Below are 72,089 nucleotides of genomic sequence, written 5' to 3' on the forward strand. Positions count from 1 at the left end.
TTCAGGTGCACAATCTTAATTCAGGCAGTTCCTAACTTTGGAGTGTTTGACTTTTCAACCTCAAAAATTTTCTTTTGTTTGTATGTGTGTGGTTTTTATATATATATAAAGATGGCCATTGAGAAAAGAATGGAAAACATGAAAGAGAAAAAGGCAGAAAAAAATAGCAAGTTATAAAGAGACTCAAAGGAAGCAGTCACTTGAAAAAAAAATCAAGTGAACGGTAAGCAAAGTAGATAGACTCAAGGTAAATATGAAATGGAAAAGAAAAGAATATTAGAATCTTCTTATTAACTCCATCCTTTGTTAGGATCTCTCCTATCTGTAGAATAGTCACACAACACCTTCGGCCACCAGTAAAATGTAACTTGTATTTTTTGTGAAAGAAGGAAGGAAAAGAGAGGAGCCAGCAACAGCCACTCTAGATCCCAGATGATATAATAAGTGAAGAAAAGGAAGTGTTGCTGACTTGGCTTCTGATCCTGGCAGAGCGGGTCTGTCTCACTGAGTTCAGCATAAGAGAGAAGTAGCTGCAGTCCTGTGAAGAATGGAAAAGTTAACGTGGCTAGTGGCACTTGTGAATTCCTTCATCTTTTGCAATGGTGAGTAAATGCAAATATTTTCATATTCAGAGAAAGTTACTCTATAGGTGCAGAATATGCCTGTGTGTGTTAGTTGATTGTTCGTATAGGTATGTTGATGGAAGAATAAATATTAAAAATGCGGTGAAAACCAGAACTTTGGTTCTGCAGCTAATATACATTTACAGTCATTTTGCATCACATACAACTGGGAGATGTTTTTGAGAATGTAACGAACAGCCCAGTATTAAACAATTTGTCAGATGTAATGTGCCCAGAGTTAGAACAAAATAAGATTGTTCAGGATACTGGGAGGGTTTTTTCTCTGGCATTTTAGTTTCTGAAAAGTTCATTGTATGGTGGGAATATGTTCATTCTTTTGGAACATAACAACTTTTCAGAATTCTACTGGTGGGTATCGTAATTACAGTGCTGGCTATAGCTGTACCCATGGCTCACCTCCAGACAGACTCTGATCTCCATAACTCTGTTATGCTAGGCTACACTCATGTAATTGAGATCAGACTCTGAGCTGTCATTTTATATAGTGCTGCAGTTTCAAATGAAATGTGCTCGCATTTTACTAGTGAATCTGCACTGCATTAGGAAGAACTTGGAAACAGGATAAGGGGAAAATGTTGATACTGATTTGAAAGGTGTGCGTGGAAGCCCAGAATTACTCCCATGTTTTAGAAAAGAAGGTGGGTTTGTTATACAAAAGTAGAAGAAGTTTAGATGTATGTGAACTCCTATTTCAGTTGCTTACTTGGAGTTCTGTTTTAAACTGAGTTAAAAGTAACAGGAAGCTTTCAGAAAAGGGGACCTTTTCGGAAAGTAAAAGCTGGACTTTGAGGAAAATTCTGAAGCCATTTGCTAATGAGATGCTGCAGTTCTCAGACTATTTATGAAATTTGGACGGCTATCTGATAAACTGGAAGAGTGACTCACAGAACTTGGAGATGAGATAAGGATTGTGGCTCCAAATGCAAACCTGCCCATAGTTCTGATCCAGTGCTCTGGTTGGATTTCATCTTATAAAGATGGCCATGAACCAAGAAGACCAGATGCAGATCTGGACCTCCCCAAAGAATTCTTGTCCCAGTTCACAGATTTACTGTATGAGACCAGAGATTCAGGGAGCAATTTTATGCCACTAGGAATGTGGGGGATTGGGAGAGGAGGAGGGGAGAGGGTCTAAAAGAGATTGTCCCACTCTTATGGAATGGTCCAGAAAATGAAAAGATTTGAAAATTTGTACTATTTTAGAAGGTTAGCTAACCCATTCCTCTGATCAATGGAGGAATGTTCTCTAAAATACATTCTCCATGGTTTTGGCCAGTTTACTTTTAAATCCCTCTAGTGATGGGAACCCCATAATTTCCCTTGGGAAGCTACAACCCAGTTAAACAGCTCTCACTGGTAGGAAATATTTCCTATTCAGAAATGTTTCAGCATCAGTTTTCTTTTGCTCTGTTTATCCCATTACAGCTAGTTGTCTCTCCTTTGCGATATAGTAATTGTATCACTCTGCAAAATGCAGCAAGTTCTGGGCTGAAACACAGCAGCTGTTTAACAGCACGAAGCAACAATGCACATGCCGGGAAATATGGAGTAAAGGTTGATAAGTTTCCAGTTAACTTTACCAGAAAGGGGGTAGGGGTGGGGCAAAGCATATAGGTTCCTTAAAATACAGCTAGGTAGGTAGGACAATGCAAGTTTTTTCATAAAAACATGTCCCTCTTTACCAAGAGCAAAAGACCAGGTTACTGTTCTGTAAATTCCCAATATAGACTCTACATTTCTTGGAGCTCTCCCAAATCTGACCCTGTTCAACTCATACAAGCTGAGAAGATTACACGACCAGCTACTACTGAGCATACTGCAGGGCTGTTCCATTCAGTATATATGTTAGACTTCAGCTCTTCCGTTCCAACATGGTTATTTTCCTTCTGTCTTCCTTAAATCATATTTGTTTTTTCCTAGCCTATTCCCCTAAAAGGCCCAGCCCCCTTTGAGCCCAGCTGTGTCATTCTTCATTTCTAAGATAACTTGGACTTTCAAAACATTTGCAATATATTATATATATTTCACTCCGCTCCAGTTCACAGTATAAATAAAAGAACGACCCCCAAAGCTGACTCTGAAGCTAAGCTCTTCCCAGCTGGAAAAGGTTCCATTTAGAGCTACCATGCTCACCACTTCCTGTTTTCAAGTTTTCTATTTGTATCCAGCTAGCTCCTGTGGTTCGTTTGCTTCTTGTCATTTTTTGGACAAAGTTTAGAGTATTTTCTTGTTGTTTTTTTCTTGTTGTAGCATTGTGTTCTGTTTAGGAGACTTTTCATAAAATTTCTGAAAATCAGTGTCAGTGATCTGGCCTTTGTATGACCAGATTTGTATTCCTCCTCCTCCCCACCCCCCATTCCAGGTTTCATTATTGCAACATTCAAAGTGAATCTTTTCTGAATCTGACACCAGGGCTTTCATTATGATTGAAGTAGACATAGTTCCCAAAGAATGCATCCCAGTCTTTGCATCTGCCCAGGCACGTTATCTCAAATAATGTCGGCATGTCTGAGGTTTGTTATAAGTGGTAGAGGACCCATGTCCTGCAGCCCAAACTCCGTGAACACTCCTTGTCATGTCGGTTGGTCTGGAACATCTGTGACTTGAAGGATGAGAGGGGAATCTGTGAGTGTTCAACCTTGGCTTCTCTGGGGAGACTTCCAGCAAGCAGGCAAGAAGTACTAATTGGCATGGCAATGCTGGGGATGTGGTCACCTATGATAAGAAGCTGGCAGAGACCCACCACCAACTTTCACATAATGCAGGCCAAAGAACTGTTTAGTACCAACAGCTTGATAATGACTCTTAGTGACATTGCCCTGGTCTAGATGATAACCAAGACTCTCCCTTTTAATCTTGCTTCTGCTCATTGTTCTAGTTTTCCCAATAATTCTCCATAACTGATTCCTAGACATGGGTATTCACAGTCCTCTGCTGCCTGTAATGTATAGATGCCAGATCCTCAGCTGGTATAAATCTGTGTAGCTCCATTGATCTCAGTAGAGTCATTTGTCTCAATAGGGCTACACGGATTTATACCAGCTGAGGATCTGGTGCATTGTATTTATTTGGTATTTTGTTTGCACAACACAGATAGCTTCTATGCCTTTAATGCCTTAGACACTGGACATTAGGATTTTAAAAGGCCAACGCTGAGAGAATACAAAATACATTCATAGCTGTTAATAAGAATTTCACAATATTCAAGGAAAACTATTGCAAAACTCTGGACAATATTTGAGAAACAAATGGAAATGCTCCAATGGAAACTTTAAGAGCTGGGAAACTTTCCATCTCTGTTTTCAAAGTTCAAGATTGAATATTGAGACAAAAGGGCAGGTTCTCATCTCAGGTATACTGGTGTAAATGCAGAGTAGGTTTGGATTTCCTTGGTGTAACTAAATGCAGAATTTGGCCCTAAATATGTTAAAGGCATTAGAACAGTGGGAATGACTTTTTTTTCCTCCTTCCTCCCATATATGATAGACAGGTGTGTGTGAAGGGGTGGGAGGAGCAGTGGCTAGTCATGTTGTGAAAGGAACCTGCATGGTAGAGTATTGGGGCACCATGTCCAGGCTAGGGAGACCAGATAGCAAGTGTGAAAAATCGGGACGGGGGTGGTGGGTAATAGGTGTCTATATAAGAAAAACCCCCAAATATCAGGACTGTCCCTACGAAATCGGGACATCTGGTCACCCTAGTCCAAGCAGAACACTAAGGAACTCCTTGGAGCTGAAAGATCCAAAACAACCAGTTGTACTTAGAGGTAATATGAATATGTAACCACAGTCCTAGGAAAAGGAGATAATGGTGCTCCTTTCTTTGGACCTGTGGTCAGATCTACTACATCTCAGCAGAAAGGTACTGAAAATGGGAGTGAGTTCAGAGAAGAGCAACAAAAATAACCAGGGAGCTGGAAGAAGCTGCAGTCAGCGGTCTGACTGACCGTCCTGGATTCAGATGGTAATAAAAAACAGCACATATAAGATGGTTGTCGGGAGTGACTGTCTATGTCTGTGGCTTGGTGAACTCAGCCTAGTGGTGCATCCAGCATGGTTTGGTGTTACTGATATTCTTTCCTCTTTTATTTCCATCCCTCCTTTCCTGCTTTCTGCAGCCATGCTGGAACTGACTGGCTCCCACGACATTGAAGGGACATGGAAGAGTTCCATCACCTTGCCATGTGTCTACGTGCCTTCCCAGGACTTTGTGCAGCAAACAGTCATTTGGACCCTGGACCGAGATCAAAGCCCTGCCACCGTCTTTCGAAGGGATAGCTCTGGTGATCACATCATGTTGTCACGGTACAGAGGTAGGCTCAGCATCCCAAAATACAGGCCAGGGGATGTCTCTCTTGAAATTGAGAAGCTTGAAATACCAGACAGTGGACACTACACTTGCAAAGTCACCTGGACAGCCCAGAACAACAGCCTGCTAACAAGGGAGAGAACCACTACAGTTAAGGTTGTTAAAGGTAAATTCAGTAATAAACCCTTGCACCTATGTAGCATTTGTCAGTCATAAAGCACTTGACTGAGCTGGCTACATATCTTTTGGGGATGGGGTTATGCAGATGGACTTCCATGCCACACTGACTTCCCACATCCACAGAGTTGGGCCAGCATTTCCCATGGATTCTGGAGCTACATGCCTCTTCCTCACTGCACTGGCAGCTAGGGATCCTGGCGGCTCTGGTCAGCACTGCTGACCAGGCCATTGACTGTTCGGTTGTCAGTACCACGGAGCGGGGCTGGCAGGCTCCCTGCTAGCCTCTGCGCCGCCTGGCTCCCAGGAAGCAGCCAGCATGTCCCCGCTCTGGCTTCTATGTGTAGGGGCAGCCAGGGAACCACAGCTAACGGGAGCTGTGGGGGTGGCACCTGCGGACAGGGCAGTGCGCAGAGCTGCCTGCCTGTGCCTCCATGTAGGAGCTGAAGGGGAGACATGCCACTGCTTCCGGGAGCTGCTTGAGGTAAGCACCACCCAGAGCCTGCACCCCTGACCCTCTCCCAGGCCCCAACCCTCTGCCCCAGCCCCAGCCCTGATCCCCCCTCCCACCCTCCAAACCCCTTAATCCCAGCCTAGAGCACCCTCCTGCATCCCAAACCCCTCATCCCCAGCCCCACCCCAAAGACCGCACCCCCAGTTGGAGTCCTCACCCCCCCACCTCACCCCAACCCCCTGCCCCAACCCTGATCCCCCCCTGCCCGCTGAACCCCTCAGTTCCAGCCCAGAGCACCCTCCTGCACCCCAAACCCTCATCCCCTGCACCACCCCAGAGCCCGCACCCCCAGCCGGAGCCCACATACACCCCCAACCCCCTACCCCAGCCCAGAGCCCCCTCCCGCACTCCAAACCCCCCCACCCGGAGCCCCCTCCTGCACCCCAAATCCCTCATCCCTGGCCCCACATCAGAGCCTGCACCCGCAGCCGGAGCCCACCCCCCTGGACTCCAACCCCCTGCCCCAGCCTGGAGCTCCCTCCCACACCCTGAACCCCTCATTTCTGACCACACCCCAGAACCCGCACCCCCAGCCTAGAGCCCTTACCTTCTCCCACACCTCAACCCCCTGCCTCAGCCAGGAGCCCCTTCCCATACTCCGAACCCCTTGGCTCCAACCCCCCACCCCAGCCCGGAGCCCCCTCCTGCACCCCCAAATCCCTCATCCCTGGCCCCACACTGGAGCCAGCAACCACAGCTGGAGCGCTCACCGCCTCCCACACCCCAGCCCCCTGAGGCAGCCCGGTGAAAATGAGCGAGTGAGTGAGAGTGGGGAGAGCGAGCAACAGAGTGAGCTGGGGCGGGGCCTCAGAGAAGGGGCGGGGCATGGGCAGGGCCTCAGAGGTGGGGCAGGGGCTGGGCAAGGGTGTTTTGTTTTGTGCGAGTAGAAAGTTGGCAACCCTAACTGGCACTAGCCCACCCTAATGAGGGGGAAACAAGCCAGAGGATGGAATTCATGCCTGTGATGGGGCAGACCCCAGCTATACTCTCTCCCCACTCCAGATCATCCCCAGCAACAGCATCCCCAGGAAAACTCTGATTGGTGTAGCTATTCAGTTCTATGGAACACTAAGGTGTTAGTAGCCTGCCAGGTGTACTGCGATGCCAGGGCAAGCCCTGAAGGCACTTCAGCAGCTAGGCCTTTTAGGCACTTGCCCTGGTGGGTACACCGGCAACTGCTCAGACACATGGTTAAAGTGAAAGGGTATTTGATTAGGGCTCGCAAGAAAGGGAAAGTTTGAAAATACTCTAGATACCAAGGCTTAAACACTTCTAACTCAAAGTGAGGCAATAGCTGTTCTTATGCTTGTAGGAGGTTGGGGAGGGGAATCACATCAAGGGTTAGGATTCTTCAGGTCGACTGCCTGAGTTGTTCTCTCCAGTCCAGCCTTCTGTTCAAACCAAATAGAAGTTTGCAGGTTTCCAGGCCATGATCAGTCGGTGGTGTATGTCTCACTGAGGCCCCTCTGCACTGGCTTTCTGCCCAGCCTTTGTTGCTGTCCCACAAGTCCTGTCCTACACAGACCTGCTCCAGGTGCAATGTCCAGCAGTCACACCCTGTTCCACTTGTGGTCTCCCAGTTTCTGTGCAGCCTGCTCTGTACATAATTCCTGGGCATTTCCCTGGGCCTCAGGCTTCCCTGCTGCTACTGGCCATGCCGCCACGCCTTCTGCAGAAGGGCCAGAGAACTTCCTTGGTCCGTTCTTTCAATAGAATTCCTGCCCCTTCCTCCTTCCTGGCCTGTGGAAGATGATGTGTGTTGGGGAGGTGGTTGATGGGAATGGGTAGTTCCCTGCTTAGCAGATTCATCACAACTCCTTCCATGGGTGGTGAGCAAATATGACAGGGCAGAGAGATGGCTCAGCATCTGCCAAAGAAAGCCGTCTGTGCTGGGGGTATTCCGGGCAGCCATATTGCACTAGCATAGCTTGTGCAAAGCAGTCACTGGGCAGCCATGAACTAAGCAGAACGTGAGCAGGCAATGAACTACGTCACTCTGGAGAAAGGCCTGAACCCTGCATCTGAACAGACATGAAATCCAGATCTGGCCCATATTGTCCCCTAAATATATAATAAACTCCCAGATCAAATACTGCCCCAGTGTTGGGATAATTCAGACCTACATACTTAAGAACTCTATAGCAATTGTCACCATATAATTCTGACAGGTTTCCATGCCCCTCTTTTGGTTTACGTTCTGCCCCCGTCTCTTATTCGTACACGTTCACTTTTGGCACAGTTGGCAATTTTGAAAAAAAAACTTTCCTGGGGAACCTTAGGGTTGTTTGTGTGTGTGTTTTTACATGTTAAGGTTAGAAGAAAATAAGTATTTTAGACACTTTTAAAGAAACATAATTTTATAAACATTTTTAGATAATTTACAAAATAACAAGGATTATGGCAAAGTGATAAAGAAAGGAAAAATGTCCAAAAAGAGAGAGTTTTAAAATTCCAAAAAAGAGAAAAGTCCCTTAAATATGTTGAAATCTTTTAAGAGAAAAATATTTTATGCATTTTTAGAAATAAAGGTATTAAATATTAGTTTTTAGGAAAAATATTTTTTATGCATTTAGGTTACTTTGTAAAAAAGTGTGATAAATAATTGTATGTCTTTTGAAATAAAGAATAGCGCATGTATATTAGAGAAGATAAACAAGACACAAAGTGAGAGAGAACAGCCAAAAAAAGCAAAAGCCTCTTAGCCTGTAAACATCTTCAGGTCTGTGAAATTAACTCAGAATGTCACAGCTAAACACAAGGTGGAATAGATTGTGTAGCATGAGTAGTTAACACATATTTCAAGGGTCCAGATCTGTGTAGCTCAAAAGCTTGTCTCTCTCAGTAACAGAAGTCGATCCATTAAAAGATATTACCTCACCAGCTTGTCCCCCAGAATTGTTGGCATTTGTCTAGAGGTAGCTCCAGGGGGTAGGTGGTTTTCTCTTCTCTTTGCCATGTGCTCAGTGACAGAGGCCTTCTTGATGCTTTACATCTTTCTCTCTCCCTTTATTTTTCCTTTTTCTGTAACAGGCTAAGATGCTTGTGCTTTTCTCAGCTGTTCTCTCTCACTTTGTGTCTTGTTTATTTTCTCTTAAAATGCGTGCTCTATTCTTTATTTCAAAAGGCACACAATTCTTTTTCAGACTTTATGGCAAAATAATATAAGTGCATAAAGAAAATTTTCTTCTAAAATTGATATATGTAATACCTTTCATTCAAAAACTTCATAATTGTTTTCTCTAAAAAGACCTGTTAACATATTTCTTTTTTGCAGTTTTAAAATTCTCGCTTTTCTAACATTTTTCCTTTCTTTATCACTTGGTGATAATCCGCTTAAAAATGCCTATAAAATTATTTTTCTCTAAGAATGTGTAAATAAACCCTATTCTCTTGTAACCTTCACATGTTAAAACACATACACACACACACAGCCCTAATGTTCCCCATTAAAAAATATATATATATTTTCAAAATGGCTGGCTGCTTCAAAAACATACTGTGGTCCAGATGTGAGACTGGAGGTAGGACATAAACCAAAAAAGGGGGCATGGAACCCTGTTAAAATTGTGTGGCGATGAATGCTATGGAGTTCTTAACTACTGACCCAAATCCCTTTCCCTCTCGCTTTCAGTTGCAGTGACTAAACCTGTCATCAGACCAGGCAATCTGGGATTCACTGTACCAAAAGGGGCTAGGACAAGCCTGACCTGCTCTGCCAATGGGTCCCCACCCATCGTCTACAGATGGTTCAAGGGAGAGCCAGGAGGAAATGCAGTGCCTGTGAGCAATCACGCTGTACTCATGTTTGAGTCTCTGCAAACGTCTGACACGGGGAAATATTACTGTGAAGCAGAAAACAGAGCAAGCTCACAAGTCATAAAGCAGAGTGATGCAGTGCAGCTGACTGTGAGGGGTAAGTGCCCCAGACTAGTGCTTGGTGGTCTCTGAGACACTCCCAGCTGCAGGATGATAATGAGGCAAATGGCTTCGAGGGTTTTTAAAAGGATTAGACATTTATAGTGACACTCGCTAGGTTAAAACAACAATGGCTGTCAATCCACATGCTTTAGGATCACTCAGCTCACTGGCTGGGGTCATAGAAATGTCATGTATCCTCCAGTGGGATAGCATTGTACAGTAAAGTACATTATGGGAGGCTTCCAACTTCCCCCTAAAGATTTTGTATTTATCCAGTTTGTAAATTGAAATAGTAGCAGAATCTGATGTGTGGTCATTTCTCTCTCAGACCACACAAAACCAGCAACCACAGTACTCAGCTCTGAGACCAAGGCGAACACCACGGCCACGCCCATCCCAGGGAGAGGTAAGGCCTGCTCTGCACTGAATCGGAAGCAGCTTGGAGATTTGGACGGAAGTGATATTTTCATTGTGGTTGTATGTGAATGGTACAGAAGATGAGCTGATGATGTGACATGTCCCCTCATTTGCAGCCAGTTTTTAGCAGATGGTCTGTAGGCTGCTGAGGCACATGGCTTCCTGGAAATGACCTCTGCTGCCCTCGGTGACTTCCAGCTCCTCTCTCCCTTACTCCTTGGGAAACATATTCTCATGCTGCTGGACTACTTGGTTACAGCCTCCATGGGATGGCAGCTATTCTCACACTTGGGAGGACATGCCTAGGGGAGTTATGGATTTCCTTAGCTCCATTTGGTTACGCATAAGTTAATCAGAGGCATTAATCCTGCCCCTATCACCCCAGTGGTTTTGGGGGGCTCAGTATGTTGCAGAAACATGCCAAACAACCACTCTGCAGAAGTTCAAAGGTATCACAGCAGGGCCTTTCATTTTCAATCCAGAAGGGACCATCACCCTGACAGGTAAATCAGCACTGGCTCTAAAGGGTTTGTTTCACTGGCTTATTAGGCTAAACAGGGAAATGCCCTCCAGTCCTGCAGCTGCTTCATAGACCAGAATCAGATTTCTTTCTAATGCTGAATGACTCGTACACCATTATAATCACCTGAACCTTGCTTGATTTGCAGATCTGATCACAACAGCACTGGCAACTGGAAGTGACGTGCGAGTTCTAGTAAGGCAAGAAGTGACAATAGGTAAGGGGAGACCTTCCGAGCAGCTGGCAGGGAGGGAAAGGAGTCAAGCTGGAGGTTCTACGCTGACACCTGCCAATAGATTTTGTTGCAGGGAAAAGAACTGTTGGCATAAAAAAATGCAGAGTCTCACACTTTGCTTCTCTGTGTGTATAGATGGTCCATTCAATAGCACCTCCTTCCCAGCTTCCAGCCCATGTGGGTTTGTCCAAAACCTGATGTTTGCTTTGAGTTTCAGGATTCAAATGTACTGAAAATCTCAAAGTTAAAGTCAGCTGGAACTGTCATGATTTACTTAGTTTTTTCAGTGAAACAGTAGATATCTTGTGATTTTCTGAGAAAAAACCCAGCGAGTCTCAAAATGTCTGTGAACCTTGGTGACTCTTTGGATGAGTTGGGCTGAAACTAGAGTTTTAATGAGGCCCCAAACTAGATAGTTTCATATGGTTTGATGTTTGGATGTGAACATTTTGCACAGCTCTGCTCTGCACAGCTCCTACTTTCTCAGTCAGCAGGGGCTTCCTTTCATCTCTGAGTGGAGATGCTGACCTTGAACTACAATAAGCCCCAATGTCACAGCAAGAGGCAAGTGCAGGAACTCCAGCTGTGAGACAGCAGATCGGACTGAACCACTAACTCTGCTGTGAGCCCCTTCAGCCCAACTGGCTGACTCAGTAAAGGGACACAACCATAAACCACATAATAACCCAGGCCAGTACATTCGGCTCCCAAGGGAAAGGTCCATCATCATGGTTGTGGCTGTTGTTGTTAATTAAAAAGCAGAACTCCTTCCTTGCTTGAAACCTCAGCTTCTGCTGTTTTGATCTAGGCCCCCAGAGGACCCGCCTGCCCCTCTATCTCATCATCCTGATCGTTGTGCTCTGTGTGGCTGTGGTTATTGTTGTCGTCGCTGTCGTCTTGTGCAGGAGAAAGACCAAGGAGGGTGAGTGGGGTGTGCTGGGGAAGCTCAGGGCTGCTCTGGGTGATCAGGCTGACTCTACTGCTGAGGATTTCTGGGGGAGGGGGCCAATATTCTGCCAACGGTTAGCAGAGGCAGTTTTGAGATCTGCTTTAAAAACCTTAAGATGTTTGCTCAAGGCGTTTGAGAGAAATGTGGTCTGAGGTCATGGGAGTGATGTGTGTGTGCAAGTGGAGGATGGGATGGGGAGTGTTCTCTTGGATGTGTGTGATTTTTCTCCTGAGGATTAGGTGTAACTCACTCCAGACAGATAGGGTCTTCCCAGCAGGCCAGTAGTCACATTGCGCTCCCATAGGCTACTCACTGGCCTAGCTTACATACATGGAAATTCAGTAAGAAGAAATAATATTCTAAGCAGCTTTCCTCCATCCAGCATATAGACTGGAAGGAATGAGCTGGACGCAAATTAGAATACTGATGCAATACAAAGAAAGGAAAATGAGTCACTTCTCATATTTGAACACATGGGGGCAGGCATGTTCTATCAAGGAAGGGAATAGACAAGGTAATCATAATCACAGTGCCTGCCTTCCTAGATTTCCTGTGAGCACTGAACTGAGTGTACTCTGCCTATCCATTGCAGGACTGTGAATGACATCTTGCAAGTGTGTGCTCCAGAGATGGTTGCTAGGAAATCAGAATGGTTCCATTCTCTAAAAGCAGCTTCCAATTGACACCAATCCTCAGCACATATCCTACTGACTGACTCCTAGCTGAGACTAGCTCAGCATGGATCCTACTGGTGAATCAGGGGGTAACCACTTCCTCTCGCCTCACTTGGTGGAGCCATTGCCTGCATACAAGAGACCAAGAGCGGTCATGAGCAGGACACAGAGAATCTGCACCCCAGATAACCAGACACCAGAGGCTAAATCCACTTTAGTGTCTGCTCCTTAGCTGGGCAGGCACAATACATCCAGACCCAATAGTAAGAGCTTTCTAGTGTTCATTTCAGAAATGGGAATTTCAAAGCCAGATAGTTATGAATATATAATTGTTGTATAGAAATATCAGCTGGGGAGGGGCAGTGAGATGTAATGGGCTGAACACAAGGCTGGGAGGTGAGAACTGCTGGTTTCTAATCCCAGGTCAACTGTGACTTTCAGCTGGTCATTTAACCACTCTGTGCCTCCATTTTCCCATCTGTAAAATGGGAACAAAAAATGTACTTAGCAGGGTGCTTGAGTGGATTTATTAATGTCTGTATAGTACTATGAAAACTTTATACAGTGCTATGTAAGTTCCATTTATCATTATTAAATCTTTTTGCAAAGATCACCTTTTTTAAATAAAACTGATTTTCTCTGTGGGGTAATAAAAATGCAAAATTTTCACATTTGTGTTTTATTCTTTTTTTCAGATAATCCGTACGAAGTAACATAGTGAGTAAGATTCATCACCTGTCATGCTGAGAAAACTTCTGGGGTTGTACTATTGACTTTTGTGGCAGGAAAACTATTTGCCAAGTGAAGAATGAATGTCCTCTTTCGTTCTACAAAAGGAGAGGTTTGAATATCTTAATGGTGTATGTGATTGACAGCATGAAGGTTTAGTTATTCACATAGGGAACAGCGACAGAAATGTTCTTGAATGATATCTTAGAATCACACCAAAATTAGAGTTGGAAAAGAACTATTGGCTCCTCTGTTCCTTCACCAAAGAGACCAGTGCATGATTGTCCTCTGTAGTGAATTCCCAGTGTTTTGTCCAGAATCTAAAGAACAGGAATTTCTGGTTCTTCCCTTGGGATAGTATCCCAGTTGAATGGGTGTCCCACTCGAGAACCATTTCATGATGTTCATCCAAAACTGTCCTTTGCTGAACCTCTTTCCATTACTCCCTGGTATTTTTTCCTGGACCATCCTAATCCTAAATTTGAATCCCTGTGTCCTATTCTTCCATTCACTAACAAACATACACAAGACAAGCTGCCAATTTAAAGGCCCCGACAATAAAAACAACGCGTAATGTGGGAGCTGCTTATCCAGATGCCAATGAAAGCGATCATAAGAGTGTATGTTGCAGTGTGGTATTCTGCCAGTGAAATTTGCCCAGGTGCTATTCTGTCACTGAAGTTTGTACAGCAGTATGTTAAAATAAGGTCTAACTCTGACCAATATTGTGCACTGCATGCTGGGACTTCTCTTTGTTGGTTGCACCTTCACTGTAAAGATGTGACCAGTCATAGGCCACCTTGGGGAACTTTATCAGGTGCATTTGGTCCATGGGTTGCAATTTGTCCACTATTTGTTCTATTGTTTATTCTCCAACAGCCAAATTCCCCACGGGTGTAGCCCCATTGAGGTCAGTGTGGTAATGTCAGCTAACTTTAGGGCCAAATTCTTTGCTGATTGTTCTTGGTTGCCTCTTCTTTTGTATGTGACTCTCTCATCAATGTTGCGTGTCTCTTTAAGACAACTTGCACAGCCTCCCATAATGTCCCTGGATTAGTATCAGGAGTCTTGTTATTCCACAGCTAATATTCCTCTGTCATTTAAAAGCAGAGGACCAGAGCCTGATCTCAAATACCCCACTGCAAATCCAGAGTTACTCCACTGAAGTTAGTGGAATGACTCTGGATTTACCCTGTTCTGGTGTAAGTGAGATCAGAATCTGAAGATGTTGAGTCTCCCTGGCCCCTTCCTCTAGTTGGCAGCCAGTATCAAGCGGAGTGCCCCAAGGGTCGGTCCTGGGGCCGGTTTTGTTCAATATCTTCATAAATGATCTGGAGGATGGTGTGGATTGCACCCTCAGCAAGTTTGCAGACGACACTAAACTGGGAGGAGTGGTAGATACGCTGGAGGGTAGAGATAGGATACAGAGGGACCTAGACAAATTGGAGGATTGGGCCAAAAGAAATCTGATGAGGTTCAACAAGGACAAGTGCAGAGTCTTGCACTTAGGACGGAAGAATCCAATGCACCGCTACAGACTAGGGACCGAATGGCTAGGCAGCAGTTCTGCAGAAAAGGACCCAAAAGTTACAGTGGACAAGAAGCTGGATATGAGTCAACAGTGTGCCCTTGTTGCCAAGAAGGCCAATGGCATTTTGGGATGTATAAGTAGGGGCATTGCCAGCAGATCAAGGGACGTGATCGTTCCCTTCTATTCGACATTGGTGAGGCCTCATCTGGAGTACTGTGTCCAGTTTTGGGCCCCACACTACAAGAAGGATGTGGAAAAATTGGAGAGAGTCCAGCAGAGGGCAACAAAAATGATTAGGGAACTGGAACACATGAGTTATGAGGAGAGGCTGAGGGAACTGGGATTGTTTAGTCTGCGGAAGAGAAGAATGAGGGGGGATTTGATAGCTGCTTTCAACTACCTGAAAGGGGGTTCCAAAGAGGATGGATCTAGACTATTCTCAATGGTAGCGGATGACAGGACAAGGAGTAATGGTCTCAAGTTGCAGTGGGGGAGATTTAGGTTGGATATTAGGAAAAGTTTTTTCACTAGGAGAGTGGTGAAACACTGGAATGCGTTACCTAGGGAGGTGGTGGAATCTCCTTCCTTAGAAGTTTTTAAGGTCAGGCTTGACAAAGCCCTGGCTGGGATGATTTAAGTGGGGATTGGTCCTGCTTTGAGCAGGGGGTTGGACTAGATGACCTCCTGAGGTCCCTTCCAACCCTGATATTCTATGATTCTATGTTGGACTTTTGTTTCAGTCAAAACACGAGGAATGATGCGAGAAGACAGACTTGTTCAGGAGTCAATGGCAAATGCACGTATGAGGAGGAAAAACCCAAGGTCAAAAACTACTACATGCCAGAGCCTATGAAAGAGAATGACTATGAGACAATAAGCATAAAGGAAAACATTGAATACAAGATCCTTCTGAACGCAATGGAATCTGAATATGAAGTGGGGGATGTTCAGTAGGGAACCAGCATTTTCATGCAAGCAGGAGTCAGAAGATAGAGCTGGAGAGCTTGAACAGTGACCCTTCACCAAGGGACACCCTCTTTCCCATCTGTCTTCTCCTCTGATAAATATTCTAAACTCATTCCTTTATTTGTTCAAGGGGAACTGTGTCACCTTCTGCTTCTTCAGCAAATTGAGCTCTGGCCTTTGTTAGCTAACTGTTTTATGCAGTGATTAATTTGTGAGCATCCTGGAGGAGGGGGGGTCAGGGTTAAAAGGGCTCCACAAAAGTCTTGAAGCTGGAGATCAAGGTAAATAGTAGATTGTAACATACCTAACAAATGATAATGAAAACAATAAAAAGATCTATAATGGTAAGTGTACGTTCCCTGGCTAGAAAGTTACTGAATGCTTAGGGCCAGGGAACTTTGTTAAAAGGAGGAAAGTTCTCTGGTTTCCTCCACTACAATTAAACCACTGATTTTACATCTTATTTGCACTCAGGTCTTCTCCCCAAGATTTGGGGTGGGGTGGTAAAAGGACCGTAAGGGTTTGGTTGATGTCCAGGGCGTGTCAGATTGGAGCTGATTGTTTTCTAGAAGAAGGAATGGCATCTTTCTTTCCTGCCTCTCTTCTGGAAAATCAGAGTTGGTGTTGGGGAAAACATTACAGCTTGACTTTAGGGTGGGGACACAATATAATAGAAATGTTGCAGAACTTTGTCATCCTGAGTCAGAGCTTAGAGGGGAAAGAAAGGAGTGGTCTAATAATATGAGCAAGGGTTTGGGAACCAGAAGTGGGAACCTGAGTTTTAATACAGGCTCTGACACCGGCTTAGTGTGTGGCCTTTGGTATGTGTCTCAATCTGACTGCTTCAGTTATTTATCTGTGTAATGGAGATATTAATACTGACCTATCTCACAGGGATGTTGTGAGGCTTTCATGTTTGTAAAGTGCCTTGAACATAGCAAGTGCTTGATAAGTGCTGAGTATTTTAATATTCTCCCAGGGTAATCGCAAGGGGTCTCAGGGAGTCTATTGAATCTTGACTCTGACCACTTTGATCTTTCATCATCCAATGCATGCTCATTCTGTTTCCTGCAATGTATTCCCCTTGCTCTCTTGTCTGATGTAACTCTGCAGAGTGATTTGGGGTACAGCGTGCCCTACTCAAAATAAAGTTAGATGGTATTTTCACAATCATTGGTACAGTCTCTTCGCACAAGTTTTCACAGACATGCAGCTTGCCTGCCATTGTAGTGACAGCACAAGAGGACATGTGAGTTTGGGTCCTAAAGGTTAGCTCACAGCTACTTACTCTAATGACACAAATAAGGTTTTACTATTTTGTGCTGCTGTCAGACCTGCTGAGCCAGGGTCAGATCTGCTCTTAGTTATACCATTGTAACTTGGATGATTTAGTTGGGGGTTGGTCCTGCTTTGAGCAGGGGGTTGGACTAGATGACCACCTTCCCTTCCAACCCTGATATTCTATGGTTCCATGAACTCCACTGAGAATGCATAGCAGCTGTGCACACAGAAATGGTACTGTGCAAAGATAGGGCAACGCTGGCTGCCTCACACCACTGCTGACCAGGAGCAGCTGCTGCACAAAAGGGAGATGATTTTTCTCCTGAGCTGTAAAGCAAAACTAGCCAATCACCAATCCAGTAACCATCATTTAGTAGCCCCGGTGGAGTAGGTTACAAAAAACAAGAATATTTCATTTTCACACACACACACACACACACACACATTAAAAGAAATTAATGTTTTGCTTCAGTTGAAATTTTTAGTGGAGATATATTGTTTTCTTAATGAAAAATTTTGCAAACATTTTTAATTTTAAAACAAATTTCAAAAGATTTTGTTTCATTTTGTGGGGAAAACCTACTTTCTCTCACTTTATTACTTTTTCTACTGATAAAAGAAGGGAAAAGTTAATGAAAAGAGGTCACTGGAAAAACTGAGGAAAAAGTAAAATAAAATGGAATTTTTGTTCTAATTTTTATTTTTTTTCTCATTCCCCACCCACACTCCTCCCACTTTCCAATGGAAAAAAGTCAGGAAGTGAGAGAAAATGACTATTACCCCTCAAAACAAAACTTTTTTTAAAAAAAGAAAAAATTTAAATATTTTATTTCTAATTTTTTCATTAGAAAACAAAAACCGCAACCTGAATGAAAAAATAATGCAAATATTTTGTTTCCCCTGAGAAAAACTTCGATGGAAAATTTTCAACTAGCTGAGAAGCCCAAGGCTTATCTCCAGTAACATCCTCCCCCTCACTTCCCTTCCACTTTCCTTTCCAAATCAATTATTTCTCACCCATTCTGAATGGGGTTCCTTCCATAAGACAAATGGAGGATGTTCTACATGTCAGTGGAGGTCGTCTCTCTTATTTTAGTAACCCCTGATTTGAATCCTACCTGGCGCTGCTCTTTGGGTCCTGGTTTACACCAGTCAGGTAGATAGAACCTGGGAGGAAAAGTGGGGACAGATGGGACTGGGACGAGGCTTTATATTATTTCTCCCTGAAGTACCTTTTGTTGTCCAGGCCACTAGGAGTCCCTGTTTCGCCATACATCTAATCTTGACCTGGAAGTTTGAACAAGTGCCTCCTTCATCACCCTTATAAAAATGACATTAAAGGGGCATGAGTGATGCAGGGAATTGGCAGTGCGAGTAAAGAGCTTTTCACTTCAAGGACACTGGTTTAAATCCAGGGGGACATCACAAAATTCAGCAACACAACTGACAATCTCAAGAACAATGGATGAAGGGGCGAGCAGAGGAAAAATACACTTGGAAGTGTTACATCAACTTAACTAAATTATGTGAATTGTGCCCAGATACTATGCTGATCAGTGCCTTAGAAATGAATATGGTAAATAAATGAATTGATAGTGCCAGCAGAAAGGCCCAAGAGTGATAGAACATTACCTATTCATCCCTAAAGAGGGCAGTCACACCATCCTCTGTTTCTCAATCAGAACTCCCAATGGGCATTGCTATTGGCAGACAGAAGTGCGACTACTGCCAAAGGACAAGGCCTGTTCATGTTGCTTTTATTATTCAAAACCTAAGTATGTTAAATAATCACAACAGACTACTACCAAATACATGTCAAAGTGTCCGAGTGGGATATGGAGTCTTTCTCTGCTAGGGCAGTAGCTCAAATATACATTTATGTGGCTAGAATAAAGACTCCACTTTATTTGCTTGACTTCTTTCAACTTCAGTCAACATACAATGTGCTCCTCATTCAGTCCCAAGGCCTCTTTGCACTCCAAAGACTCTGTGAGTGAGAAGAGCCCTCTAAAAATGTGCTAGGATCCAATTGCCCTGTGTGTGCAATTACTATGCTTGAACCTTAGATGTTGTAACCAAACTGTGCCAGCCGGTGCTGATTCTGCAAAGCTGCTCCTTATGTTTGATTTGCTGTATCCCAGTATTACCAAACCCAAGCATTCAATAATTATGTCAGGCCCCAAAAATCAGACCATCTTAAAAACATGAGATTTTTTTAAAATAATATATTTTGAGTTCCTTTTATGTGTTGTCTGCCTTTTGAACCTTTAGGGTTCAAGTGTTCAAGGTTTCTCTGTAACCATGAGGACTAGAAACTTACTCTTTTTAAAAAAATGAAAGCTGAGATTCTCATGCAATTACTTGACTCCAGAAGCTGGATCTTTAAGAAAGACACCAATGAGAGTCATGAGAGTTGGTAACACTGTATCCCCAAGAGGCTCACCTATTTACTATATCTGCTTCCAGCTCCTCTGGGTCGTCCCTATGATGCCTTACTGCTTCTTGCAACAAACAGGCCCTATTGCTTTGCCTGCTTTCATGGGTCAATTAGCTGCAAGGTCACTTGTGGGGGATACAGAGAGGAGACAAGCTATGGATGGCACTGGTGAGTTGCTAGACTGCATCACTACCTAGCAAAGCTTCCTCTGTACCAAAGCAATATCTTTCCCTCTTGGGCTGCTGTTCTCCCCCACTGCACAACTATCAGAAACGTTTCCCCACTAATTCCCCAGCCTGGCCACAGAAATGCCCGTGGAAACAGTCAGCTCTCAGTACAGATGGACTAGAACACCAAATCCAACCTGCCCAACCCCAACTTTTGTCACAAATTTATGGACAATTCAGGTCCTTTGTGACCCAGGCCCATCCCTACACCTCGCCAACTCAGAACCCCAGTTCTGCACACCCCAGAGCTCACTGGGGATCTTCTACTTCTGATTGGAGCGTGGATCTGGTCTGCACAACTTGGCTTATCTGTCATTCATGGGCTGTGTACCTGGGAAATGGGCAATTTTCTAAGGGTTAATAAAGAGACCTGGATCATCAGTCAGTCTGTGTTACCCTCGCCTCCCCTTTCTGCCTCATCTGCTCAGGCAGGGAAGGGCTTAAATGCTGCAGTAGGGTTGTGCTGCAATCAACTTCAGCTGGGCTTGGTGGGGTGAGGCCATAAAAGATGAGGCAACGCAGGGGGTAGGTTTTGCAGGACAGATTGAGTAAGAGGAGGTTTTCGGAGAAAGGAGTAGAGTCATTTGCTAGCCTGTGATAGGAAAAAAAGAGGAAGCTCAGAATGGGAAATGAGATCCTCTGAAGCAAAAATTCAAACAGATTTCTCTCCACTCTGCTTTGAGGTTCTGTCAGGCCCTGAAACCATGGGGTAGAGTAGACACTGACCCTTGTCATGGAAGTAATCAGGGGGAGGGGAGTTTGTTCATGACAGGCCTATGAGAAAGGAACAGGTTTAGTAAGTTATGAAGGAAGGGCCTTAGGTTATTAGCCTAAAGCCAAGCTACTCTGCTTGTTTCTTATGGAGAAGCAAGGACACCCTTCCACTGGCCCATCGTGCCCTGAGAGGTTACGGGCCTGTTTGTTTTAGGCCTTCCTGGTGGGTTTATTGTTTTAAATAAACCTGCTGGACCCTTGAGATTGGAGATGTTTGAGCCACTTTGCCAGCATCTCACATGCCGAAGCAGTACTGCCAGCTTGAAGCATCAAAAAAACATGAAATGGGCTTAAAAAAGGGATGTGTGTGTATATATATATATATATATAATATTATATTATATTATATTATATTACAAATAGTTGATTTTGGGTTCTTTTTATCTGCCTTCTGGTTTCTGAGCATTCAGAGTGCACTCACTTCATGTTGGCAAGCTTTTCTCCATGACCAGGGAGGCTAAAACTTACTTTTGTTAATGAAAGCAGAATCACTTGATTCCGGGAGCTGGGGTTCTAAGAAATGGGGTCCAAAAAAAGTAATGAGAGTTGGCAACATTTGTAGTGTAATGTATAAATGGACTGCCTCCCTTATCTGCAGTTACTCCTTTAATCTGCCCCAGTGAGTGTAAAGATCTCTGGCACAAACCAAATGGGAGGAACATTCCTTCCTGGAAGGGTATGTGAAGCCCTGTTCTTAGCTCCCTGTCACAGCCAGATGTGCTGCTTCCTGCATTACGCTCTTGACTCAATCGCTTTGTCTCTGTGTCTCTTCTGTTTGTTTACTCGGCTTTACACTCTGAGCTGCTCACCAGCAATCTGCCTGAGCACATGAAGGTGCTTCAGACTCTGCCCCCTTCCATCCTGCCTCCCACACTAGCCTGTGGCTTGACATTACTTATGTGCTACTCTTATGTGAAACAAGTGCCTTAGGTGCTTTTATAGCTAACAATAGCATCTGCGGTGGTGACAGCAAGTGCAATGTTTCTGGGGCTGTCAGTCCTCATGTGTCAGGGCATTAATTGATCAACAGGCAGGGACAGGAAGAAATATCTTTTCTCCCACTTTCCCTGGAACAGTACTGTGGGTGCTAACACCGCCTCTAAAGTTTCTGGCCACCATCAGAGACAGAGTAATGGACTAAACAGCTCACGGTTCTGTTCCAGTAGGGCAGTTTGCACATCCCTTATGAGGGTTGAAGCAATTGGAAGGGTCTGATTCCATTTAAACAGTATTGCAGCTAAGGGGGACAATCTCTGCTTGCTGTGCCAGGGTGTAGTTCTGTGCCACTCGCAAAGAAATAAACCTCTTATTGTTTAATAGCTCTCGGGGCCTGCCCGTGCTTCCTCGGTAACCATGCAGCCCACAGTTTTGATTCCCCCCAGTAAAAAGCATCAGCTCTGTGCTGCCTCTGCAGAAGCCATGGTGCAAAGGATGGGGCGGGAGCAGAGCGGAGGAAGAAGCTGAAGCGGGGCTGAGACAGGCCCAGAGCAGGCATGGCTGGAGTGGATCTGTGCTCTGATTGTCCCTGGCTGCCACATATTCCAGCAGTCCCAGGGGTGCCCTTAGCCTATGCTTTGGTCCCCAAAAGCACCAATCAGCTTCCTTTCTGGCCCTGTACTGTTGCTTCCCTCTATGCAGTGGGCATGTGATTTCTGGGAGGGAGAAGCCAGCCAGAACAAAGGACGTTTTCCCTTGAAAGTCAGAAGGCTTTGCAGAGGGGAAGTGGCTGGGCGGGGAGGGGTGTCTCTCCAGATAATGGGGGAACTTCTCCTTTCTTTGCACTGATCACTCACCTGATGATCTAATTAATACAGTCAACTCCAGAATCTGAGCCAAAGTGGAGAGAAAAACCGCAGCTTCCTCTGTGAAACTGCACTGTGTACAAGACACACAATACTTGGCAGCAGCAGTTAAAGTGTCATGAACCAAATTCTGCCTTTGGTTGCATCTGGGCAACACCATTGACTTGATATCAGTCCCACTGCAAGGGTGGGATTCAGGGCAGACTATATTCATGGGTCTGTCAGAGAACTATGAGGCAAAGTGGGGGTGATGTGCAGACATTTAAGCCAGTATTTTCAGAGGGGGTTTGCTAATTTGGGTGCACTGGCTTTTTTGTGTCTGTCCTGATCCTGATTTTCAGAGGTGGTGAGAAGCTGCAGATCTTGATGGGAATTGAAAGGAAAGATGCACCCCCAGAAACAGCAGGATTTGTTCCACCAAAATGAGGGGTTAATTCTCTTCCTTCAGGGTTTGTCGAAGATGGAGAGATTAACCTTGCTTCCTCCCTGGGCCTGGAAGAAACTGAAGGATCTGCTCCTAGACATTTCAGAAGAGGAGGGGAGAGACAAAGTAGTAAGAATAAAGACTGAGGTAAACTACTGGAAAAAGAGGATGTGAGGGACTTAAAATGGACCCTGAGATGTGTCTTCAGCTGGTGTCAAAAGGTGTAGCTCCATTGACGTGGCTGGAGCAGGCCCATTTACAAGAGCTGAGGATCTGACCCAATGGCTTCTGACCAGAGACAGAAAGGGTTTAGGGATAATATATGCCTCAGTTACACTATGGATTATCAGAGATGGAAAGTCAGATAGAACAATGGACCTTGTACTCTTTTAAAACTGAATGCACAGATAAAAACAATTAAGGTGAGAGTACTGTCTAGACTATGAATCAACTTTAGGGACTGGAAAGAGAACACAGGAGGGACAGTTTGAGTCAGAATGACTACGGCCATGTTTGCTCATATAGGTGCACACTGCAGATCTATTATGTGGATGATCAGAAGCATGCTATTCACTTAGAAAGGCAATACCATTTATTTACAGATAGCATTCTTCATACAAAGCCGAGCATCTCCAGAACATTTTACAATAAGTGGTTGTAATCTAAAGAAAAAAGGAGAGTTGAGGATGAAATCTGTATCATATATATATATATATATATATATATAACTTAATTGCACAATTGGCTGCTGATACTGCTCCAGTAACAGTGAGAAGGGTTTTCTGACAAGCCCTTTACACTAGCAAAGTAACAATGGCCTGAATTTTCAAAAGGGATTTTGGGTTCTGGCTCAGTTTTTGAGTGTCCAACTGGAGACACCATAAAGGGACCTGATTTTTCTAAATATGTGGAGCACCTCAACCTCTGAAAATCAGACCTCTTTATGATGTCTCACCCAAAATCACAAGTTTCAGAGTGGTAGCCGTGTTAGACTGTATCAGCAAAAAATACGAGGAGTATTTGTGGCACCTTAGAGACTAACAAATTTATTTGGGCATAAGCGTTCGTGGGCTAAATCACAAAATCACAGGTTACTTTTGAAAATGTAGGCCAATAAATAGGTCTTCTTCATCTGAGCTGGCTTAGTATAGCTTCAATACAATAGCAGAGGTACAGCAAATATAATAGCAAAAAGAAAAGGAGTACTTGTGGCACCTTAGAGAGTAACCAATTTATTTGAGCATAAGCTTTCGTGAGCTACAGCTCAGAAGTGAGCTGTAGCTCACGAAAGCTTATGCTCAAATAAATTGGTTACTCTCTAAGGTGCCACAAGTACTCCTTTTCTTTTTGCGAATACCGACTAACACGGCTATTACTCTGAAACCAAATATAATAGGTAACACTGCTAGGAGATCTTACTGGGAGTAACTGGCTGAAGAGAAGGAGGCTTCTCCTAAACCTGAGATTTATTTTACTAGGACTTCCAAGCAAAGTGATGAAACTCCTTCGCTTGAGTCATTTAAAATTGGACTAATCAAACCACAGGAGAATTCACTGCAGGGAATAACCTTATATTGGCTGGTGGAGAAGAGGGGAAATGAAATAACGGTCCTATAAGTCTATTTCTTCTCCATCTTCTATGATTATACAAAAATATTTCAACACATCTGATGAAGAAATTCTCTGTTATTGGCAGTGCTGTTGTAAGTGGGATCACAACTGCCTTAACCTTTAGCTTAGATGAATATACTAAACCATTGTCACGCAACAACTCAACTTATCACCTACTAGTTGCCACCATTACTTTAGTTACTAGCATTGACTTTGGCTACAGACTGAAGAAATACGTAATTCTGGGCAAAATTCTCGGCTTGTGTAACTCAGTGGAAGTGTGCCAGCAAAAATTTGGCCCTATTTCTGTAGAAACTCACCATTCAAATGCATGTTCAAACAGATGCTTCTGAATTTGGGGCACTAAGGAAATCTGCTAGCACAGGAAGCAAAGCATAGTATGCAGTTATTAGATAGCACTTCGTATTTTCAGTGGAGAGAAAATATTAAACAAAAGACTCCCGTCCCAGTCAGATGCAATAATCAATCTTCTCTGGTGCTGATGTGTGTTGCTAAGCAAATGCCTCACTTGGGGTATTTGACAAACTGACACTCTGCCACATTGAGTGTCAAACTCAGCTTGTCAAATACACGGAGCGCAGCACTGCGGGACTTGGGCGTACCACCTGGGAAACCTTCAGTGACGCGGTGTCCTAGATGGGAAGAAAAAGAAAGGTTGAGTTTCTGTCAATGACAGGGTAGGAAAATCCCTCCCTTTAATTGGTGGGGAGGAGAGCCAAATAAGCAAGTGTTGATTTCTGCTGAGTTCACATCAGCTATATTGATCTGTGAACTGAAGCTGGATATGAGGAGCTGTGATCAATGCCCAGAGATAGAAGCTAATCTGAGTGCCCTGCTAGCCCACAGGGCTTGAAATATTTACTGCATTGCCCACACAAGGACTATCCACATACAGACATGGAGTTTGGATGCATGGTCACGAAGGCTGATGTCTTTCTGCATACACAAGGGCCTTTTTAAAAAGTACTCGTCTAGACAAAGGCCTGGAGCATATACCCTAGGGAGCATTTCTGCACAGATGGGGTCACAGGCAAGATGACCTAATAGAGCATTTGCATTTTTCATTTCTGTGATTATACATTTAGATAAGCAGGCCAGGATTTTCAAATGTAGGATCCTTTATTAGAAACCCTACTGTAATTTGCATTTGCATTCCAATGATCACACGGTCATCTGTGACCAAAATCTGCAAGGTACTTAGGAACTTGCCAGCTTCAAGCATATAAATCATCCCATTGTAGCCAATGCTTCACATTCTTAAGTATGTTGCTGAATTGGGGTCTCTGGCCCAGGTCCATAATGGAAGTTAGCAGCCTAAACTCCTGTGTGCATCTGGGCCTGTGTGTCTAAAACAGGTGTTAGGGATGAAATGGCAAAATTCCCACTGACATCAGTGGAACCAGGATTTCAACCTTGATGTTTAAGTGCTGAGATCAAGGAGCACCCAGATTTGGAACTGGCCACCTGAATTTGAAAAATGGGACCTCCAGGCCTATCTGAGATGAAGGGTATGATTCTGGTCCCTTTGAAATCAATGGGAGGTTTGCCATTGACTCCACTATTAGCAGGATCCGATCCTAAAACTGGCTCAAAGTCCAGTATCAAATGTGTTCACTGTCGTCAAAAAACAAAAAAACAAAACAACCACCCCCCCAAAAAAAACCCCCACCAAATCAAAACAGCTAAAACAACATGGGAGTTCAGCACATTCCATTCTTGCCTTCACTCCAGTAATGGTCCCAAGCCCGTCACCTTCCTATATTGGACTGCACTGTTTGGCAATAATGTTGTAAGGGTTCTAATTCTCTATTGCTGTACAGCCAGGGGATCTCAGAAAGAAATAATGAATTTCTTCATGAATGACCTTCGGAACGTTCTCTTCCATTGTCAAAATTAACCCTTTTGTTCTCTTCCCCCCCTCCCCAATCCCCATGAACAAACATAGCTTTCTACCCACATATGCCAGCACAACTCACCCCCCATAATCTTCTGTAACTCCTCACTGAAACCCTGTCCCCTTTGTCCCCCCACTTTGTCCCCCCCCCCCCCCCCACCGCTCCTCTGCACACAAGCATGCAGATGCAGGTCCCTTGCCTTAACCCTTTTAGAAACAGAATAGTTTGCTTTAAAAAATTCCAGCGCACCAAGTCTGTAGGAGGAAAGGTATTGCTTAGCTTTACTAACAGATGCATGCTTAAAGGAAGATGGCAGCTCAGAATGTGGGTTGCTGCTTGAAATTATGATGCAGGGGAAATCTATCACAACTCCTGGAAAAAACCGATCCCGTGTCACACCATCTCAGTGCTGTTCACATGCTCTGTGGTCGAGGCCCCGGCAGAGCCTATTTTTAAAAATGAAAAAGTTTTTCTGCTGTCAGAGTCCTCTTCTTTTCATTTCACATGACCAGCGGCACCAAGGCTCTGAGAAAGCAAGCAGGCTATTTTTGATACCACAGTGAGAAACTCAACTGAAAACCTTTAAAGGAGATGAAAGCAGGATTAAACCGTTACATTGGCAGTGAAATGGAGTGGGTGATCTAATAGGTCTAAATTCTAATTTCTAACTTCTGGGATGTGGTCCTATGATGATATCTTAATATCCCATCTGTTATTACAAACACACACACACACCCCCACCCACCCACCCCCGGGGTGTATTTTTTCTACATGTAAAATACAAAAATTCTAGTCAATGTTGATCCCCTCCCCCCCTTACTCCGCACTCCCACCCCCATGCACAGTAAGCAGAAGATCTATGCAACTCTCAAATTCCACGTAAACACTCAAGTTAGGGTTTAAATGGGACTTTAATGATGCATAGTCCTTGGGCTTGTTCTCTGCATAAGGGAGTATTTCACCCTAAATAGCTGCATGAACTACATTGTTGGCACAGGGTTTTGTCGATAGTAAACTTGCACCAGTGTAACTGAACCAGTTTAAAACCAATCCAGTAAGTTACGGCCTTAAGCTACATTGGTTTAGGCAGAATTTAAAGGACTCGAGGTGGTCTATCTGAGGGGTTTGCTGCATCATACTATACTGATTTTAAAATGTCTTAGTCACAGCCGTGCAAGTGTTATAGTACTGTATAGCCAAGGCCACAGATTAACTCTTGCAAAGCTGATGTGTCCTAGTGGTTATAGCAGGGGACTGGGCAGCAGGTGCTTGCCTCTTCTTCCCAGATCTGTCATTGGGCTCTCCATGCAAATTATTTATGACTACTAATTAGACATTGTGCAGTCCTTGGCACCATTCTCTCTATACAAGTGGGGAAAGAAGAATGAGCTCATCATTAAACTAACTGGGAATTGGTCCAAACGCCTCAAGTTTGCTCGAAGAACTCTCTTTCCAGTAAAGTTTGATGTGGAGGCTGCATCAAAAGTGTAAATCAGCAGAGCTCTATTGACATCAGTGCAGTGACACTGACTTACCCCAGATGAGGATTTGACACTGAAGTTCAAGAAGGCTCTTTTTAAAAAAATGAGCACCACCGCTTCTGCTATTCTAGCTTAAAGCCGTTGTGGCTTTCAGAGGGGAAAAACAGAGCTGCTCATAATGCTGCTGTCAGCAACAGATAAAGGGGGCGGGGGGTCACAAAGTGAAGATCATTCTTTAGGTACATAGGAGAGGAACTCACTCCACACCCTCTATTGATGGTATGTTGTTTGGGTGGACCTCACTATTGACAGGGGTTCTGGTTTCCAGTTGGAACGGGTATTTCCAAGGAAAAGCCTGGTGTTAAAAATCAGACTTAACCATCAATATTATTGTAGGCAGAAAAACAGAAACAGACGCATTCTCCATGCAGCCCCTTGTGAATAGCATAAAAGGCCAATGCTTTAGAAATCCTGCTGTGAGCATATCAGCCATATGTGATCTCTCTTGGGAGTTTTACAGGACTTTCTTCCTATTCGCTGTGCAATTGGTGATGGAAGGAAAATAACAAAGCAGGATGGATTTGACCCCAAACCTAGACAAGTGCCTGTATTTTGGCTGTGTGTTTCTTTGAATTTTCAGTCGAACCGAGCCCAAGCTCTGAAGTTCAGCTCTCAATTTGGATACACACCTTTCTCAGGTTCAATGCACTCAGAACCTGGGTTTGGGTGCAGACCCATCTCTAATTGCCATACTCACTCAAACGCACATCTCAAATCAAAAAGGAGAGAGCGAGAATCCACATGAACCTGGGTGGAGCTGGGTTTGTAGAACACCCTCCCAACTGTAACCTCTAGACTTGAGTCTCCTCTCAAATTGCAAAGGTGTAAATTAGGAGTCACTCCATTGAACTCAACAGACTCACACTGGTTTAAAACTGGAGTGAGGTCAGAATCAGGCTTCCTGAGTGTCCCCCCAAGCTCTAGCTGGAAACTGAAAACCCTAATATCACTGGGCCAAATTCTGAAGCCCTTACTTAATTGAACCTCCTATTGAATCCTATTCTATTCCATTGAAGATCTGCACCCATCACTATGGTTGATGCCAATGGGAGATTTACCTGAATAAAGAGCACAGGATTTGATTCAAAGTATTCAATTACAAGTACCACGTGTGCTCCAGAAAAGATCAGAGCTGGAGATTAAAGAGTTTACACTGAAGCAACCATGCCAGGTTGTACCCAAGTCCATTTTTGCTATAGCACATCTGTGGATTTGGATTAGACAGTTAATAAGTTTCAGGCAGAGCAACCACCTAAGTATCGTGCCCAGTACATTAATAACGCCTGCTCTCTGGCTGACAAGTGTCATTGCTGCTTCTTAGATCATGCAGGACAGCAAATGCTCTCTCCCTGTTAATGAGGGCTGATCATGTTATGAACTGCCTTCCAAGGATGCTGAATCCAACTAGAAGAGAGTTCGTTCAGCACTAAATAAAGCATTCGATTCCTTATAAGAGCTGAGCAACAGCAGCACAGGGCTTGCCAAAAGCCACATGACAGCTTTCGCTGTGCGCTTGCTCTTGGCCTTTTTACAGCAGTGAGGTTCCTGGTTGCACATGGGGCCCTGCTGCAGATGAAATCATCTCCCCCAGTGCTGGAATTAATGGGAACTCTCCTGTTTACTTGCTAAGGGCTGCATAGTAGCTTTAACCCACGATACACTATAGGGGACAGAGTGGAGCTGCAGCAGAGAGTTCCTGGAAGAGTACTGGCTTCAGGAGCACAGCTGAGGCAGCCACCTCAGGGTACACACTACAGCTCTGTTGGCTGGTACAGAGGAAGCGGGGTCAGGTTATGGTCTTCTCTCACCCTCATTCCTCTCTGAGGAATCCAGCCCTGCCAACAGCACTGGCTTCAGGAGCACAGCTGAGGCAGGTGCAGGGTACACACTACAGCTCTGTTGGCTGGTACAGAGGAAGCGGGGTCAGGTTATGGTCTTCTCTCACCCTCACCCTCTCTGAGGAATCCAGCCCTGCCAACAGCACTAAACCAAAGCAGTTCTTGCGTTCAGAGAAAAAGCATCCAATCCAAAGCCCATTCAGCTCATTGGAAATATTCCCATTGACTTCAGGGGACTTTGGGTCAGGCACAAAGATTGTGCCCAGCCTCGGGACCGAGGTGCATGTGGAGAGAGGCTTCTCGCACCAATTCCCTCTGTACAGGGGCCAGGCACAACGGAGCTCTACATGTTCCAGTTAGAGATGGGCTCAAGCTGGGACATCCAGCTCCAGAACCAGATTGGCGACACCCCAAAGTTCAGGGGTGCTGGGTCCAGGGCACTGGCTCAGCTTACTGCCCGGGCTGGCGAGCAGCCTCACATGTGCCCTCTGACCTCCCAGGGAGCTGGGCTCAGACTGCTCTCTTGATTTTGAGACCGGGCTTAACCCAAATGTCCCTACAGGGAAACGTATAAAACAGTGAAATGTTTCCCCAAGCACCTTCTCCCCATGTCTTGTCATCCCAATGAACCCCTGCCCCCCATCAGTGTGATTTTGTCCTTACTTATGCCAGCTGTATAGAGTAGAGACATAGGCCCTAGGTCGTTGTCTTTATTCTCTGCCAGAAATGCCACTCATCCTCACTCAGCCGAAGCTACTCATCTGAATATCCCTTCTCTGTCCTTCCCCCCACACCTGCCTCTGGCCCTTCTTTCACATGCTTCCCTCCCCCTGCAAACCCACCTGGACCCCTTCCTCCACCTTCTTCTCAAACCCAACTTCTCCCCAGAGGCTTATAAACCAGAGTCCCATAAACACTAATTTTACCCCCTAAGGTACATGCATTAGTCTCCCCATCAACTATACAAGCGCATGCCCTTCCTTTCCACCTCTCCCTCCCTGCGCTGACATCTTCTCTTGTTCTTTGCACCTTAACTTAGATGGTAAGGCTCTTTGCAGCAGGGTTGTGTTCATTTGTCTTTGTACAGCCCTGTGCACGTCTGTGGTGCCATGTAATAGATGAATACAATGCACTGTTCACGTTGCTGTTTTAAATAAAATAAAATAAAAGGCCCAAATTCTGATATCTATTCTCATCTTGAGGAGCACTTACTTCACAGGTGGTCTCATTGACTTCAGTGGGACTATTCATGGAGCAGTGTGCTATTCCGTGTGAAGCACACGGTATTAAAGCTTTCTTCTCTCACTCCACAGAGTTATAAAAATAAAAAATCCTGTAGCGTATTTATCTGGATAATTGGACTGGGAGCCAATTTACAATGCAGACAGTTAAACTCAGCTTCAGGGATGGGGGCTTGAACCAATAATCCAGGTACACCCCTGAACTTTGGGATATTCAAAAGTTGAATCCAGAGTTTACTGCTGGGCCCCATCTCACTGTGGCTGACATAAAAGCACATGGTATCCCCAGCATTCTTATTTGCAACACAATTCAGAGACCCAGAAAGGATAAAGCTATAAGCAAAGGAGAACTTTTTGATAGCTGATCAATACATGAATAATCTCACAGTCTGACACATCAGGGAATCGATTAGAGCTGTGGAAATGGCTTAAGAGCCTGAAAATCAGAAGAGTAGCAATTTACACGTGATAATTTATGCTTCTAGGCAAAGCAATGCAGAAGTGCTTGATACAATACTAATTATTGCTAGCATTGCATATCTCTGAATCCTCCTGCAAATCCCACCTTGAAACTCACCTTCTAGCGCCGGCCTCCACCCCACCTCTTCTGTGCTCCAGCTGGACTCTGCTCTCTCAAACTGTTTGCTTCACTAACTTTTAAGAAGGGAGAAAAGAAAAAGGGAGGGAAAACGCTAATATCTAAAATTCACATACACAGAATTTGAGAAAAGGACCCAGCCAGTGGGGCATGCACACGAACTTATTGCATGATCTTTCACTGGCGGAAACCTCCTTCCTCCCGGATCACCTCCCCCTGCTCATTGCTAGTTATAGCCCTGGCTTTTCTATCTCTCATTTGGATTGAAATCTCCCCAAGGCCAACAACATGGTTTTTTATTTCTCTGTAAAGCACCAGGCATGCATTAGGAACTGTACACATAGTCATTAATAATAAATAATCATCATAATAATCATAATAAATTAATTATGGTTCCAACTGCAGAGCTCCCAGGAAAAATCAGCTACATTTTCTTCCCTGGTGGGATGTATGGGGAGAAAAGACAAATGAAGAAGGTGACCCCTCTATCCATATACTTAAAATATACTGTCCAGCTGCATGGTTTTTCTCCATGCAGGAGAGACCCGGCAAACCCCCTCATTAAAAATATCTGCCCCAGGGAGGCTTGAATATTGGACATGATTCTGTATCTTGGGGAAAGGGATTCTGGAAGCTGGGGTAAGAAATGATCTAGCCCAAATTGTAAACATAGGGGACAGACACCAAGGAAGGTGGGGGTGGAGTGTCCAGCAGAGGTCTGGCAGAAATTGGGGGTGTACCCTGGGACCTTACCCCAAAGTCTCCCGAAAGAGACCCCTCAAAAACTTTAGACAGGAGACTGGCTAGAAGTGGTTTGTTGCTGCCTGTTCTCCCTAGCTGTACCCACCTCAAAGGAGAGGTAGCAGGCCCTTTGGAGGCATGAGACAAGTGTCCCATTTGAAACTCCATCCCTTCTCCCCTCTGCCACCCATTTTAGCAGCGTACAAGAGAGTAAAGCCAAGCAGACGTGCCAGCGGGTACAAACCATACCTGTAGCTGCACTCTCACGGGGCAAGAAGTGGAGTGGTGCTGGGTCAGGCATGCGGGGCCTGCTGGGGGCACCCAGGGAGCAAAGCAGAAGCAGAGCAGTGGGGCTCAGCCCAGGAAGGCGGCTCGTTTTTGAAGGGGCCTCTCCTCCTTCAAGAGGAAGCTGAAAATGGGGAAGATAAGGCTGAGGTTAGATAACAGGAAATGTCTGGATGTGAGTGACAACATGTCAGAGTTGTGAAATGCAGCAGCAGCAGCTCCTGGCTTTGTCCCTCTCACAGGGTGCAAAGCTCACAAACTGCTGCTAAAGCAAAGCTGGACAGGGTCCGTGCAAACTGTCCAGATGCACTTTCAGACTGAATTCCTTGCAGATTAGAATAGGCCCCAAGGCATCAGCAGAACTGGTAACCAGGCCACATTTCTTGTATTTGAGCTAATGACACCTTGTGGGAGGCTGTTCACTGCTGGCTCATAAAGGAACTCCAGGGGCTCCTCGGACAGCCTCTTGCTTTTAGAAGGGGACATTTACTTTAACTCTTTAAATGGCCAGATTGGCTTGGGTTGCCTGTCAGCCCACTTAGTTAATCAGGATGCTGCCCGTGGCTACACTGTGACAAAGCTGGCAATGTGGACTCAGGGTGCAGAACGTGAGCGGAGCTATGGGGAATGCACTTGGGAAGGGAAATAGATGAAAGAGACATAGACTGGCAGAGAGCTATAGTTCAGCCTAAGAGAGAGGATATCTCACAAGATCAGCTGTTCCTGAGAGATTTCTGACACCTTTGGTCGCTTATGGACCCAATTAAAAAAAAGGTACCAAGCCAGAACCAAAAGAGATGGGGCTGGTTTGGGACCAAGGAACTGAATCTCATCCCCAAACTGATCAGATGGCTTTGGATTTGAAATCGTAGTTTGGACGCATCTCTCTTGCAAATGAAATACCTTCCCATAAATATCCTGGTTAACATTTGTTTCTAAAAGTCACTGCATATAGCACGGACTGCACTGCTAGTTCTATCTGTCCACCTGTCTGCCCATCTGCCTATTCACCCATCATATTTCGAAGACCTTTATCTCCAGAGTATCTAAGCATTCTACACACACCAGCACAGAAAACATCAATGGTTTGTTTACCATTAGCTTGTTCTGCACTGGAGAACTTTCACAAACCATTCTCACCATTGTGAACACCACATCGGTTCCATGGGTGTTAGCAACATGGGGAGGGAGCCCTAGTGGAGCCAGCTTGCCAGCTCCAACTGTCACTCTCATCTAATCAATACAGTGTTGAACACAACGGCCAGAAAGCCCCCCACGCTAAGCTCCACAACACAGCTAGGACTATGGAACCTGAACTTGTGTTACCAATGCCAGGAATTTTTTCGGAAAACTCTTAGTGAGGACAGCATTGTGTGCAGCATCTTCCTATGGAGTCAGTGCTCATCTGAAAGATGTCACTGCATGTTTAGTTAGCTCCTGGCTTGTGTCTCATCAGTTACCAGGGATCGGTTCTCCCTTTGTTGCCACTCAGAAGCTGCCTTTCCTTCCCATTTTGTTATGTTGGATCATATTAAAGAAGTTCTGTATTAAAATCACAAATGAGTTTGATTCCCCATAGTTTAAATTCCAGGGTATTACTAATTAAGAGGTCTCTTGGTTTTTGGTCTCTTATTTTTACTGTTTCTCTCCCTCTCTGTATGAAACTTGCAAGCTGCTAATTGTGTTAGTACATCCTAAGACAGAGTCTGTTCTCAAAGCAATACTTTGGAACAACAACTACTCACACAGAAAGAGACTCAAAGTGATACTTTGTAACAAGAGAAACAGCACACAGAGACTACCCGCCCTTTTGTTGTATTCATCTCGCTTTGTTAAAAATTGTGATTAAAATAGAGATAGAGGATGTATGTGGATGGATGCTTGGTGTGGATAATAAATGAATGATCAGGAAGGTGCCAGGCTAAGAATCCAGTGTCGATCCCCCGAAGAAGGCATCAAGTGGAAACAACCAGAGGACCCCCGGAGGGCAGACTGGAATCCACCCAACAGCCTCAAGGATGGGAGAACTGAAGAACGAGATAACATCTGGCAGCACGGAGCCGTCAGGAATGTGCCATCTGCTGATTTTACCCACCTAGCCTTCCCTTTTCCAACTTCCCATTGCTGTCTCAGTACCTCTAGCCAAACCACATGGAGAGGTCTGCAGTCTTTGCGTGCTGGGACTTAACTAAGCCAGCAGCTTTCAGTTGCTTTATCAACACAGAGAGGGAAGCAACCACTGGTTTCACCATATTGTTACTGTGCTGTCCAAGGCCCTGATTCTGCAAACACTTATGCACATGAGTAGCCACACACACTCTGAACTCAGTGGGGTTATTTGTGCACGTAAAGTCACTCATGTGCTTGCAGGATCTGGGCTCAGGCCCTCAGCTAAGAACAAACCCTGACCCTCGTGTCTGACAGGGAGTATTAGAAAATGAGGGATATAACTAGCATGCTGAGTTCCTCTTTCATCACTGGCATTTTAAAATATATAACAATAAAGAGGAATGGAAAGATTTGGGTGGTTTTTAAAAAAAAAATTGGAGGGAGTGGAATCGGGGATATAGTTTGTACAATTTGTTCTGAATCTTTTTTTTCTCTCTCTCTCTCTCTTTACCATGCAAACATCAAGAAGCCCTTGAAATCAGTGGAAACTTCCATAAATTCCTTGAACTTCGAGGTCAAATTATTGACTTTTCATAGGTGAGGGAGGACATATTTTATTTGTATCCCTTTCTGGGCATGCAGTACAAGGAGCAGTGCAGTATAACACAGAGTTTGGTACACACACTAAATCATGTGCTTACTGTGACAACAACCAGTACAGGGTTGAAAAACCTAGGGACAGCCTGAGCCAGAACTCCAAATCTTAACACCCTCAAACTTTGAACCTGCTAGAAATCCAGCCCCAATCCACAATCCAGGTCCACCTCTTCAGAATTAGCGTCTCAATTTGGAGCAATTTCATCATGCTTCTCTCTTCAAGTGAATGCAATGGCAGATCTGATATGTGCTCACTAGTTTCCTATGCTGTTTGTGTCACATGTTGCAATGTTGTAGATAAAACATGATGGGCCTGACTCTGACCTGATTTACATCACTTTTTCACCTGTGTGACTCTATTACTTCAGTGGAGTCAGTGCTGATTCAGACCTGTGTGGGAGAGAGAGCAGAATCAGGTCTTGAATAACCAAAAACTCAACTCAGAGCTTGATAAAAGATCTGAAAGCTGTAAACATGCTCAAATATTTTCATCAAGAAACCACAATCTCATGTCCATACATTGCTCCACAAATTAAACTGCTATAAATAAATGTATGCAGGGTAGTTGTAGTGGGTAACGTTCAGAGCAGCATTTGATCTTGCTCACACAGCAACAACCTTGGACTGTGCTAAAGATGAAGACCAATGTTCTATGGCTGTGTTATGCAGATTATCTGATCAAAATGGTCTCTTCCGGTCTATAAATCTAACATGAATCTGTGAACATTTTCAAACCTGGGTGCCTAAAGTTGGGCTCTTAAATCCGCACGTAGGCACCTAAGTAAAGCAAGCTGATGGCATCTACAGCTCCCATTCTCTTTGACGGGAGTTGTGAATACTCAGGCCCAGATCCTCAAAGGTTTCTAGGCTCCTAACTTCCAATGGAAATTAGAAAATTTCAAAATCAGGACACTTACGTTTTAGTGCCTTCAAATGGGTTGAAACCCTAGGCTTGAAAATTTTGGCCAAAATATCTTTGTTCCTTCAGCCTGTAGTTGTAAGAGAACTTTTTACCTAAGTCATTTTTGAAAATGAGATACTCACTTAGGAGCTTGAGAATATGTTACCCTTTATGCAGAAGCAAACACATTTGAAAACTATTCACCAGTCTTTTATTATGTTTGAAACATGATACTGACAGGGGAACTATATTTCATGCTCCCCTTATGTCACAGTCTACAATACTGACCTTCCCTGCCCTACAGAAAGATAGTAGTTAATATGGATAAAAAGCATTACACTACTTGCGTGTGAAACATAAGGGGCCAGGCTCTACACTGTAATTCAGCCTGTTTTCACCAATCTGGTGGCACAAAGGGGCTGGAGAGCACCCAGACCTGCTATCGGAGGATTCCTCCCATAGAGGCATTTGAAGCTGGCACAGAGCAGGCAGAGCCATTCCTACCCCACACACCGGCCGTGGCCACTGCTGTAGGGGGCATGGCTGGAGTATGATAGTGCTCTGACAATCCTCAGCTACCACACAGCCCCTTAGAGTTAGGGTTTGTCTACACTGCAATAAAACACCTGCAGCTGGCCAGTCTCAGCTGATTTGGGCTTACAGGGCTTGGGCTGCAGAACTTGGTTCTGGGACCCCGCTCCCCCTGCAGGGTCCCAGAACCTGGGCTCCAGCCTGTCGCCAAACATCTACACTACAATTTTATAGCTCCACAGCCTGAGTGCTGCGAGCCCAAGTCAGCTGACACAAGCCAACCACTGGTGTTTTATTGCAGTATAGACATACCCTTGGTGGCCTCAACTAGCTAGCAATGGATTTGAGTCGCCAGACAGTGAGAGACCCTAAATCTCTCTCCAGCCGGACACCCTGCTCTAGAGCACACCCCTCTGGCTCTGAGCTCCTAGGCTAGCTTTAGCAAAAGCGGGTGGGGATTTCACAGTGAAGCTGATTTCCCCTTCAGCTTGTCAGGTGTCACCACACTATCCCAATGCATGCAATAGCTTTGAAACTGCACTCAGCATTTCCTAACCAAGTCAGCCTTTCCAGAACATGTTTGCAGCATACTGCTCTGCAGCCTCCCCTAGGGGATATTAACAACATACTCAGGCTAGCTCTGGTAGAGCTAGCATGCTAAAAATAGAAGTGTAGCTGGGGCTGCCTCTGCCATGGGAGTGGCTAGCTGCCCCGAGTACAATCCCATCCAAGTCCCTAGGCACACACTAGGGCAGCTAGCCCCTCCCGCCACTCGCACTGCCACAGCTAAATGTCTACTTTTAGTGCGCAAGCTTGTTCAGGTGCAGGCATGTCTCCTTGAGGTGGAAAGTACAGCTTCAGCGCAGACATACCCTATGTGTCTCAGAGAGGTTATCAGTCATAGCCTTCAGCCTGCCAACTCCCCAAAGCACAAACTGTGCAGTAAAGGTGGGTGACAAAGCACCTTTAAATGAGGTAGCCCGCACCTGGAATGGGATGGGAGGTTCATTTCACCACATCTTCACCCATTTTAGTTTCAAGATCCTGCACTTCCATTGTCAATATGTGTAGGAGTAAGCGGTGAGAAAGCAGCATGTCTGTGTAGGATGCAGGTAAATCTGGACCTATCATGAGTGAGGTCCCTCCCAACTGGGGCCAGGGCCAGGAATTGGTTTGCTTTCATTTAGGGATGAGCTAACTTATGAAATCCATGTGGCCACAGTTTGCTCTCATTGACCCCGCCCTGATGTCAGGGGGATTGGATACGTGCAGGTTAAAGCAGAATTTGGCTGCTGGGCTAGATCCAGTTTCAGTGTAAGGGCAGTGGTGTTGCACTAGGATGCTCATTGAATATAAAGTGCTGAGAGATGTCTTGAAAGGCAAAGCTCCACAAGTACGCGAGCAAATTAGAGTGTTGTGCTGCCAGTTTAGGACCTGATCCAAACCATTAGTGAGAATGAATGGGCTTTTCCTTGACTTCTGAGGGCTTTGGATCAGGCCCTTACTGCAGTTCCAGCCCAGTTCTGTAACCCAGCTGGAGCACAGATGCTGCCTATTTTTAAGCCCTGCTCATGCAGGATGAAAATACCAGTGTGGACAAGAATTGTAATTTACCCATCACACTGTAATACCCCAGTGCTCTCTCTCAGGCTTCTCCTCTCACCTGAAGAATCCTACTTGGTCCTTGCTTGACAAACCTCTATAATTATAATGTTCAAATGTTCTTGCTCTTTTCCTTCCCACTTGTGGCATCTCCCCCCAGACCCTGTTTTTTCCCCTGGATCCTGGAGAGGTTTCTGATTAAAAGCTCACCAAAGCCAGTTGCTACTGGAGCTTCTCCCAAAGTGGCTGCTGCTTCTCACTTTACCACAGTCTGGGTGTGGTTGGAGCAGGGCTGTCCTTAGGATTTATGGGGCCCTACTCAGTATTATTAAACTGGTGCCCCTATGCCTGACAGCAGCCCGGGAGAGGGGCGGGGGGACAAGGCAGCAAAGGATAGCGAGATGCTCAGCCCACCTCACAGTGGCAGAGAGTCACATCCCCGCAGAGACCGCCATACCCTCTCCCTCATGCAGAATGGACATGCAGAAGGTACCTAATTAAAAGCACTAAACTTGGGAATAAAAAATGTCAGTCACAGGTTTTTTGATATGCCCTGAAGTTTGTCAGACATTTATTTGCAAAAACTTTCTAGTAAGGGCCAGTCAGCTATCTTGCTGAATACAAACATTAAATATTTTGGAAGATATGATGCAGCTCTTCTCTGTTTTACATTTTCTTAATCGGTATTTCTAAGCTGATTTTATATTTTATATCTTAAGCCTTCATAAAGTAATCGTTCCACATTACTCACTAAAACAAAGACATTATTTTAAATTAATCAGTCACAGAGGTTTAGTGTGTTCATAACAATGTTCATTGCTTTTAGAAAAAGGAAACACTAATTTACTTTGTGTGATCTCCATAACAATAGACATGTTTATGAAATTTCACCAACTTTAAAAAATATGTTTCCAAAGATTTTAGGCATAACAAAGGATTTTATATCTTACTAAGGTACTGATTTTGCTGGAGGGTTCTCTTAAAATTAGTTCATCAAATAGTCAGAAGTAAAGAAAGGGAAACTCTTTGTCCAGTTATCTGGAAGGAAAGGAGTGTTGTCCCTTAAAGGGCTCTCTTCAAGGGGTGGTGGGGTGGGGTCATGAAGGGAGAAAGGGATGGACAGAAAGGACAGGAAGACTTTGGAAGCAATTTTTTTGTACTATAGTAATTAAAATTAAAATGTGTTTTTTAGATAAGGGTGATCTTTTGAAGGATTTATTTCAAAACTATATGTCTGAAGATCCAAGCATTTAAAACTAAAGATGATTGTGCATCTAAAAATCTATGCAAGGATTTTTTAGAGATGTGATTTTATAATCATCACCAACTCACTAATGAAATATTTTTAAAGCAAATTTTAAACTAAGGTCCTGCAGACTAACATATTCTGAGTAAATATTATAGTAATGCACAACTGTTTTTGTCAGTAAATTCAGAAACTGACAGTATATACCTGGGGGTTGGCAAATTCCTGTTAAATGGGTTCATTACCACTTGAATGGCTCTTTACCAGTTTCAGTGTTGTGCTAATAGGTCTGGCAGGCTGGAAGGCTTTTTCACTTTTAAGTTACTAGATCCCCTCTGAAGTAAGAGTCACCAGGCTGCAGCAGCCAGCTGTGGGAGCCTGCAGGAAGGGTCAGAACAGGGATAGGACGAGATGGGAGGGTGGACAGTAAGACCCAGTGGTTCCCCAAATTTTCAGGTGCCTTACACAGCTGTATATTCTGGGTATGCCTAAGGACTGACCTGGGTTGGAGCTCTGTGGAGGACAGCAGCAGGTTCTCAGGTGCAGACACACCCAACAGGAGCACATCTTGAAACCATGGCACTTGGTGTTTTTGTACAGCGGTCTTCATTAGAACATTGGTAATTTCCACAGTATTACAGTGGGAACTATCAATACTAGGCCCCATACTAAGGGCAATATATGCCTGACCCTAGGGTAGGTATACAAGAGGCAGAGATGGTGCAAGGAGTCCCCTTCCCTTGTGTCTCTGTGCAGGCCTGGATGCAATCAGTCTTTGCACACTTGAATGTGGAGCCACTGGCAGTGCTGGACTCCCAGGGATGGGGAGAGGAGTCAGTGGACAACGAGCCCCGCAATGGGCTGTTGATTTATGGCCCAACAGAGCTCTAAGCATTTAAGACCCCAAAGATGATGCAGAAAAATAACAGCTGAATCTTTATAAGAAGTTAAGTGAACCATGCATGATGGGGAGCCTCTTCTATGAGATGCCACATCATGCCGGTCTCTAACCTCAGCAGCAAGACATTGAGTGACAACCCATTCAACCAATGAGACACTAGATTAGAAGCATTGCATCTTCACCACAAGTCTGATTGGTCAATTACACTCTGAGGGCATGAAGCTGTTTCTGGCACCTTCAGCAAAAAGCACTTTCAAAATGAACTCTTTACTGGCTGATGTGTATGCAGCTCGCTAACCTGGGATGGCTGGAGTTTGATCTCATGAGCACCTGGTTGCTGCTCACATGTGCTTATACCTCGCAGAAAAGAAAACCATCACTAGTGCCTCATAATGTTGTTTTAAATGTTGTGTTTGGGCTTTTATAGCTTGTCTGTCCTATTTTCAGCAGCCAGTGTTGGAGGCTGGGCTATAGCAAATGGAGGATGTTGCTGCTCATGGGCGATTATGTGTTTGTCACATTTATTTTAAACTTCTGTCTTTGGGGAAAAAAAAACCCAACACACAAGAAACTGCGAGGCTCAAGCTGTTTTTCAGATGGCCTGTGTCAGATAAGAAAACCCCACTAACTGTCACCGCCCTTGCATGGAGTTCCAAGTTCAGTCTAAAAGAGCTCTTCAGTGACCCATAAGCATCCTGTACAATATTCATTCTAATTATTATTAATAATATTCATGTACACTTGGTGTTTATGAAAGGAATAGAAAAATAGCACCAGCCAATGAGCAATGGGGCTGGGCTTATTTCATCTGAACTGGTTCATTCAGATCTATTTTAAAATGGGGGAAGAAATGGATCTTCCTTCTCTTTCCCCAAAGCTGTCAGCCTTGTTACAGTACAGCATGGTTCTCTGTCCGTGTTCTCTCACTACAGGGCTGTTACTTTCCCTAGAAGTTCTGAAAGCAAACTTATGCTGCAACTTTGTCCTAAGCCATGTTTGTCTATCTATCTGTCTATCTAGTACTGGTATGGCCCTCATCCCTGTACTTTATAGGGTTATATTCTACCTTACTCATATACAGAACAGAACTGCTACTCCTTGGTAGTCCCATTATGTAGCTATGTAAGGAGTAAGGTACTCCTCTATATTTTGCAAGGCAAGCAAAGCTAGCTCTTAGCAATTAATATAATCAGGGGCGATGGGGCTCTGTTTTAGTCTCAGTTATGTCAATGGAGTTATTTTGGATTTACACCAGTGTAACCCAGGGCAGAATCTGGTTCCGGGAGACTACAAAAACAGCTGTGGGTTGGAACCCATTCTTCAAATGGACAGTGAGGCATCAGAACATGTTAGAATATATTTTGAATGAGATAAATACTTCTAAAACAATATTGTGCTGATTTCCTATTGATTAGTAAGGCAGAAGTTTATTGGGTATCTGATGCTAATCGGTGTCTTTTTTTGTAAAAAGAAAAGGAGTACTTGTGGCACCTTAGAGACTAACCAGTTTATTTGAGCATGAGCTTTCGTGAGCTACAGCTCACTTCATCGGATGCATAGCATATCGTGGAAACTGCAGAAAACATTATATACACACAGAGACCATGAAACAAAACTTCCTCCCACCCCACTCTCCTGCTGGTAACAGCTTATCTAAAGTGATCATCAAGTAGAGCCATTTCCAGCACAAATCCAGGTTTTCTCACCCCCCCCCCACACACACATACAAACTCACTCTCCTGCTGGTAATAGCCCATCCCTCTTTGAAACCTCTCTTTATAATGCGCATGATAATCAAGGTGGGTCATTTCCAGCACTAATCCAGGTTTTCTCACACCCCCCCCACACACCCCCCTCCAAATACCACACACACAAACTCACTCTCCTGCTGGCAATAGCTCATCTTACAATGTGCACAGCAATAATCCAAGTTTAACCAGAACGTCTTGGGGGCAGGAGAGTGGGGTGGGAGGAAGTTTTGTTTCATGGTCTCTGTGTGTATATAATGTCTTCTGCAGTTTCCACGATATGCTATGCATCCGATGAAGTGAGCTGTAGCTCACGAAAGCTCATGCTCAAATAAATTGGTTAGTCTCTAAGGTGCCACAAGAATTTTCTGTAGTATCTGGCTGATGAATCTTGCCCATATGCTCGGGGTTTAGCTGATCGCCATATTTGGGGTCGGGAAGGAATTTTCCTCCAGGGCAGATTGGAAGGCCCTGGAGGTTTTTCGCCTTCCTCTGTAGCATGGGGCACGGGTCACTTGCTGGAGGATTCTCTGCTCCTTGAGGTCTTTAAACTACAATTTGAGGACTTCAATAGCACAGATATAGGTGTGAGGTTTTTTGTAGGAGTGGTGGGTGAAATTCTGTGGCCTGCGTGGTGCAGGAGGTCAGACTAGATGATCATAATGGTCCCTTCTGACCTAAATATCTATGAATCTATGAAAAAGTACTCCTTTTCTTTTTACGAATACAGACTAACACGGCTGTTACTCTGAAACCTGTCTTTTTTTGAACACCCTAAAGATGCCTTCCTATGCCTAATAGCCTTTAATCACCACATACGAACCAAGTTTCACCACCGTGAGACCCTAGAGACGTTATCAAATTAACATCCTGAGTATGAAGGCTCACTGATTAGTACTCAGTGTAGCAAGCAAAAAGGTTTAGGCCTACTCCATACTCCCTTCTGTGTGTATGGCCTGTGAAACACAATGGTCACATTCCCACCATTGTCTCAGTAGGTGTGTTCAGTAGTAGAGCTGGTTTTAGAGCTCAGGGAATCGTGCTTCGTATTTTTGGTGTAGCTTTGGCTGGCTTGTTACATGAATTTGCACTGTATGGGTTTGAGTCCCTTTTTCCATTTGCTTTCCATGAACATTCAGGCAATTGAGTTTTACTGGCACAAATGTTTGCAGGAAGTGAATTTCCATGTCCTGTGCGCTGGTGGAAACTTGAGGAAAGATGCAAACTCAGGTATTCACAACAGAAGTGTTTGCACGCTTGTCCAGTCAGGGAATAGAATCAATACTAGATGATAACCTGACCAATCACCACTAGGTAACACAGCTTGAATTTCATATGTTCTTGATCAATCCACAGAGGCCAAAACTGAAACAGACTTCAAATGACAAACACCTTTGTGAAAATCACGACCCATTAGTGAAGACTCCATGAACAGAAACGCTGGCTAAATTAGCCAAGTAGCTTATTTGTTGTGAATTATTCACTCGTCTGCCATCGGTTCTGATTACTACTGAGTTATTTTTTCTTTTTTATAGTTTCTGAATGGATTTCGTGCTGTTGAGAAAGCACTGAATTGACAGCCCCAGAGACAGTTTTCCCCAGAACAATTGACCTAGAAGAACATCATCCAGGATTGAGAGCACAGATCAGTCTTTGTGGCTCATTCAGTCCTGTCTGTGTTTGCCACATTTTGTCACGGGTCAGCCTGGTTCCCTTCACTTGCACATTCAAAATACAGAAACTCGTCTAGACCATTTAGGTCCATATTTTGAGAAGTATCCTGTAATTTTTTTATGCCAAACTTTGGACACACCCAATGCTGAACACCCCTCACTCCATTTGAAGCCAATGGAAGCTGTAAATGCCCAGCACCTCTGAATATCAGGGGAGAGGTGTCTAAAGCTGAAGACCCAAAATGGAGCTAAGCAGGATTCCACCGTCCCTCTGGTGGAAATCGCTTCCTAAAGAGATTCCAAGGTGAGACTCATTTGTATTTTAAAATTTAAGTAGAAAATTGTCTTGTTCTGTACAAAATGCTGCTAACTTCCTGTTGAGTTTGAGTTTGCTTTAGGTTGTGGGGCACCCGGATCCTTGTGGGTGGTGCTATTTGCATTAATAAATAATACCAACAGCTAGGGAAAGCAAATCCCAACAACAAGCTCATGGCTTTGTAAATCACATGGCTAGGATCCCCAAAGCACTGTCACGCATCCCCAAAGCACGGTTATGCAGATTGGCTGATCAAAATGGTCTCTTCCGGTCTTTAAATCTAACATGAATCTGTCAACATTTTCAAACCTGGGTGCCTAAAGTTGGGCTCTTAAATCCGCAAGTAGGCACCCAAGTAAAGCAAAATCATGTCATAAAATCATGACTGGTGTGGAGAAAGTAAATAAGGAAGTGTTATTTACTCCTCATAACACCAAATGAAATTAATAGGCAGCAGATTTAAAACAAACAAAAGGAAGTATTTATTCACACAACATCCAGTCAACCTATGGAACTCCTTGCCAGAGGATGTAGCGAAGGCCAAGACTATAACAGGGTTCAAAAAAGAACTAGTTAAGTTCATGGAGGATAGGTCCATCAATGGTTTTTAGCCAGGATGGACAGGGATGGTGTCCTTAGCCTCTGTTTGCCAGAAGCTGGGAATGGGCTATGGGATGGATCACTTGATGATTACCTGCTCTGTTCGTTCTCTCTTGGGCACCTAGCATTGGCCACCTTCGGAAGACTGGATACTGGGCAAGATGGACCTTTGGTCTGACCCAGTATGGCCGTTCTTATGTTCTTATGAGTGCCATAGTAGATGAGACCCAATGTCCACCTAGTCCCATATCCCATCTCTGGCTATGGCCAGTATCAGATGCTTCAGAGAAAGGTGTAAGAACTCAGAGGTAGGCAGATATGGGACAATCTGCCTCCCAGCCTTTCCTTCCTCCTTGGGTCTCACCCTGATCTCTAAGGTCTCATCCTGACCTTTAATTGCCAAGAACTTCTTGTCTATAATGCAACACTGCCACCTTTGATTCCTGGCGCTATCCAAGTTATATCCTTTCCTAAACATCTCACGTCCATTTGTGCTGCTCTCCCAAAATAGACTTTACTGAGAAAGGCTGGGGTTTTTGTTTGATTGGTCTTTTTAAGAGGGAGACAGGGGGTCTTTGTAACGTGTGAAAAACACTTTAAAGGAATGTATACCAGAGGCCTGATCTTCCAAAGTGCTGTATATTCACAACTCCAGCTAAAATTATGGGTATTCAGCTCAGCACCTCCAAAAGTCAGACGTCATATCCACAACTATATCAGCCAATTAAAGAGCAGTTTGCTCTCCTTTCATATAGATTCAGGCTTCCCTGTCACTCCAGGGCTTCCAAGTTTGGATCAATAACTATTTTTGTAACACTAAATAGGCAGCAGTTCCATGGATTTATAAAACAGTGGGAATAACAGCTGTACAGATGCTAACTATTAGAGCGCGTACATAATATTGCTGCAACTGAAATGGATTCTACTCCACCCTTTACATACATAACACAAGCCAGACGGACATTATGGATGGTGCACGTCTAATGATCTTTAAATCATATATAGGAAGGAGCTACTGTTTCAGTCAAAATAGTGCTACGGTTGTATTGTCATTATAGTGTAGGTCTTGGGCTCACATCTCGGTTACGAGGACGCTTTACAGGGAGGTCCAATAGGCAAGGAACGAGCCTTTCACTTGGGTTCAAATCCTGGATTCAGATCCCATCATCAATTATAAATGAAAATCACTTAGGTGGGATCGATACTAGTTCCCAAGTTCTGCACATCCTGGCAGAATTTGACTTTAAAAACCCTCTGCTCAGGAGAAGCCCCAAACTGGAAAATCAGAGTGCTACCAGTCACCATGCAGGTGACTTGGCTGAGCTCATGGAGAGTGTCAGACTAAGACAGTGAGGTCAGGACTGAGGTGTATCAGCAGAGTTTTGTCAAGGACGCTTGCATAGCACTAGCCTGCACTTTGATTGGCTCTGACCAGGCCCGTTAACCCCTCAGTTTCATCAGCACAGAATCCTTTCCATGCATCTTTAGATGGGAAAAAAAGTGTTTTGCAGAATGGTGAGATGCCCAGAGTAAAAGCTTGCCACTGATGGTAATGCTTGAGGTTTAACGTCAGCAGAAACAACAGAAGGGCCTGTGATACCAAGAATCCCGTTAGATACAAAATTGTCTGTTTATCAATCCTGCAGTTCCACAGGCTGGGAAGCAGCCACCACAACATAGCCACGATACTGGTGTTTGCTTCTCTTGGCCTGTGCACTGTGGGCTTTTGGGAGGAGGCAGGCATGCTGCTTATCTGGCTCCACTCGTCTAGCACAAAGAGGGCATTTCAACACTGCGGCCTCTGCTTGCAGAGTCATTGTCACAGGGAAGTGTGTGACCACCAGGCCCTAGCTCCTGCCCTGAGTTGCTCAAGAGTGACAGTTGGGTTTACATCAGCCATCATCCTCTTTGGCAACGAAGTGCTTCCCCAACAGCACAAGACATCCTTCAGCTGCAACAATAGCACAGACAGCGTGGATTTTTATGGCTGTCTCTCAGTCCAGGGTGGGTCACATTTTGAGGCCTCCCGAGGAATTGATTCCATTGCTTTAAATGTGGCGTCTGAATTTTTAGTTTCGAAGAGCCAAACGCTGGGTCCCAAGACTGCACACTAACTATTTCCATGGGGAAGCGGGGGATCCTTTTGGCTATGATCCTTCCAGGGTCACTCTATAATTGCCCTGTCCTGTTCCTTCCCCTTGAAGCATCTGGCCCTGACCACTGTTGGAAGACAGGATACTGGGCTAGATGGACCATTGGTCTGACCCAGTATGGTCGTTCTTATGTTCTTATGCTCTATACCCACTCTGGCAGCTGTAAGGCAGCAGCCCTTGTGGCTGATGTGCCCCCGCCCCTTCATGGAGGAAGAGTGCCAAATGGATCCAAAATTAATTATCCTGTGGCTCTGGCCCTGCCCTACCCCTAACACCTGTGCACACTGCTACACAGGGAGCCTGCAAAGAATGGTGCGATACAGACCCCTCTGCAGGTCATCTCCAAATCTTGCTTTTCTGCAACAGAGCCACCACTGTTCCTGCTGGGTCAGGGCCTTCCACAGATGTGCAGAAGGGTTTGGCCCCAAAAAATTGTGCTGGTGAAATTGACAGCATCTTTCAAAGGCTGAAGTCCCCTCCTTGCCAACTAGATGCAAGGTCAGGCTGCTCTGACAATTCACCATGCTCCTGCCCTGGAGCAGTTCCCGGGGCCCATTCAGTCCTCAGCAGCTCTACTGAGACTGCCCACAAAGGGAGCAGTCTCTGGGTTATTTGTGACATTTCTGCAAGTAGGAACTGAACTGGGACCCAGCAAACAAACCAACTCATCTCACATCATTGGCCCCTGGATGGTGTGTTCTAAGTTTCCCCCTTTCTATGACAGAGCTTTTAAAACACAACAGGCCAATTTCAGCCCTGGTGATGCTCCACTGAAAGGCTGGGAGCAAACTATAATGTTCCTTGCTAATGCTCCTTATGAAATGGCCAGTGCTGAGGTACAGGTAGCAAGCCAGTGCTTAGACATGGGGGTATCATTCTTCTGCCCCAGAACAGTGATGTATTTAAGCCACAAGACTGATAAGCTAATTTTGTTGTACTGTTATTATTTGTATTTTGATCTCAACTAAGAGCCTCAGTAATGGACTAGGGCCCCACTGTGCAAGGTGCTGTACAAACCAAACAAAAAGACAGTCCCTGCTCAAAGAGCTTCCAATCTAAGTATAAAATAATTTGTATAGTAAATTAAACTTGCTGAGTTGCTTAACCTGAGTTACGCAGCTCAGGGATGGAGCAAAGACTACTTCAGAACGGAAGATGGAGTAATACAGGAGGAAGGAGACGGAGTTTCTCCATTGACAAAGGTATTTAGAACACTGCAAGTTCTACTAAAAATTGATCAATGCATCCTTTTCACTGTCCCATAATGTGGAAACCAGCAAGCATTTGAAATTCAAGTTCAGTGCAGTCACAATATATAAATAAGATGACACTTCTTCCTACAGCAGACACTACATGAACCCATTGAGTGTAGAATTAAGAACAGGCTGGATAACTTTATGAGTAGTTATAATATTTATAGGGTGATAAACTAATGCACAACACAGCACACTTTCTGGCTGTGCATGGTATTGCTCATACAGTACTACTGGACAAAGATAGAGATGCTAATGCTACACTGTGGAAACCCAAGTATGGATTTGGGAGCTGAATGCATTGGGGGCCAGGACACATTTGTAAATAGCTTGAAAACTGGCCTATTGTGTAGTGTAATTTCTGTATTTTATCCCATTTGTTTAGCTTATGGATTTGCAAAATGTCTGTGAAACATAAACTAGATCTCTGGGTACTGAAATCAGGCAGGTGGGCAGATTGTTTCTGGTGAATGCAGGGAACACACTTGCACATATAAAATATCGACTGGGGAAGCAAAGCCACTGCTCTATACTAGTGTTGCTGCGTGCACTAGTCCCTCTTAAGCTATGTTTACTCTAATTTTTTCCACCTATAATTTCTGCAGTCTAGATCAGGGTTTCTCAACCTGTGGGTTGGAACCCAAAATTGGGTCACCAGAATGTTTCAAAGGGTCATGTGGCAGTTCCTGTGGCTCCTTGCTCTAGTCACTGCAACTCTGGGGTCCCAGCACCACTCAGGTCTGGCCCAGCCGTCGTGATGACAGCAGTCCGGGTAGGCCAAATTTGAGTGAGTGGCACTGCAACCCCATGAGCCAGGTCACAGCTCCACTCACACATATTTGGTCCAGTCAGGGGGGCAGGACCAAATCTGAGCAGAGCTGCAACCCCAGAGGTTGAAAAGCGTGGAGTGCAGAGCCAAGCCCAGCCAGCCCCACAGCACAGGAGCTGCCAGTGTGGAGTGAGTGCTGGGCAGGACCCAACATTCCCCGCCCCCCCCAGGCCTGGAGGGTGGCGGGGGCAGGACCCACCTATAACCACCCCAGGGCCTCCACACCCAGACTATTTACTGTGTTGCGACAGACCATAAACATTTACAACCAGGTCTTGAGCCCAAAGAGACTGAGAACCAATGGTCTAGATAACACAGTGGGTAAAACGCCAACAACCACCAATGCCCTGGCTTGCTCTGCTTGATGGAGCCAGACCAGTGGAAATACCAGGGGGAGACTTTATGGGCTAAAATTGTGTTTAGACAAGGTTGGAGGGGATGGGGAGCTGGCCTGGCATAGACAGAGCGCATGATGCATCTGCTGGCAGAGATGTCGCTGCAGTGGGTGCTTTCTTTGGAAGCCTGAGGAGGAATCTGAATCAGCATGAATTCTTCCTGGAGCACCTGCTACCATGTCCAGCCACAGGCAGGGCTCTGAGTTGAGACAGTGTTGTCCTTGATGTGTGCATGTTATGGTGCTAGGTGAGACTAAGTACAGAGTTGAGGTGTGCAGGCTGACCAGCTGGAGTCACCATTATCAGTTTCTTCCCTCTCTTCTACTCCCCACCTCCTCCCCACACCCAAAGAACCCCATTAAATGCTTAAAGCATTTAGTCAAAATTGTCAAACTTGGGGGCCTAATGGTAGACTACTAAAGTGGCTGGTTTTCAGAAGTGCCGAGTCCCACTGATGCCAGTGAGAGCTGTGCATGCTCAACCCCTGTGAAAACCAGGCCGCCTATTTAGGATTAGGGTTACCAGGCATCTGTTTTTTGACCAGAGTGCCCAATCAAAAAGGGACCCCGGTCACTGGCTCCGGTCGGCACTGCTGACCGGGCTGGTTGGTGGCGCAGCAGGGGCCCGGGGTTAAGGCAGGCTCCCTGCCTGCCCGAGTTCCTGGAAGCGACTGCCAGGTCCCTGTAGCCCCTAGATGCATAGGTGGCCAGGAAAGCTCCGCGCGCTGGCCCTGTGCCGAGGGCTGGCTCTGCAGCTCCGATTGGCTGGGAACCGTCACCAATGGGAGCTGCAGGGGCGGCACCTGTGGGTGCAAGGGCAGCGCACGGAGCCTTCCTGGCAGCCCATGCGTCTAGGGCTGCAGGGAGCTGGGAATCACTTCCCGGGAGCAGCGGTAAGCACTGCTAGGATCCCTCACCCCAAACCCTCTCCAGCACCCCAATCCCCTGTCCCAGCCCATAGTCCTCTCCCACATCCAAACTCCCTCCTGGAGGCCACACACCCCCAACACCCTTCCCATGACCCACTCCTGCACCCCAAACCCCTCATCACCAGCCCCACCCCAGAACCCACACCGCACCTGGAGCCCTCACCCCCCCACACATACTCCAACCCCAAACCCCTCATCCCTGGCCCCACCCCAGAGTCTTCAGCCCCAGCCAGAGCCCGCACCCCAATCCTCTGCCCCAGCCCAGTGAAAGTGAGTGAGGGTGGAGGAGAGCGAGCGACAGAGGGATGGGGGATAGAGCGAGCGGGGTAGGGCCTCAGAGAAGGGGCGGGGCCTCAGGGAAGGAGCAGGGCCACGGGGAAGAGGTGTTCGGTTTTGTACGATTAAAAAGTTGGCAACCCTATTTAGGATCCTCACTTTAGGCACCCAAATTTGATGATGTTGGCCTTAAATCTAAAAGGCAAAGACACACAGTCACCACCAGCATAGCGCTTTATTGCTTTACTCCTATATTCTCCTTCAAAGAACAACTGGGTGGGGGGGGGGGGGGAGTGGACGTTCACTTATTTAGCTAACCCTGGATCCCTTCCTGTGGGCTCCTGTTCATTCTTTACCCCATTCTCCCTTATGACAATGGAAGAATGTTCCACTGCTGACAATAAGTGCCAGCCACATGCTGCTGAACTGATGCCAAATATAGCCAAAGACAAACGGAGCTGCTGTTTCAGAAGGCAAGGAGACAGGCCTTTAGCGGTTGGCTCAGTGTTTTCTCTGCATGTGTGCTTCCATTTGCTCAACACAAGATGGTGCCGCAGCTTCCAACAGAAAGAAAAATGGGAAATGGGAGTGAAAGTGGATTCGATGAGGCGGCAAAGGCACATCAGGAACAGGCACACACAGATCAGTTATCAGAGTAGCAGCCGCGTTAGTCTGTATTCGCAAGAAGAAAAGGAGGACTTGTGGCACCTTAGAGACTAACCAATTTATTTGAGCATAAGCTTTCGTGAGCTACAGCTCCGAGTGAGCTGTAGCTTACGAAAGCTTATGCTCAAATAAATTTTTGTTAGTCTCTGAGGTGCCACAAGTACTCCTTTTCTTCTTACAGATCAGTTATGTATCCATACGCATGGCAGTGTAGTCCAGTGTAAACGCAGGTAAACCCACTTCTCATCCGGAGATTATGGAGTTCAATTTAGGTTAGTTTTGTTTACCCGCTTATTTTATTACCACTACACCACTGCAGACACACACTAATACACATGCCGATCTACACTGACATGCATGCGCACCCACAGCCATGCATGCCCACACACAGATGTACATGTATTTTCACACACCTATTCGAATGAATTCATACAGAAAAATGATAAAACACAAAAACTCTCTATCACTTGCAGGTGAACACTTTTCACAAAGTGATCACTCTACATCTGGCCTCTCAGTCCTTGTCCTCAAAGGAAACCTGCATAAGACTTTCAAAAGACGAGCCTAGGAGCTTAAATTCATTACTCTGTTAGACAATCAAAATTATGGACTGAACAGACACTCTGGATTTATGGCTTATTACAACAATCTGTGACCCACTAACCCCCTCTTTTTGTCCTACGACTGATGAAGTGTTAATGGGCCACTCGACCTTGAATGGTCCCTGTAGTGATGTGGTGTGATTCCCCGCTGCCCTGGAAAGAGGTGAGACCCTCCGGACACCAAAGTGGGTGGAGCCAGGGAGCTCTGAGCCCGCCCCCCAGAGGGTCAGGCATTGCCCCGGAAGTATAAAGGCCCAACCTCCGAGCTCACTGGGAGAGCAGGCACTGGGGAGGCCAGATGCGTCTGGCCTAGCTTGCAATTGGGAAACCCCAGTGGCCTGCGGTAAACCTGAGGACTGGCCCGACCTGCCCCACGGCAGTGACCTGGAGGAGTTGCCGAGCCTGCCCTGAGCCAGCTACCAGGAGGAGTTGCTAAGTCTACCCTTTGCCAGCTATCCCGAGGAACCCCTGGTGCTGGACCCCCCTGAGGACACCACCCCGACCCAGGTACCTCAAGAGGGGGAGTCTGGAAGTAGCCTGGGGGCAGCCGACCCTAGTCTGGCTGCAGCACTGCCAGAACCCAAGTCAGTGTGTTGCGGCCAGGATCCCCACTGCCTCAGCAGCGGGTCTTCTGCCGCTGCTAGGGCCCCAGGCTGGGACGCAGTGGAGTGGGAGGGCCTGCGTCCCCCCTGCCACCCAACTTGCGGGTGGCAGTCTCCCCCACCTTCCAGGCCCTTTGAAACCTAGGGCCTGGGCCTACTGTTATTATATACTGTTACTGCTCAGCCCCTGCCTGAGCGCCTGACTCACCACTGCCCTGCCCTGACCCAGGGCCTGGGCTTACTGTGTTTATTTGTACCTTCACAAAGGCCGCAGAGGAAGACTCCCACGGCTGGACTAATACCCCGCAAGAACTATTCCCGAGCCCCGGCTAACCTCTCTACAGTCCCTTACAATATGTGTTAACTACTTATGCTAAACAGTCTATTGGGTTTTGCTGTGATGGTGGGAGTTCCTGTCTCAGACCTGAAGAGGAGCTCTGTGTGGCTTGAAAGTTTCTCTCTCTCACCCACAGAAGTTGGTCCAGTAAAAGATATTTCCTTGTCTCACATGTATACACAGATGAGCTCACTTGCACTGACTGCATAGATACACATATGCAGACACATGGTGTCAGATCTTGACCTCCATCAAGTCTGCTTAATGACATTCTGTGATGCAAACCACCATAATGTGCTCCATGGAGATCCTCTGGCAGATAGGCACAGAGCCAGTGTAGCAGGAAGAGCTGGTCCAAAAGTGGAAAAGGAATGTCATGAAAAAATGTAGAAGTAGTTTCCATTTTGAGGTTTATTTGTTTTTTTTCCAGATTTTTCTTTTTAATTTCCAATTTTTGCAAATCCAATTTTGTTTTCTCCCCCTTTTTCTTCTGTTTCTCCTATTTTATCTGTAATTGTCATGTTTGAGGGGTTTTGTTTTGCCCTTTTGCTACTCCATAACTTTTCAAAACTTCCTCAACTCTGGAAAAGTTCCAGAGTGGCTGATTTCAAGTTTAACTTTTCTTCTGCCACTCTGGAACTTTTCCAAAGTTGAGGAAGTTTGGAAAAGTTACAAAGTGGCAAAAGAACAAATGGAAAAAGGACCTCAATTCCTAGACATCATTCATGCTATTGCATTTAGCAACCAAAAGAAATCAAGGAAAACAGGCAGGAGGGGGACCCAAAATTGAAAATTCAAACTGTGGAAAACTTAACTTTTGATGGAAAAACTGGAGATTTTTGCAAAAGCAGAAATCTTTGTGCGAAAGCTTTCATCAAAGAAAGGTTTTGGGGAAAGAATTCTGCCAGCTTTAGTAGCCAGTCCTCACCACGCCCCTCCTTGCCTCAGCATGGAGTGTGTTCACGTGTTAGGTTGGAGGGGGAGAATGGACTGGGGAAAAGAGGGTGTGCCAGAGTGAAGCCGTCTCTAGGTGCTGGATGGTCTCCTGGGAAGTCATTGTGCAGTTTAGCGCAGCTCTGAGGCTACTCTAACCTGTGGAAGTGGTTGAACTTCCTTTGTTCCCCACTCTAGCTGCATGGCACACTGCTGTGACACAGCTGAACATCTTGCCCACAGACGCACATGGACACACACACAGAGTAAGCCTAATGCTCACTTCACTCACATCTTGTCAAGCTGCTGAACTCAAGCAGCAGGAGGTTTGGCGGAGATGCTTCCTTCTCCTCAAAATCGCTTGGTTGTAAACTGCACTGAATGTCAAGATGCCAAATGCACTCGGTGCATGTTTAGGGTCAATCGTCTGGGAGTTCTATGCATGTTTTCCCCCACACGCACACACCACAAGTGAATTTTTTGCTGGAGAGAGACGCTATCTGACCAGCTCCATCAGTGACAGCTTCCTCCATGTGCTGCTCCCTGCCCTGGAGGGGGCATCAATGAGCAGAGAGGGGAAGTCAGAGCCAGAGCAGTGGGAATGGACCAGTAGTTGTTTGAGGAAGGTGTGAGGCTTTGTCTTTCCCCTCCCTCTGGCTCCATGGAAGCCACTGCATGTGACCTTCATGTATCTGTGCCTCTGCACTACAGGGAGGGACAAGTGGAGGAGCAGGGAGAGGGATGGGAGATGAGCTGCCTTCTGGGAAGAAGTCATCCCCTTCCAAGTCCACAGAGCATTAGTAGGGAATTGCTGACTGTGTTGCACGAGACCATACAACAAAGTTATGTACTTCCTGCTGCCTCTGACATTAAGGGGCATTTTGTTATTAATTTTAATTGGAGAAAGATGGAGCTCAATCAATTTAATATGTGCAATGAGCTTGGAGGCCGGTCCTGAGTCTCTGCCCTTGTCTTACTGTATCTCTGGCACTAGCACAAGCCCTGCTGCACACTCCTGCCTGTACCAACATAAACCTTTGGAAGTAACAGCACATAAGCAAAGCCTCCACGCTTCTCTAATCTCACCCCATCCAGAGACTGGTTTCCTAGTTCAGTGCAGCCTGCTGACTGACCCTAGAGCTCTGAAGTTTGGAGCAGGGGGTGGATATTGATCTAGTCTGGTGGAGGAATAGTTGCCTACTCTGCACCTCTGCTGGTTGCCACAGACTCTATTTCCATGATGGGTGGTTCTGTGTAAACGGCATGGGAACATTCTTTGCAATCCTGGGCTTGCGCTGTCCCCAGGGAAAGAGCTGCTGGGCAGACATTTTATTTGTAAGGGTGTTTTTAAAGGACAAGCAAAAATATTGCAAATAAAGGTTTGTCTCTGTGTGTGGAATCCAGAACACAGAGTTCGGGGAGGGAGGGAAGGGCAGTGAAAAGAGAGACACATTCCCACCAAAACAAACAACTCTGAGAGAAAATCAGCATTACCAAATCACTTACTCTGGGGACCATCTTCCCACCAGCAAAAATGTGCCTTTCAGCATCATTATGTTGGTGGCAATGCTCTACAAGGACCCAGGATAAACCCCAGCCCAGCATTAAAGAAACCTCATGGGCCTGACTGTGTCAACCTCAAAGCCAAGCAATGAACACTTGCACCAGAACTATTACGGTGAATCATAGAATATCAGGGTTGGAAGGGACCTCAGGAGGTCATCTAGTCCAACCCCCTGCTCAAAGCAGGACCAATCCACAACTAAATCATCCCAGCCAGGGCTTTGTCAAGCCTGACCTTAAAAATATCTAAGCAAGGAGATTCCACCACCTCTCTAGGTAACGCATTCCAGTGTTTCACCACCCTCCTAGTGAAAAAGTTTTTCCTAATATCCAACCTAATCATATGCACCAAATGAGCATCCTGTCATTGTTCGAGTTACACCCCACATATTGATCTGTCTGCACAGGCCAGCAGTGATAATCTGCCTCATTAAGATATGAGAATAGAGAAATTGGCTGTGTCCTGAGCATGGACCTTCCTGTGGTCATTCGGCGCATTAAGATCCTGAACAGGATTCTGTTTGTTTGAGATGTTAACCCTTTGTGGGCAGGGACCCTGTCTTCCCCTGTATTGTGCAGAGCTGGGCACACAGAATGCTCATCGCATCATGCTAACTATACATATTCGTTAGCTTGGTTTATTAGCTTCTTGCATGACCATCTCAGTGCCCTCCTCTGTGCTGCCCCTTGTGGCACAGGGTCAGTGTGTAGACTCTGCAGGCATCTAGCAGGAAGTAGGGTACAGCAAGACATGGACACCGAGTTTAGGGCTGCTGTGAGTCAGAGGCTGAGTCTGGTTTCACCTGTCATGTTGATGGAATTGTTAAGGGAAAGCATTTCCCTGAAATGGATGATTCCCTGCTTCCTCAAGAGTATACCATCCCTTATGCTTGGAATGCTCTCCCTGACTAGAACTGTAGGGCCACTGCCTTCTCCTTCAAATCCCTGCTCATGCCATGGTGCCTAATAGAAACAAGCCTGTTCCAATGAATGATGGCTCAGCCTAGCGGCAGATGAGGAGAGATGATACTTACTTTATCTGTTTATAATCTGTTTTTAAAATAAAAATGTATATATGTTTATAAAACTTGCACATATTGCATATATTTTTCTCTCTCCCCCTTACCCTTCATAATTCACCTGTCTTCGCAGATGGTAAGCACTTTAGGGCAAGGACTATATTTATTAATTATTATTTGTATTTGTACTTCAGTAGTGCCTAGTGCCCCAGCTGTGATCAGGGCTCCATTGTGCTAGGCACCTTACAGGCACATTGGGAGAGGCTGTCCCTGGCCAGAAGAGCTCACTGGATACATAAAGAAGACAGAAACAGTCACAAAGAGATTAAGTAACAGGCCCAAGGTCACAACTGTTTGTACAGTCCCTGACATCGACTGGGGCCCCTGGCTGCTGTTGCAGTATAATCGTTAATAATTTGAGGATTGGTTTTCAAACACTCATTTTGTAAATACTTCATTTAGGTGTTTGGTGTGGGATTTTCAAGGTGCCTAAAATGCCCAAATCCTATTCGGTTTCTTAACTCTTAGACTCCTTTGAAAATACCAGCCTAGATACTTCCAGCCAAATGTATCCTTCATGCAACTCCAATCACTTCCAAAGACGGATTTGAGTCTCTCTTGCTAACTTGGCAGAGCAAGATTTATCTGTTTTGTTTTCTGTGTACCCAGAGCTAAACATTCAGTCTGGATGACTTTTTTATTCAGGAAAGTAACAGAGAATGAAAGACTAAACATAAAGTCTCTGCAAGAGGCAATGTAATATGTGAGACTCGCTTTAAAACAGCAGCTAGCTTGAACTGATTCACAGCACTGCTGCAGCACACACAATAGGGAGACTGTTTACCCCTAAAAGGGCACTGCACAGAAGCCAGAATCATAGCATCTTTCCCACGTTTACAGAGTTACATACTCCACAACTGTCCAGATCAAACAAACGCTGCAGCTTACAGGGCTGACGCTGTGGTGTTTCAGATGACGACTGTAGACTGCAGTGGTATCGTTATGTGTGTGTGTCTACAAGGGTTATAAATTACTATTTACCCCCCAAGAAAGGGAAAACCTGGGGGGAAAACTGAGGTGCATGAACAAAATGCTAGTCATGCTGCATGCACGCAGTGGGTGGAACAGGTGTCATCCACTGAGTCAGCCTGTGGCATGCCCAGCAGGAAATGGTCTATCTGCAGTGCCAGAACCAAGAGGATGTGAAATGAGGTGAGGGACTGAGCTGGCCTGAGAGTTTCTAGCTTCCTGAGGGAGGGGCGATGATAGTGAGCAGAGATGGGGGGAGTGTTTAGCCAGAATTTTTCACTATAAATAAATGAAAGCACTGAGGGTTTGAAGCCCCTGCAGATCATGATGGCATCAGGAGCTGGGCTCTCCTGGGAGCAAGGGGCATTGTTAATATGCAAGGAGAACTTTGAGGGGGGAGGATGCAGTTGGGTCACAGGAGTATCAGCACTTCACATGCCAACTTCTTTTAAAAACCTTTTTTGAGTGCATTAGTGCTTGTGCAAGTGAGAGGGGTGGGGTCATTGGCTAGTTGGACAGAATCAGGCAGACTGGAGGCAATTATGTAAGCTGCACAACTCTGCTAATGCACTTCACACTTGTAGCAGCTCCTGATAGTCTTCTCTCCACACAACTCAATTGATACAACTTACTCCTGACTTGCGGTGCCCAGCTGCTATTCCAATTCGGTGGCCTCCCACTCCCCGCTTGCCCCAGGTCTGCTGAGGCAAAAGTCATATTTTCCCAGTGAAAATTTTGGAACAAAATATTTTATTTAAGAAATGCCAATTAAAATCTTCAAATTTTTGGATGGAAAAATTTTAAATGAAAGAAACACGTTTGTTTCATTGAGAATCGAAATCTTCATTTCAATTTCCTTTTTGAAAACTGACAGAAAGTGGGTTCTGGTTTTTAGGTTTCCCTTCCCCTCCTTCCTCTCTTGAAAAAGGGCAGGAAAGTGGAAAAGGGAGTGAAAACAAGGGGGAAACCCAACACGTTCCCCCCAACTTTTCTCCCTTTTATACTCTTCCACTTGAAACACAGAGAAAAGTGTTTACTGAAGAAAAAAAAAGTGAGAGAAAGTATAATTTTCTCTTACTTTTTTACACTTTTTTCATACTATTCTACTGGGAAAAGTAAGTAAGTGTGATAAAATGTTTTTCCCCCCAACTTTTTCTCAGTTTTTTACCTTTCCCCCCACATTTTCCAGTGGGGGAAAAAGGATGAATGGGTAACAAACTGTGAGAACATGGATATTTTCAAAATACCACAATTTCAAAACAAAATTGATTAAAAAAATATTCATTTTCAAATAAGTCCCATTTTTGACAAACAAAACAAACACCCCTCTCCCCGAAAAAAAACATATTTGTTCCCCCCCCCCCCAAAACTTTTTGACCAGCTATAACTGCTGATGCACCTCACTCCTCAACAGCAGCACTCCTGCTATTCTAGTCTTCGGTGTTCGAAAAGTTTGGCCATTACATCTTAATTAGAACTGTCCATGGGTTTTGCAGGTCCTGGAATGAAATTAGACAGACAGACCTAGGGAACACACAGATCACAGTTGGAGAAGGGGAAGGGTTTGGGATCTGAAAGCATTTGGCACCAGGGGCTGACAGGTTAAAATGAGTGCAGGAACAGTTAAAAGCTCTAGATGGTGCTGCTGTTGTAGCCGGCGGAATCCTCACAGCATTAACAATTGAATGCACTTGCATCCCCCGGTTTCTAGTTGCTTGAACAGCTGTTCTGCTCTCTGCCCGCATGGAAGAAGGGATCCTAGGGGAACCAGCATGGTGAAGCCCTCTTTTTGGCAGTGGGAAAATCAAGCACAAATAGTTCGAAACCCTTTCACTTTGCAGTTACAGGCATGGATCAAAGAGAGACCCCCCCAGCAAAGCAAGCAAAGGCACTGCAGTCAAATGGGATTCTTGCCCCAAAGTTCTCCCTTTGTGATGAAGAATTAGGCTGAGGCTTGTGGTTAAAGTGGCCAAGTCAAGGCTTATTCCAAAATGTGATTGGTCTTTTTCTCCTACTCTTTAGCCAAGGCTCCATAATGCTTTAAAGATGTTTCTAATTCCAAAATACAAGCAACAGTGCTCTTCCTTTCTAAACCAAAATGAAATGCTGGAAGCACTGCACCCAGGAGCAGCCGAATAACACAAACCAGTGTGCACCACTCAACAGCACTGCAGTCACAATCAGCTGTACATAGTCCAGCTGTTGTGAGCAGCACTACAAATAACAGAGCGGCATGTACAGTACGGTGTTAATGTTTGTGCAACCCTATAGAAACAACCCTAAGTGCATATCCCAACATTCACAGGCCCCACCACAGTACTAAAGCAGTGTGCACAGCACAGGTCTCATGAACAATACGACAATAACAAACTGCTATGTGCAGCATCGCGTTCACAAGCAACCTGACAAAAATAATCTACAAGGATAGCCGAGCATTTACAAGCATCCCTACAGTACTTAACAAGTGTTCATCATAGACCAGTGCTGCTGAGCAACCCGCGAGTAAACTGTGGCCTAGTCTTGCTCCCATTAAAGTCAATGGGAGTTTTGCCTTTGCTTTCAGTGGAACAGAGTCAAGGGTGTGTGGGGAAGGTGTAAGAACAGATGCGGAAGGTGCCTGGAGTGGGTTTGGTACCCTCCTGAGTTGTATTGAAAACTTTGATTTGGCTGTTTATATGTTCAACTGCCTGTCACTTTAGGCTGTGCCTGGTGCATGCTGCGGAAGACTACAGGAGTTTATTGATGTCATGGATCTTTAAAGCTCAGAGTTCATGTACCTCACTGTCAGAGCACTGTTATGGGGGACATCACAGGACAGTGGGGGATCTTGGACCTTCCCATGAGCTGTGTTTTCTTCTTTAAAAACAAAAGCAAAAAACAAAAAAAAACAAACTTCAGTAACATTAACTTCTGTGCAATGGTTTAAATACTGTCTCTTTTTTTTTTTTTTTTTTTTTTTTTTTTTTTTGGCTAAAACTCAGCTTCTCCATTCAGGTCATTTTGATGCGATCTCTCTGCACTGTGCCCAGCTGGCAGCATTTGCCTCAAAACTGTGGGATGAGGTGAATAGTTAACATACAGTGCAAAGAGAACAAGCAGGAATAGTTCTCAGGGAGGGTACTAATGGTGACTATGTTAGCTGTGTGCGGCAAGGCAGAGAATTGTTCAGAGTGTGCTGAAGGGGGTTCTTCCTGTGCCAGTGAAAATGTATTTGGGGGTCAGCAGAGAGCACTGGGAGGGATGTTCTGCATCATCACTGTTATTTATCACTAGTTAAGCACTTACAGGCCCCAACTAAGATCAGGGCCTCCATGTGACAGTGCAAAGGGCTGCCATGCAGAGAGTTCATATTCAGGTGCTCAGCTTGGTCCTTGGCTCCTGGCGTTGGCAGAGGACGGAAGCACTGTAGAAGCAGCAGGATCAGTCCTGGGAAGGTTGGGAAGGACTCACCCCTGGTTGTTCCTATAAACTAACACTTGGTGGGCAAAAATACATTGAAAAAGGTTTGAGATCATTCAGCTAAAAGAAAATAATGTATGTAGGAAGCAACACTTTTATTATGTTTTGGAAGACATGCCATCAAGATCTAGTATATTTCAAACAACTTTCCTTTCCTTAGAGCAGAGGGAATAATTTAAAATCAATTATTTATTCAAGAAATGTCACCTCTTTCTCGGTTTGCAAGCTGTCTGTGTCCAGATCGTGATTTTTTCTATTTTATTTGGCTGTGTAGTCATTTCACAATTAGTTCTCTGCCAATGCTCACGATTCAAAATTGGAGCTGCTTTGCTAGGACACATAGATCACATGGTATGTTTCTGCCCGGACTGGATGAGCTTAATTCTGCTTCCAATCATGAATTATAATTTTTTTTCAGCAAATATTGTTCAACATTCAGCTAGAAACCCATGTTTCCATATACACTTCTATCAAAATTCTTTCCCTGGAATATTCATGGACAGAGTAAATGGGGCATGTAGAAAATCAAACAGTTATTTTTAAAAAGAGCAACTATTCACAGGATTTTTATATTTTGCCACATTCTCCCAGCAGACAATAACTTCAGTTAGTAACTCGGGATGAATTTTAAAGGTCTTATTTACTTTTCACCATCAATGCTACATATTCACTTATTGCATTTCACTCAGTTTAGAGAGTGAAACTCGCTTGGTCAGTTACACCTTCTGGCTCTAATGCAATAGCCTGTTGTAATGTCCCTCACATAGATAATCACACAACTATCACAAATCACTTTTTGGCTCCCATCACTTCAGTGGACTCTTTAGTGACCCCAGAATACATTTGCATAGAAACAAAAAGAGAACAATACACACACAAAAATCTATCTTCATAAAGGCAATTTTTTTAAACTACATGACCTAACTTGGAGGCCTTTTACCTTATAGTAACCCTTGATGTAACTAAATTAGTCTGCTTATTCTATTGGTAAAGAAGCAGTTCTGTGACACATCCAAACAGCCCCAGCCTGTGAGGGGGGGCAGAGAGCTGGGAGGCCTTGACAGATAACTCACACTCTGTTATCATTACGGCTGAAGAGTGATTAATTCCTGTGGTATTTATTGTAATAACATGAGTCCTGATGACCTCACTTATTATTCATGCTGTTGCCATTAAGACTTCAATGTGCTACCCGCAAGATACTGAACTTGCAGCCATCTGTGCCATACCTGCTGTGAGGATATCTAGGTGTCCTTATTCAGCTTTGTTGTCGTCGTCCCCCACATACGCACAATTCTTACGCACAATTCTTACCCTTTGGCAGCAGTTTATTGCTGAATCTGTTAAAGCAAAATTCTTTGGCAGAGCTTCAGAGGATTTGAGGTTTGTTTGTTTTTTAAATCCTTGTGGGCTACTCAAATGTCCTAATGCATTTGTTTCAGAGTAACAGCCGTGATAGTCTGTATTCGCAAAAAGAAAAGGAGGACTTGTGGCACCTTAGAGACTAACCAATTTATTTGAGCATAAGCTTTCGTGAGCTACAGCTCACTTCATCGGATGCATACTGTGGAAAGTGTAGAAGATCTTTTTACACACTCAAAGCATGAAAAAATACCTCCTCCCACCCCACACTCCTGCTGGTAATAGCTTATCTAAAGTGACCATTCTCCTTACAATGTGTATGATAATCAAGGTGGGCCATTTCCAGCACAAATCCAGGGTTTAACAAGAACATCTGGGGTGGGGGAGGGGGGTAGGAAAAAACAAGGGGAAATAGGTTACCTTGCATAATGACTTAGCCACTCCCAGTCTCTATTCAAGCCTAAGTTAATTGTATCCAATTTGCAAATGAATTCCAGTTCAACAGTTTCTCGCTGGAGTCTGGATTTGAAGTTTTTTTTTTGTAATATAGCAACTTTCATGTCTGTAATCGCGTGACCAGAGAGATTGAAGTGTTCTCCGACTGGTTTATGAATGTTATAATTCTTGACATCTGATTTGTGTCCATTTATTCTCTTACGTAGAGACTGTCCAGTTTGACCAATGTACATGGCAGAGGGGCATTGCTGGCACATGATGGCATATATCACATTGGTGGATGTGCAGGTGAACGAGCCTCTGATAGTGTGGCTGATGTTATTAGGCCCTGTGATGATGTCCCCTGAATAGATATGTGGGCACAGTTGGCAACGGGCTTTGTTGCAAGGATAGTTTCCTGGGTTAGTGGTTCTCTTTTGTGGTATGTGGTTGCTGGTGAGTATTTGCTTCAGGTTGGGGGGCTGTCTGTAGGCAAGGACTGGCCTGTCTCCCAAGATTTGGGAGAGTGATGGGTCGTCCTTCAGGATAGGTTGTAGATCCTTGATAATGCGTTGGGAGACAGGCCAGTCCTTGCCTTGATTATCATACACATTGTAAGGAGAATGGTCACTTTAGATAAGCTATTACCAGCAGGAGAGTGGGTTTGTGTGTGGGGGGGGGGGGGGGGGGTGAGAGAACCTGGATTTGTGCTGGAAATGGCCCAACTTGATTATCATACACATTGTAAGGAGAGTGATCACTTTAGATAAGCTATTACCGGCAGGAGAGTGGGGTGGGAGGAGGTATTTTTTTCATGCTTTGTGTGTATAAAAAGATCTTCTGCACTTTCCACAGTATGCATCCGATGAAGTGAGCTGTAGCTCACGAAAGCTTATGCTCAAATAAATTGGTTAGTCTCTAAGGTGCCACAAGTACTCCTTTTCTTTTTGCTAATGCATTTGTGTTTGCCTTGATCCTGCCCCACCTAGTAACTGTTCCTCACTTTATTTGAGACACTTGTCATGGGATTTTGTCATCCTGCTTAAATACGTTTTCTCTTTCCTTCTTGCAACTACACTCTCCCGATAGATTCTGGGGTCTGTTGGGTTGAATTTTCCCTTCACTCACAGCACAATACTCATTTGAAAGTAATTATTACCAAAACAACGGAGAGATTTGAAATCAGTTTAAAAATCATCTTTCAATTGCCAAGTGCAAGAAGGACTATCTCAGCCAGAGTTTGAGATTACAGCAATCAGCCTGTCAGCCCAGGGGTTAGAATAATAACCCGTTTTCACTTTAATAACCTCCACTGAAGTTTAACTTCTGTAGTACAATTGCCCAATGTTAGCTCAGTGCAGCAGGCTCTCGAGAACTAAGCAAAAGACTGGGAGTGAGGACTGTCTTCGCTGAATTGTCAGCTTGAGGTATAAATTGAGTTTTGCTCCTGTTCACAAACAAAAATCTCTAGCTGGAGTTGTCATGCGTTAAGCCCTAGCTAGCTGATCTGTTGGGGAGTGGGTTGGCGTGTGAGTGCTGCTGAAGCTGGAATTAGCAATGCACTGTGGATACAGCAAGTTGCATGCACCTCATTGGCTGCTAATCCAATCACTATGTGTAACTTCCACTGCTGTTTCCCAGTGTGGTCACCCTGGGTACATCTACACTGCAGTGTAACTCCAGGGTTCAAACTCAGGCTCAAGCCTAACCCCCTTCCATCTACACACAAATCATGCAAATCCAGGGCTTGGACCCAGGACATTCATCAATGTCTGCAATGTGTTATTAATAATTCTTTGCCTTCCTCAGCACCTGCCATCCCGTGCTCTCCAAGTGCTTTACAGACATGAATTAATACATTTCTCGGAGGGCTTGGCATTTTTATTTATTTATTTAAGATCTATTCTATATCTCAGACTAATGGGATGACACTGAGCAAAAGAAAATTTAAAATGAAAATCCAGCAGGAAAACCTTCCTAAAAGGAAGAAAACCTTGAAATCATTTACCAAGGGGAAGCGGTGGGAGCCCCATCACTTGAGTCATGTTAATATGGACAGGACAAGCAGCAAAGAATGTACTTCAGGAAACCATTTTACACTGTCCTGAGCTGACTTAATAGGCTTTTCCCATCTCTGTTATATACACTTTTTGCCTAGGGCTGAGTGAAGTGGCTCGGCCGAAATCAAACCACTCCCTTCCCCACATCAAACTAGACCAAACCCAGCATCCTTTATGGATGAATGAAACATTTTGGTGAATGATTTTCTTTTTAATTTTCATTCCCTTAATAAGATTAGGCTTGGATGAAAGTCCTTAATCAGTCCTTGTTCTGCAAAGCTTCTCTGGGCTTCAGTGACAGTTTTGCTTGAATGAAGACTACAGATCAGCACATAATAAATAATTAGGAATAATGGAGGGGAGGGAGAAACCTCTATGTGGGTGGGGGTGGGGGGGGCATTGCATGCATGTGTGTGATCTCCAGTTCTGTTTCCCACATTGGCCTCCTCTGTTCCCCACTTGGCTGGTGATGGATGGCTGATAATTTTTTACGGAAGGACCTAAGACAGAGAGACATAGAAAAAGAGGGAAGACTTTAAATGTGCTACTAGAAACCAAACCAGTTGTTGGCTGCACTACACACCACAAAGAAGGTTAAAGTAAGGTTAGTGGTGATGGATTACCCGTAGGCTATTTGTCTCCAATTTGGTCATCCCAGAATAGCAGCTTTGCTTTAGTTTCCAATACAAAAGCCATCTCTGTTGCTCACATGTACCAAGCAGGAAACCAGCAGGAAGGTGGGGTGGGGGGAGATTCCACAGAAATTCCGCCTCTTCCTGAATTGCTAGCAGCACAGAGACTTACTCTGGTTAGCTCTTGTTTGGTTCCTAGGCACCAGTCCAGACTCACCCTCTGGCAAGAGACAAAAAGTGCTGTTCAGGGACTGGAAATTGGGGCACCATTCTTCTGAGAGACCATTTGGCTGACAGATGTGTTGGCTACCGTGTTTTCATCCTCTTTTTCTTTTCCCCCCTTAGGTTAATTTCTATCTTAGCAAGCTACGTGGCACTAATGGAAAGAAGAAGATAAAAAACACACCCTGTAAGGGGAATTATTAATAAAATGCTGGAAGGTCAGCTATGCCCAAAAGGATGCATCTGCCCCTTTGGGTCTGGGAATCTGTCTGAGATGAACATTTCATTAAAATCAAAAGGCAAACATTACACAATGTCCCTCGACTTCAATGTCAGTGTTGAAGGGAGGGTCAGCAGCTCGCAGAAGCTTGATGGTGCAAAATTTGCAAACTTACAATGAGCATTGCATAAGCAGCTCCCTCTGTCTGTGCACAGTTCATTGCAGGCATCCAGGCTTTCGATCCAGGACCAGCGTTCACATACTATAGTGAGGGCACGTCAGAAGTAAATAGAGAGATCCATGAAATATGGGGAGTGAGGCATTTTGCTTCTTTAATGATGGAAATACCTGGGGGGAAAAATGAGATCTCATGTTATTTTGGCCTCTTAAATGGCTTCTGGGGGCAATAAATTAGCCCTAAAGCACAAACACAAATGCTGAGATTTTATTTCTGGAAAATCACATTCATATTCTCCTACAAAACCAGCCTGAACTCTGACAATTCTCTATGAAATCTGAAGTTTGAAAAACACCCATTGATTGACATTAACTCCCATCCCCATGCAGGAAGGGCCCTCTGAGCCATGAAGTTCCCAACCCCACCAAATTTTCCCCTTTTCTTTCTTCTGCCCTCATGTGTACTGTCTCAGTGAAGTTCTCCCTCTTGCAGAGACATATGACTACCCTTCCTTGCCTTAATTATAGGAATGTCTTATGGGAATATGAAATAACTGTTGAAGCTGCATTTATAAAGGAGCTAAGAACTCAAGGTTATCCATTGCTTTGGAAAGTAAGGTCACCACAACCCTCCACCTGGGCAAGAGGAAGCTCAGTGGCTGTGAACAAATGGCGTTCCGCCTTCCGCAGTAGACTTTTGAGACACTAAGCAACGGCTTCAGTGATGGCCTGTTGTTGGATCACCAGTTCAAACCTAGCCCAGGTCAATTATGAGCATGAAAAAAGCATAACCATCAGAAAACTATTCGGTTTTGTATATGGAATCAGCTGGTGTGTTTCAGTCTGGTTCCTACTGGGCAGATATCCAAGCATAAAAATGACTATTAAAACTGCCATGCTCAGTGGCAATTACAGCAGAAAGGCCAGGATGGAACAGATCATGGACCCTGAAGTTTCCTGGGCCTGAACAAGTTTTTAAGAGCTACATGTTAAGAGGTACACAGAAGAGGTCATTTGCAGTGTAAAACAAAAACATATATTGGTTCTACAGAACCCAGGAACTATGCTATGTATTCCTGAGCATCATCTGCTGGCACTTTATCTATTAACTACTTATGTATATGCAGGCATCTCATTAACAGATCACTCCTGTAAGGTCAGGGTTGAGGCCTATTGGTTGGAGCCATGTTCGGACGCTCATGTTGCCTGTTCTATGGCTAAACTGAGGACATCATCCTCCCTGGTTGTCAAGCCTACACTTTTTATCAGTGCTAAATTCACTCCACTAAAGCTAGGCTATGTCTACTACCTTTAGTCCGAACAATCACAATGAAACAATAACTGCAGGATATCACTATGCTTTAGAAATTGTTACTTCAAGTTTATTGGCCTATGGTACATATTGAGCAAGAGATAATGGCTCAGGAAACAATGGGTGTACTTCTTCGAGGTGTATTGGAGGACAGCCTGATAAGATACACAGCTCATGAGCTTCTGTGATATCGAGTAAGTTCAAGACCAGGTTAAGCAAGTGCAGTTGCTCATCACTGCAAACAATGGAAATATTTCACTGTTTAGAATAAAGGATAATCTAGGAACGTCATATCATAGCTTCTGTGAGACTGGCCCTGTTTTGCCTTCTTCTATATGATTGGCTTCCCCAGGCAGGTCAGATTGACTCCAAACCCTGTTCAGTGCAAGACAGATTATTAAGGTAGTTTAAATAAAACAGCAGAGCCTCCTTAAGATTTAGGCCAAGATTTTTTCACAGTATTTAGGCATTGCTGCACTCAGCCTTGCAACACCTCACAGATTTAGGGTCCTAAATCTCATTTTCAAATTGGATTTAGACACTTAGGAGCCTAAATCACATTGACTATCAGTGGGATTTAGGCCAAGTGCCTAAATTCCTTTTGAAAATGAGATTTAGGATCCTAAATCTGTTTGCTGTTGCAATGCTGAGTGCAGCAGTGCCTACCGTTAAAAATCTAGGCTGTTAAACCTGTTTCTGGGCTACAAGTCTGTGACTTGGCTCTGATATCTTTCTGCTGAGCTGACTACGTAGCATTACACACGGTGGTTGGGGTCTTGGAAGTGCTGAGCACTGGACGCTCCTATTCATTTTGCTGGAAGTTGTGGGTGCTCAGAATTCTCAGGATCAGGCCCTACGGTACTGCGGTTTTTTTTTTTTTTTTGGGGGGGGGGGGGGGGGGTTAGAAAAATAACCAAGAGTCAATGGCATAGGGTACAGACCCAAAACTCATACAAGACACACATGAGATACAGGGAATCGGAAAACAAAACCATGGAAGGACAAGAAATCAGCATCAGCAACCTGGATACCTCACCACACATGTCTGCAACCAGCAGGACTGAAACTGGAGCAAAGCTCAGTGGTGCAGAAAGAAGCACAACTGTTACAGGATGGGGATTGCCAAGGAATCTATAGCAAATCTATTGAGATGAGAACTGAAGCCCATCGGATAGCAGCCTAATGAATGATCTTGGATAGGAAGTGTTACAAAAATGCTCTCTGTCTGCACATATGTATATTGTGCGCTGGAAATAGTTTTCTCTGTGCAGCTCTTTATATGGAGCACATGAGTGGGAGCACTCCTAAACCTATTCATTTTTCCAACCCCTGCAAAACAGGCAAGATTTTGGAGCTTTTATTTGTACTCTGCTGTAAAGCATGAAAGAGCAACATACAAATAAAACTAAAAGATAAAAAACATCCCTGGATGTGTAGCATGATGGTAGGGGCTTCTGTGCCACAGGATGTAGTGTCCAAGACTCAGTAAGGATTCTTCTTCCCTCTTGGGTCAGTAATGAATCAATGCCACAATATGGTGTTGAAAGGGCATCCACTATTAGAGATGGCATGTGTTATTTGAAATATAAACCCTAGGTCCTGAGTGCTCATGGATATAAATATTTACTATCACCTTAGGTGAACATGGCACTTCACTGAGAATTACAGACTCCAGCCTCTGTCCCAGAAGGACCGTTAGGTTAAAAGTACGGGAGGAAGAAGGACAATACCCTCTCTAGGCCTCCTCTGTGCAGAGATGCTGGTTTTAGGAAGGTATCCACCATGCCAAGGACTTAGCAATTAATTGAAAATTGTATAGGAAGGCCAGGAGACACGTAGGCACCATGCTGTGTGCTCTCACCATCTCAGGGACAATTAGTTGGAATGTCTATACTACAGCAGTACAGCTATGGAGCATCTAGTGTAGCTCTGAAGCTTAGATGCTTCCTACATTGATGGAAGGGGTAGGTAATCTTAGAATCAGAACTGGAAGGGACCTTGACAGGTCATCTAGTCCAGTCTCCTGCACTGAGGCAAGACTAAGTATTATCTAGACCATCCCTGACAGTTGTTTGTCTAACCTGCTCTTAAAAATCTCCAGTGATGGAGATTCTACAACCTCCCTAGGCAATTTATTCCAATGCTTAACCACCCTGACAGTTAGGAAGTTTTTCCTAATGTCCAACCTAAATCTCCCTTGCTGCAATTTAAGCCCATTGCTTCTAATTCACCTCTCTGAGAGGTTGTACCTAGGTCAATGGAAGAATTCTTCCTGCACCTACTGGGGGGGTTAGGGTGACCTAACTACATTGCACAGGGCATGAAATTTTTCACAGCCCTGGGTGATGTAGCTAGGTTGACCTAAGTTTTAGGTGTAGACCAGGCCTGGTTCTGAAATCTCATGGAGCCTGAACCAATCTCAGAGCTTTTAATCCTGGGAAACGGGAATGCTAGGGTGTTAATGTTCTTTTGTGCACAGTGTCTTGGATGGTTAGATACAACAAATCCTGCATCTTGACGGGGTTATATTAGATGACCCTCACGGCAGTGGTGAGCTGGAGCTGGTTCGCACAGGTTCGCGCAAACTGGTTGTTAAATTTTGAAGCCGGTTTAGAACCGGTTGTTAAAAGGGTGGCCGTCCTGCCTGAGCTCCCGTCCTGTCTGTCCCCCGTGAGCTCTTGGCTGGGGAGGCTCCCCTGAAGAATTTTTATTCACCCGGCAGCACGGCAGGCCTTCGGCAGCACTTCGGTGGCGGGCCCTTTAGTCGCTCCGTGCCTTCGGCGTCAATTCGGCAGCACGTCCTTCACTCGCTCGGTGTCTTCGGCGGCACTTCGGCGGCGGGTCCTTCAGTGAGCAAGTGAAGGACGTGCCGCCGAATTACCCCCGAAGGCACAGAGCGACTAAAGGAACCGGTTCTTCAGCTTCTGGCAGCTCATCACTGCCTCACGGTCCCTCCTAACCCTGTGGTCTGTGATTCTATGTAGTTAATTTCACAGCCCCACCACATGCCTTAACAAACAGAAGCCACTCTGCTAGTCAAAGGGAGAGACAGGAGAGGCAAAGCTCAATACCTGCCCTTTCTCTCAATGGATCAGCATCAAGCTGCTTGCTTCCTCTAGGCTCTGTGGAGCAAAGAAAGAAAACCCAGTGAGGCAGAAGCACAAGAGCTGCGATAGAAATCATCACTTGGCCGAGCTTGTTGAGGCCCCTTTGCACTAGAGTTGCTGTTGGATGGAAAAAAATGCAGTTGGCAAGGGAGGGAAATGGATGGATAAGGTGAGAATCATACTCCGCTTCCACCAGACCCAGCAGAGTCAGACTGCTGTGTTACTAGGTTCAGACCCTGGCTCCACAAAGCAGGAAGGAGATAGATAATGGAAAGTGGAAAACTCCACTGGGCTGAAACAGCGTCTGGTCTGGAACAGGGAAGTTGCTCTATTTAGGACCCATCATTTAATTTTATTTTTAACAACAGTTCTTATATAGACACTGTTGTTTCTTGATTTCACAAAAGGAGGGAGGAGGGGTTTCCTTGGGGTAAGGAGTCTCTGAGTCACTGGGCACCAGAACAGCCTTGGAAAGGCTCTAATTCCAGGAATACAGCTTATTATAGGTTCTGATCCAGGAAACAAAGTCACATGGCTGAATTCTGCACTGACATACACTCTGTACAACTCTACTGATTCTAGTGACTTTAACCCTGCTAGGGAGGGATTTAGCTCAAGCAGTACATCAACAGTGCTGGCATAAACCTGGTGTAAGCATCAAATATGAAGGACGGGAATAAATTCTTTATGGTGGTTGAAGGGTTATAGGTGGTAGTAATGGGAGAATGTGCAAAGGAAAATTTAAGCTGTATATCAGGTAAAATACTCTAGTGGTAAGACCTGTAAGTTGCAGTCTCCCAAGGGAAGTGGCAAACACTCCATTTATCTATCTAATGAATTTCTATAGACCTCTCACCATCATATCTAAGCAGTTCTAAAGCCAACATTTGGGACTTTTAACCCTGGCCTGGAGAATATACATAGGATTTCTAGTTGTACTGCAAAATCCCATTAACCCTTATTAAACACCAACTAAAGCAAAAAGCTGAAAATAGTTGGGCCTTTTTTTAAACAGGCACCAGAATGCCTGAAATGTACAATTTCTGCATGACTGGAAATTGTTTGCCCTGAAGAGGCCCCAGCACATACACACTTGCATGCCCAGCATGCCAGGATAGGAGGGGATGGGGAAGAGAGCGCTGCACTAGCAGCATTGGGCTTTGTAGAGGTTAATCATGGTTAATCATAGAATATCAGGGTTGGAAGGGACCTTAGGAGGTCATCTAGTCCAACCCCCTGCTCAAAGCAGGACCAGTCCCCAATTTTTGCCCCAGATCCCTAAATGGCCCCCTCAAGGATTGAACTCACAACCCTGGGTTTAGCAGGCCAATGCTCAAACCATTGCAGGCCCTAGCAATTCCCATGTTCACTGGCAGCTCAGCTCTGTTCTTGTAACCCTCTTGTGAAGTTTTAAGGTATGTCCTTAATGTTTACTGTTTTTGGGAATTTTGGGAAATCAGCTCCAGTTAATCATTGTCTTCTTGCACTATGACCCTATAACAGGGTATGCAGAGTCAGGAGCTAACTAGGCACCCTGTCACTCGAATAACCACCAGTATATATTAATTGGGCCCTAACGGAAAGACATGTAGTTGACAGAGGGTATCAATTAACTGAGTAGAACATCAGCTGAAGACCTACTTGAGGGGGAAGCAACTCCAGCAACTGGGATTATATAAGCAAACAGGAAGGAAGTGCTGGAGGAGAGGATTGGCAGCCTGAAGGAAGCCAAAGGTAGGCAGGACTGGCTGTATCGCTTCCCGCCCCTGCAAATGGGGAAGCTGGAGACTCACTGTAAATATAAATACAATAAGTGCAAGTGTCTTCATGAATACCCTGCAGCCGTGCAAAAACTCCTGAATAACAAACAAGAGCATGTCCCCCCTCACTCCCAGTGAAAGTGAGCCAGACTTCGTATATTCATCCGTGACATATT

General features: G+C 44.9%; 1 protein-coding gene and 1 long non-coding RNA gene across 4 annotated transcripts; one reads left to right on the top strand and one right to left on the bottom strand.

The window, feature by feature from the left end:
• Nucleotides 1-360: 360 nt before the first annotated feature.
• On the top strand, nt 361-16,752 carry VSIG4 (V-set and immunoglobulin domain containing 4). 2 transcript variants are annotated; one of them, XM_027822571.3, is made up of 8 exons: nt 361-602; nt 4,762-4,956; nt 9,275-9,556; nt 9,890-9,967; nt 10,647-10,715; nt 11,542-11,655; nt 13,052-13,073; nt 15,357-16,752. In XM_027822571.3, exons 1-8 carry the CDS (start codon nt 548-550, stop codon nt 15,568-15,570), a joined length of 1,029 nt encoding a protein of 342 aa, XP_027678372.2. In that variant the 5' UTR covers nt 361-547; the 3' UTR covers nt 15,571-16,752. The 2 variants fall into 2 exon arrangements, with proteins under 2 accessions (XP_027678372.2, XP_027678371.2); XM_027822570.3 differs by having other exon boundaries at nt 366-602; nt 4,762-5,118.
• An 809-nt stretch (nt 16,753-17,561) lies between these two features.
• Nucleotides 17,562-32,414, bottom strand: LOC119567067. Of its 2 annotated transcripts, XR_005226785.2 has the most exons (4): nt 32,263-32,389; nt 31,252-31,328; nt 21,011-24,791; nt 17,562-20,166 (listed from the first exon to the last, which is right to left on the bottom strand). It is a non-coding gene; the product is annotated as an uncharacterized LOC119567067 (long non-coding RNA). The 2 variants fall into 2 exon arrangements; XR_006283999.1 differs by lacking the exon at nt 17,562-20,166 and having other exon boundaries at nt 23,102-24,791; nt 31,252-31,324; nt 32,263-32,414.
• Between the last annotated feature and the right edge of the window lie 39,675 nt (nt 32,415-72,089).

This window comes from Chelonia mydas, chromosome 9, assembly GCF_015237465.2.
Source record: "Chelonia mydas isolate rCheMyd1 chromosome 9, rCheMyd1.pri.v2, whole genome shotgun sequence".
Lineage (NCBI taxonomy): Eukaryota > Metazoa > Chordata > Testudines > Cheloniidae > Chelonia > Chelonia mydas.

Coding starts and splice junctions, on each gene's coding strand:
- VSIG4 (XM_027822570.3), top strand. CDS start 548: ATGGAAAAGTTAACGTGGCTAGTGGCACTTGTGAATTCCTTCATCTTT. Junction 11,656..13,051: donor CAGGAGAAAGACCAAGGAGG/GTGAGTGGGGTG, acceptor TCTTTTTTTCAG/ATAATCCGTACGAAGTAACA. Junction 13,074..15,356: donor AATCCGTACGAAGTAACATA/GTGAGTAAGATT, acceptor CTTTTGTTTCAG/TCAAAACACGAGGAATGATG.